The sequence below is a fragment of the Dendrobates tinctorius genome, unplaced genomic scaffold (assembly GCF_039654945.1).
Source record: "Dendrobates tinctorius isolate UK_male_01 unplaced genomic scaffold, ASM3965494v1 ptg000017l, whole genome shotgun sequence".
NCBI lineage: Eukaryota > Metazoa > Chordata > Amphibia > Anura > Dendrobatidae > Dendrobates > Dendrobates tinctorius.
Genome location: NW_027361685.1, coordinates 8,491,087 through 8,563,175, shown reverse-complemented (window position 1 = coordinate 8,563,175; position 72,089 = coordinate 8,491,087). Strand labels below are relative to the sequence as shown.

General features: G+C 48.2%; 1 protein-coding gene across 1 annotated transcript; it reads left to right on the top strand.

The window, feature by feature from the left end:
• Window positions 1-20,356: 20,356 nt before the first annotated feature.
• On the top strand, window positions 20,357-51,725 carry LOC141082429 (uncharacterized). The gene is made up of 3 exons (XM_073566372.1): window positions 20,357-20,494; window positions 30,906-30,996; window positions 50,657-51,725. The coding sequence occupies exons 1-3, from the start codon at window positions 20,357-20,359 to the stop codon at window positions 51,415-51,417; spliced, it is 990 nt and encodes a 329-aa protein (XP_073422473.1). The 3' UTR covers window positions 51,418-51,725.
• Window positions 51,726-72,089: the final 20,364 nt, after the last annotated feature.

The window sequence follows — 72,089 nt, the reverse complement described above, 5'->3', positions numbered from 1 at the left end:
GTACAGTGTCTGAAATGGGGTCACGTTAGGGGGTCGTATGTTGTCCACAAACATCAGGGGCTTTACAATTGGCCCCACAAGGGAGGACTGCCAAATTACTGCTCCAAAAGCAAAACAGTGACTCTCCCCATTGGAGCCCGGCCGTGTGCAGTCATTCCTGACCTCAGGTTTGGGAGACATTTCTGTGTAAATTGTGGCTCCATTTTACTCTGTGAAATAGAAAAATTTGATTCTAAAACATTTCACCTCGTACACACAGTGCTCCGCTCCGTACACCTCATACACACACGGCTCCGCTCCGTACACCTCTTACACACGCGGCTCCGCTCCTTACACCTCGTACACACAGGGCTCTGCTCCGTACACCTCGTACACACACGGCTCCGCTCCGTACACCTCGTACACACAGGGCTCCGCTCTGTACAGCTCATACACACGGCTCCGCCCCGTACACCTCGTACACACACGGCTCCGCTCCGCACACCTCGTACACACACGGCTCCGCTCCGTACACCTCGTACACACACGGCTCTGCTCCGTACACCTCGTACACACGCGGCTCCGCTCCGTACACCTCGTACACACGCGGCTCCGCTCCGTACACCTCGTACACACGCGGCTCCGCTCCGTACACCTCGTACACACGCGGCTCCGCTCCGTACACCTCGTACACACGCGGCTCCGCTCCGTACACCTCGTACACACGCGGCTCCGCTCCGTACACCTCGTACACACGCGGCTCCGCTCCGTACACCTCGTACACACACGCGGCTCCGCTCCGTACACCTCGTACACGCGGCTCCGCTCCTTACACCTCGTACACACGCGGCTCCGCTCCGTACACCTCGTACACACACGCGGCTCCGCTCCGTACACCTCGTACACGCGGCTCCGCTCCTTACACCTCGTACACACGCGGCTCCGCTCCGTACACCTCATACGCACGCGGCTCCGCTCCGTACACCTCGCACGCACGCGGCTCCGCTCCGTACACCTCGCACGCACGCGGCTCCGCTCCGTACACCTCGCAAGCACGCGGCTCCGCTCCGTACACCTCGCACGCACGCGGCTCCGCTCCGTACACCTCGCACGCACGCGGCTCCGCTCCGTACACCCCGCACGCACGCGGCTCCGCTCCGTACACCCCGCACGCACGCGGCTCCGCTCCGTACACCCCGCACGCACGCGGCTCCGCTCCGTACACGCCGTACGCACGCGGCTCCGCTCCGTACACCTCGTACGCACGCGGCTCCGCTCCGTACACACGCGGCTCTGCTCCGTACACCTCGTACACACGCGGCTCCGCTCCGCACACCTTGTACACTCGCGGCTCCGCTCCGTACACCCCGTACACACACGGCTCCGCTCCGTACACCTCGTACACACGGCTCCGCTCCATACACCTCGTACACACGCGGCTCCGCTCCGTGGAGAAGAGCAAATGTTGTTCCTATCTTCAAAAAGGGGAAGAAGGTGGACCCAGGCAACTATAGGCCGGTGAGTCTGACTTCTATACCAGGAAAGATCTTTGAACAAATTATTAAACAACATGTATGTCAATACCTGGATAAGAATGAAGTGATTAAACAGAGTCAGCATGGGTTTGTAACTAATAAGTCATGTCAGACTAACTTAATTTCCTTCTATGACGGTATCACTGATTGGGTGGATCAAGGAAATGCTGTAGATATAGTATATCTTGACTTCAGCAAAGCATTTGACAAAGTCTCTCATACAATCCTTATTGAAAAAATGACTAAGTATGGAATGGACAAGGCAACTGTTAGGTGGATTCATAACTGGCTTAGTGATCGGACCCAAAGAGTGGTCGTAAATGGCTGCACATCCAGTTGGAAGAATGTCTCAAGTGGGGTACCACAGGGCTCTGTCCTGGGCCCTGTATTGTTCAACATCTTTATCAACGATTTAGATGAAGGAATTGAGGGTAAACTGATTAAATTTGCTGATGACACAAAGCTAGGAGGGATAGCTAATACTAGAGAAGAGAGAGAGAGGATTCAAAAAGATTTAAATAAACTGGAGAAGTGGGCAGCAACTAACAGAATGGTTTTTAACAGGGAGAAATGCAAAGTACTACATCTGGGCAATAAAAATGAAAAAAGCATATATAGAATGGGAGGAATAGGGCTAAGTGACAGCACATGTGAAAAAGACTTGGGTATACTAATAGATCACAGACTGAATATGAGTCAACAGTGTGATGCAGCAGCAAAAAAGGCAAATGCAATTCTAGGATGTATTAACAGAAGCATACAGTCTAGATCACGTGAAGTCATTATTTCCCTCTACTCCTCTTTGGTCAGACCTCATCTGGAATATTGTGTCCAGTTTTGGGCACCACATTTTAAAAAAGACATCAACAAACTGGAGCAAGTTCAGAAAAGAGCGACCAGAATGGTGACCGGTCTGCAAACCCTGTCTTATGAGGAAAGGTTGCAGGATTTGGGAATGTTTAGTTTGCAAAAGAGAAGACTGAGAGGAGACTTAATAGCTGTCTACAAATATCTAAAGGGCTGTCACATTGTAGAAGGATCAACTTAATTCTCATTTGCACAAGGAAAGACTAGAAGCAATGGGATGAAACTGAATGGGAAGAGACACAGATTAGATATTAGAAAAAACTTTTTGACAGTTAGAGCGATCAATGAGTGGAACAGGCTGCCACGAGAAGTGGTGAGTTCTCCTTCAATGGAAGTCTTCAAACAGAGGCTGGACAGACATCTGACTGGGATGATTTAGCGAATCCTGCTTTGAGCAGGGGGTTGGACCAGATGGCCCAGGAGGTCCCTTCCAACTCTACGATTCTATGATTCTATGATTCTATGATACACCTCGTACACACGCGGCTCCGCTACATCCACCCTGTAAACCCCTCCTGACCCCACACAGAAACTTCCCCTCATCCAGCACCATGACAACCAGCACAGCAGAGTCCTGCACACACTGAGGCCCCTGATCATGTGACCCCTGACTCCTCCCCTCCTGTGACCTCATCACAGGTCCTGTGCGCACAGAGCAGCCATATATGTAGAGTGCGGCTCTGCAGGTTAGTGATGGGCAGTCCGGCTCTTCTGGCTCCTTTCCCCACTTTTCTCCCTCCTGTCCCTTCACTATAAAGCCTGGGCCTCATTATACAGCTGTACAGGGGTCTAGTGAAGGCTTTTTACCCTTTCCTCAGACTGTAGCTCCTGGGAACAGGCCCTCACTCCTGTCCCCTCACTATAAAGCCTGGGCCTCATTATACAGCTGTACAGGGGTCGAGTGAAGGCTTTTTACCCTTTCCTCAGACTGTAGCTCCTGGGAACAGACCCTCACTCCTGTCCCTTCACTATAAAGCCTGGGCCTCATTATACAGCTGTACAGGGGTCTAGTGAAGGCTTTTTAGCCCTTTCCTCAGACTGTAGATCCTTGGCACAGGCCCTCACTCCTTCCCTTCACTATAAAGCCTGAGCCTCATTATACAGCTGTACAGGGGTCTAGTGAAGGCTTTTTAGCCCTTTCCTCAGACTGTAGCTCCTGGGCACAGGCCCTCACTCCTGTCCCTTCACTATAAAGCCTGGGCCTCATTATACAGCTGTACAGGGGTCTAGTGAAGGCTTTTTAGCCCTTTACTCAGACTGTAGATCCTGGGCACAGGCCCTCACTCCTTCCCTTCACTATAAAGCCTTGGCCTCATTATACAGCTGTAGAGGGTGTCTAGTGAAGGCTTTTTAGCCATTTCCTCAGACTGTAGCTCCTGGGCACAGGCCCTCACTCCTGTCCCTTCACTATAAAGCCTGGGCCTCATTATACAGCTGTACAGGGGTCTAGTGAAGGCTTTTTAGCCCTTTCCTCAGACTGTAGCTCCTGGGCACAGGCCCTCACTCCTGTCCCTTCACTATAAAGCCTGGGCCTCATTATACAGCTGTACAGGGGTCTAGTGAAGGCTTTTTAGCCCTTTCCTCAGACTGTAGCTCCTGGGCACAGGCCCTCACTCCTGTCCCTTCACTATAAAGCCTGGGCCTCATTATACAGCTGTACAGGGGTCTAGTGAAGGCTTTTTAGCCCTTTCCTCAGACTGGAGCTCCTGGGCACAGGCCCTCACTCCTGTCCCTTCACTATAAAGCCTGGGCCTCAATATACAGCTGTACAGGGGTCGAGTGAAGGCTTTTTAGCCCTTTCCTCAGACTGTAGCTCCTGGGAACAGGCCCTCACTCCTGTCCCCTCACTGTAAAGCCTGAGCCTCATTATACAGCTGTACAGGGGTCTAGTGAAGGCTTTTTAGCCCTTCCCTCAGACTGTAGCTCCCGGGCACAGGCCCTCACTCCTGTCCCTTCACTATAAAGCCTGGGCCTCATTATACAGCTGTTCAGGGGTCTAGTGAAGGCTTTTTAGCCCTTTCCTCAGACTGTAGCTCCTGGGAACAGGCCCTCACTCCTTTCCCTTCACTATAAAGCCTGGGCCTCATTATACAGCTGTACAGGGGTCTAGTGAAGGCTTTTTAGCCCTTTCCTCAGACTGTAGCTCCTGGGAACAGGCCCTCACTCCTGTCCCTTCACTATAAAGCCTGGGCCTCATTATACAGCTGTACAGGGGTCTAGTGAAGGCTTTTTAGCCCTTTCCTCAGACTGTAGATCCTTGGCACAGGCCCTCACTCCTTCCCTTCACTATAAAGCCTGGGCCTCATTATACAGCTGTACAGGGGTCTAGTGAAGGCTTTTTAGCCCTTTCCTCAGACTGTAGCTCCTGGGCACAGGCCCTCACTCCTGTCCCTTCACTATAAAGCCTTGGCCTCATTATACAGCTGTACAGGGGTCTAGTGAAGGCTTTTTAGCCCTTTCCTCAAACTGTAGATCCTGGGCACAGGCCCTCACTCCTGTCCCTTCACTATAAAGCCTTGGCCTCATTTTACAGCTGTACAGGGGTCTAGTGAAGGCTTTTTAGCCCTTTCCTCAGACTGTAGATCCTGGGCACAGGCCCTCCTGTCCCTTCACTATAAAGCCTGGGCCTCATTATACAGCTGTACAGGGGTCTAGTGAAGGCTTTTTAGCCCTTTCCTCAGACTGTAGCTCCTGGGAACAGGCCCTCACTCCTTTCCCTTCACTATAAAGCCTGGGCCTCATTATACAGCTGTACAGGGGTTTAGTGGAGGCTTTTTAGCCCATTCCTCAGACTGTAGCTCCTGGCAACAGGCCCTCACTCCTGTCCCTTCACTATAAAGCCTGGGCCTCATTATACAGCTGTACAGGGGTCTTGTGAAGGCTTTTTAGCCCTTACCTCAGACTGTAGATCCTGGGCACACGCCCTCACTCCTTCCCTTCACTATAAAGCCTGGGCCTCATTATACAGCTGTACAGGGGTCTAGTGAAGGCTTTTTAGCCCTTTCCTCAGACTGTAGCTCCTGGGCACAGGCCCTCACTCCTGTCCCTTCACTATAAAGCCTGGGCCTCATTATACAGCTGTACAGGGGTCTAGTGAAGGCTCTTTAGCCCTTTCCTCACACTGTAGCTCCTGGGCACAGGCCCTCACTCCTGTCCCTTCACTATAAAGCCTGGGCCTCATTATACAGCTGTACAGGGGTCGAGTGAAGGCCTTTTAGCCCTTTACTCAGACTGTAGATCCTGGGCACAGGCCCTCACTCCTGTCCCTTCACTATAAAGCCTGGGCCTCATTATACAGCTGTACAGGGGTCTAGTGAAGGCTTTATAGCCCTTTCCTCAGACTGTAGCTCCTGGGCACAGGCCCTCACTCCTGTCCCTTCACTATAAAGCCTGAGCCTCATTATACAGCTGTACAGGGGTCTAGTGAAGGCTTTATAGCCCTTTCCTCAGACTGTAGCTCCTGGGCACAGGCCCTCCTGTCCCTTCACTATAAAGCCTGGGCCTCATTATACAGCTGTACAGGGGTCTAGTGAAGGCTTTTTAGCCCTTTCCTCAGACTGTAGATCCTAGGCACAGGCCCTCATTCCTTCCCTTCACTATAAAGCCTGGGCCTCATTATACAGCTGTACGGGGTCTAGTGAAGGCTTTTTAGCCCTTTCCTCAGACTGTAGCTCCTGGGAACAGGCCCTCACTCCTGTCCCTTCACTCTAAAGCCTGGGCCTCATTATACAGCTGTACAGGGGTCTAGTGAAGGCTTTTTAGCCCTTTCCTCAGACTGTAGCTCCTGGGAACAGGCCCTCACTCCTGTCCCTTCACTATAAAGCCTGGGCCTCATTATACAGCTGTACAGGGGTCTAGTGATGGCTTTTTAGCCCCCTCCTCAGACTGTAGATCCTTGGCACAGGCCCTCACTCCTTCCCTTCACTATAAAGCCTGTGCCTCATTATACAGCTGTACAGGGGTCTAGTGAAGGCTTTTTAGCCCTTTCCTCAGACTGTAGCTCCTGGGCACAGGCCCTCACTCCTGTCCCTTCACTATAAAGCCTGGGCCTCATTATACAGCTGTACAGGGGTCTAGTGAAGGCTTTTTAGCCCTTTACTCAGACTGTAGATCCTGGGCACAGGCCCTCACTCCTTCCCTTCACTATAAAGCCTTGGCCTCATTATACAGCTGTAGAGGGGTCTAGTGAAGGCTTTTTAGCCCTTTCCTCAGACTGTAGCTCCTGGGCACAGGCCCTCACTCCTGTCCCTTCACTATAAAGCCTGGGCCTCATTATACAGCTGTACAGGGGTCTAATGAAGGCTTTTTAGCCCTTTCCTCAGACTGTAGCTCCTGGGCACAGGCCCTCACTCCTGTCCCTTCACTATAAAGCCTGGGCCTCATTATACAGCTATGCAGGGGTCTAGTGAAGGCTTTTTAGCCCTTTCCTCAGACTGTAGCTCCTGGGAACAGGCCCTCACTCCTGTCCCTTCACTATAAAGCCTTGGCCTCATTATACAGCTGTACAGGGTTCTAGTGAAGTCTTTTTAGCCCTTTCCTCAGAATGTAGCTCCTGGGAACAGGCCCTCACTCCTGTCCCTTCACTATAAAGCTTGGGTCTCATTATACAGCTGTAGAGGGGTCTAGTGAAGGCTTTTTAGCCCTTTCCTCAGACTGTAGCTCCTGGGAACAGGCCCTCACTCCTTTCCCTTCACTATAAAGCCTTGGCCTCATTATACAGCTGTACAGGGGTCTAGTGAAGGCTTTTTAGCTCTTTCCTCAGAATGTAGCTCCTGGGCACAAGCCCTCACTCCTGTCCCTTCACTATAAAGCCTGGGCCTCATTATACAGCTGTACAGGGGTCTAGTGAAGGCTTTTTAGCCCTTTCCTCAGAATGTAGCTCCTGGGCACATGCCCTCACTCCTGTCCCTTCACTATAAAGCCTGGGCCTCATTATACAGCTGTACAGGGGTCTAGTGAAGGCTTTTTAGCCCTTTCCTCAGACTGTAGCTCCTGGGCACAGGCCCTCACTCCTGTCCCTTCACTATAAAGCCTGGGCCTCATTATACAGCTGTACAGGGGTCTAGTGAAGGCTTTTTAACCCTTTCCTCAGACTGTAGATCCTGGGCACAGGCCCTCACTCCTGTCCCTTCACTATAAAGCCTTGGCCTCATTATATAGCTGTACAGGGGTCTAGTGAAGGCTTTTTAGCCCTTTCCTCAGAATGTAGCTCCTGGGCACATGCCCTCACTCCTGTCCCTTCACTTTAAAGCCTGGGCCTCATTATACAGCTGTACAGGGATCTAGTGAAGGCTTTTTAGCCCTTTCCTCAGACTGTAGCTCCTGGGAACAGGCCCTCACTCCTGTCCCTTCACTATAAAGCCTGGGCCTCATTATACAGCTGTACAGGGATCTAGTGAAGGCTTTTTAACCCTTTCCTCAGACTGTAGCTCCTAGGCACAGGCCCTCACTCCTGTCCCTTCACTATAAAGCCTTGGCCTCATTATACAGCTGTACAGGGGTCTAGTGAAGGCTTTTTAGCCCTTTCCTCAAACTGTAGATCCTGGGCACAGGCCCTCACTCCTGTCCCTTCACTATAAAGCCTTGGCCTCATTATACAGCTGTACAGGGGTCTAATGAAGGCTTTTTAGCCCTTTCCTCAGATTGTAGATCCTGGGCACAGGCCCTCACTCCTGTCCCTTCACTATAAAGCCTGGGCCTCATTATACAGCTGTACAGGGGTCTAGTGAAGGCTTTTTAGCCCTTTCATCAGACTGTAGCTCCTGGGAACAGGCCCTCACTCCTTTCCCTTCACTATAAAGCCTGGGCCTCATTATACAGCTGTACAGGGGTTTAGTGAAGGCTTTTTAGCCCATTCCTCAGACTGTAGCTCCTGGCAACAGGCCCTCACTCCTGTCCCTTCACTATAAAGCCTGGGCCTCATTATACAGCTGTACAGGGGTCTTGTGAAGGCTTTTTAGCCCTTACCTCAGACTGTAGATCCTGGGCACACGCCCTCACTCCTTCCCTTCACTATAAAGCCTGGGCCTCATTATACAGCTGTACAGGGGTCTAGTGAAGGCTTTTTAGCCCTTTCCTCAGACTGTAGCTCCTGGGCACAGGCCCTCACTCCTGTCCCTTCACTATAAAGCCTGGGCCTCATTATACAGCTGTACAGGGGTCTAGTGAAGGCTCTTTAGCCCTTTCCTCACACTGTAGCTCCTGGGCACAGGCCCTCACTCCTGTCCCTTCACTATAAAGCCTGGGCCTCATTATACAGCTGTACAGGGGTCGAGTGAAGGCTTTTTAGCCCTTTACTCAGACTGTAGATCCTGGGCACAGGCCCTCACTCCTGTCCCTTCACTATAAAGCCTGGGCCTCATTATACAGCTGTACAGGGGTCTAGTGAAGGCTTTATAGCCCTTTCCTCAGACTGTAGCTCCTGGGCACAGGCCCTCACTCCTGTCCCTTCACTATAAAGCCTGAGCCTCATTATACAGCTGTACAGGGGTCTAGTGAAGGCTTTATAGCCCTTTCCTCAGACTGTAGCTCCTGGGCACAGGCCCTCCTGTCCCTTCACTATAAAGCCTGGGTCTCATTATACAGCTGTACAGGGGTCTAGTGAAGGCTTTTTAGCCCTTTCCTCAGACTGTAGATCCTAGGCACAGGCCCTCACTCCTTCCCTTCACTATAAAGCCTGGGCCTCATTATACAGCTGTACGGGGTCTAGGAAGGCTTTTTAGCCCTTTCCTCAGACTGTAGCTCCTGGGAACAGGCCCTCACTCCTGTCCCTTCACTCTAAAGCCTGGGCCTCATTATACAGCTGTACAGGGGTCTAGTGAAGGCTTTTTAGCCCTTTCCTCAGACTGTAGCTCCTGGGAACAGGCCCTCACTCCTGTCCCTTCACTATAAAGCCTGGGCCTCATTATACAGCTGTACTGGGGTCTAGTGATGGCTTTTTAGCCCCTTCCTCAGACTGTAGATCCTTGGCACAGGCCCTCACTCCTTCCCTTCACTATAAAGCCTGTGCCTCATTATACAGCTGTACAGGGGTCTAGTGAAGGCTTTTTAGCCCTTTCCTCAGACTGTAGCTCCTGGGCACAGGCCCTCACTCCTGTCCCTTCACTATAAAGCCTGGGCCTCATTATACAGCTGTACAGGGGTCTAGTGAAGGCTTTTTAGCCCTTTACTCAGACTGTAGATCCTGGGCACAGGCCCTCACTCCTTCCCTTCACTATAAAGCCTTGGCCTCATTATACAGCTGTAGAGGGGTCTAGTGAAGGCTTTTTAGCCATTTCCTCAGACTGTAGCTCCTGGGCACAGGCCCTCACTCCTGTCCCTTCACTATAAAGCCTGGGCCTCATTATACAGCTGTACAGGGGTCTAATGAAGGCTTTTTAGCCCTTTCCTCAGACTGTAGCTCCTGGGCACAGGCCCTCACTCCTGTCCCTTCACTATAAAGCCTGGGCCTCATTATACAGCTATGCAGGGGTCTAGTGAAGGCTTTTTAGCCCTTTCCTCAGACTGTAGCTCCTGGGAACAGGCCCTCACTCCTGTCCCTTCACTATAAAGCCTTGGCCTCATTATACAGCTGTACAGGGTTCTAGTGAAGTCTTTTTAGCCCTTTCCTCAGAATGTAGCTCCTGGGAACAGGCCCTCACTCCTGTCCCTTCACTATAAAGCTTGCGTCTCATTATACAGCTGTAGATGGGTCTAGTGAAGGCTTTTTAGCTCTTTCCTCAGACTGTAGCTCCTGGGAACAGGCCCTCACTCCTTTCCCTTCACTATAAAGCCTTGGCCTCATTATACAGCTGTACAGGGGTCTAGTGAAGGCTTTTTAGCTCTTTCCTCAGAATGTAGCTCCTGGGCACAATCCCTCACTCCTGTCCCTTCACTATAAAGCCTGGGCCTCATTATACAGCTGTACAGGGGTCTAGTGAAGGCTTTTTAGCCCTTTCCTCAGAATGTAGCTCCTGGGCACATGCCCTCACTCCTGTCCCTTCACTATAAAGCCTGGGCCTCATTATACAGCTGTACAGGGGTCTAGTGAAGGCTTTTTAGCCCTTTCCTCAGACTGTAGCTCCTGGGCACAGGCCCTCACTCCTGTCCCTTCACTATAAAGCCTGGGCCTCATTATACAGCTGTACAGGGGTCTAGTGAAGGCTTTTTAACCCTTTCCTCAGACTGTAGATCCTGGGCACAGGCCCTCACTCCTGTCCCTTCACTATAAAGCCTTGGCCTCATTATATAGCTGTACAGGGGTCTAGTGAAGGCTTTTTAGCCCTTTCCTCAGAATGTAGCTCCTGGGCACATGCCCTCACTCCTGTCCCTTCACTTTAAAGCCTGGGCCTCATTATACAGCTGTACAGGGATCTAGTGAAGGCTTTTTAGCCCTTTCCTCAGACTGTAGCTCCTGGGAACAGGCCCTCACTCCTGTCCCTTCACTATAAAGCCTGGGCCTCATTATACAGCTGTACAGGGATCTAGTGAAGGCTTTTTAGACCTTTCATCAGACTGTAGCTCCTGGGCACAGGCCCTCACTCCTGTCCCTTCACTATAAAGCCTGGGCCTCATTATACAGCTGTACAGGGATCTAGTGAAGGCTTTTTAGCCCTTTCCTCAGACTGTAGCTCCTGGGAACAGGCCCTCACTCCTGTCCCTTCACTATAAAGCCTTGGCCTCATTATACAGCTGTACAGGGATCTAGTGAAGGCTTTTTAGACCTTTCATAAGACTGTAGCTCCTGGGAACAGGCCCTCACTCCTGTCCCTTCACTATAATGCCTTGGCCTCATTATACAGCTGTATAGGGGTCTAGTGAAGGCTTTTTAGCCCTTTTCTCAGACTGTAGCTCCTGGGCACAGGCCCTCACTCCTGTCCCTTCACTATAAAGCCTGGGCCTCATTATACAGCTGTACAGGGGCTTAGTGAAGGCTTTTTAGCCCTTTCCTCAGACTGTAGCTCCTGGGAACAGGCCCTCGCTCCTGTCCCTTCACTATAAAGCCTGGACCTCATACAGCTGGACAGGGGTCTAGTGAAGGCTTTTTAGCCCTTTCCTCAGACTGTAGCTCCTGGGAACAGGCCCTCACTCCTGTCCCTTCACTATAAAGCCTGGGCCTCATTATACAGCTGTACAGGGGTCTAGTGAAGGCTTTTTAGCCCTTTCCTCAAAGTGGAGCTCCTGGGAACAGGCCCTCACTCCTGTCCCTTCACTATAAAGCCTAGGCCTCATTATACATCTGTACAGGGGTTTAGTGAAGACTTTTTAGCCCTTTCCTCAGATTGTAGCTCCTGTGAACAGGCCCTCACTCCTGTCCCTTCACTATAAAGCCTGGGCCTCATTATACAGCTATACAGGGGTCTAGTGAAGGCTTTTTAGCCCTTTTCTCAGACTGTAGCTCGTGTGAACAGGCCCTCACTCCTGTCCCTTCACTATAAAGCCTGGGCCTCATTATACAGCTGTACAGGGGTCTAGTGAAGGCTTTTTATCCTTTTCCTCAGACTGTAGCTCCTGGGAACAGGCCCTCACTCCTGTCCCTTCACTATAAAGCCTGGGCCTCATTATACAGCTGTACAGGGGTCTAGTGAAGGCTTTTTAGCCCTTTCCTCAGAGTGGGGCTCCTGGGAACAGGCCCTCACTCCTGTCCCTTCACTATAAAGCCTAGGCCTCATTATACATCTGTACAGGGGTTTAGTGAAGACTTTTTAGCCCTTTCCTCAGACTGTAGCTCCTGGGAACAGGCCCTCGCTCCTGTCCCTTCACTATAAAGCCTGGACCTCATTATACAGCTGTACAGGGGTCTAGTGAAGGCTTTTTAGCCATTTCCTCAGACTGTAGCTCCTGGGAACAGGCCCTCACTCCTGTCCCTTCACTATAAAGCCTGGGCCTCATTATACAGCTGTACAGGGGTCTAGTGAAGGCTTTTTAGCCCTTTCCTCAGAGTGGAGCTCCTGGGAACAGGCCCTCACTCCTGTCCCTTCACTATAAAGCCTAGGCCTCATTATACATCTGTACAGGGGTTTAGTGAAGACTTTTTAGCCCTTTCCTCAGATTGTAGCTCCTGTGATCAGGCCCTCACTCCTGTCCCTTCACTATAAAGCCTGGGCCTCATTATACAGCTATACAGGGGTCTAGTGAAGGCTTTTTAGCCCTTTTCTCAGACTGTAGCTCGTGTGAACAGGCCCTCACTCCTGTCCCTTCACTATAAAGCCTGGGCCTCATTATACAGCTGTACAGGGGTCTAGTGAAGGCTTTTTATCCCTTTCCTCAGACTGTAGCTCCTGGTAACAGGCCCTCACTCCTGTCCGTTCACTATGGGTCGCCCTCCACCCAGGGCTGTGGGGTACTCGGTACCGGGCCGGTGTCAGAGGGATGTGTCAAAGCGGCGGTGACCTGGTCCGTGGCCCTGGGTGCCCAAATAAATGGTAGTCTGTAATGTAGTTTAAATAGAATAGTTTGTGACGCCGCCTGTGGTGTTCGGCAAGTGAGATGTTAGGCCGACGCTGCATGCAGATCCTCTGGGGCTGGTGATGTGTTGCAGCTTAGATGGTATAGCTCCCCACAGGTGAAGCTGTAGCCCCAGGGCAGTGTAGATGTGATGACAGTTAGATGGTGTAGTGTCTGGCGCAGGGGATGTAGCAGTGCCAGGCAGGCGGACGCAGGAAGGAATGGAGGACACCAGGGAATGTAGTTCCAAAGCTTTTCTCACAGTCTGTAGTGCCTGCTTCCGTACCATGTCCTCCGGGTCAGAGACTCAATCAACCCCCCCCGGGCAAGTTAGGACTCTCCTCTCTAGCACTCCGCCAACATGTACCTTCCTGAACGACTCCTCTATAGCGCCTTAAAGTGTGAAGATCTCCTAGTACCGTGTTACACTGGAGTTCTTCCTGACTGATGTTCCCAAGAACTCTACTTGTACGGCAGACAGCTGTAGCCTGCTTCGCCGACTCCCTTCTCCTGTGTCCCGGCTCTCTATACAGTTGCTGTTGTGCCCCAAGTCTTAGATAGGAGTAGTGCATTTACAGCCAACTACTCCACCGGTGTCTGCTGCAGTACCATTAGTATCCATACAACCTCGGGGACCGTGCCCCGGCCTTGCGCTGAGAACCTGTAGGCAGGGTTCCTCTTCCAACCCACTTCTCCTCTCTGTTCTCTATACTCCTTTGTTCTGTACTAATCTCTCTCTTATGGAAGTTTAGGGTTTAGTTCACGTCTTTCTCCTCCTTTCCTTTCCCGTGCCAGCTGGCTCAGGTCACTGAGGCAGCTGCAGCACTCCTTCCTCCATCCCTTCTTCCAGGGTTCCTCACTCCTCTCAGAGTGACCTCCTACTCCGCCGAACTTCTGTCTGACTGACCTCGGACTGCTCTGTAATCCTACACTTTCCCACTCTTTTTATGTATCTTAACTCCACCCACCTCCCAGCACGTCCAGTGTTCCAAGCAGGGAACCACCAAAGGTGCTCTGCTACTCTCTAAGTACAAAGCCGCTTGTGATTGTGCAGAACTACCCTGTTGTGTGGGGTGCAGGTGTTGGAGTATGGAAAGGAGTTCCCACCTTACCTGGGTGGTGGGGCACCACACATCATGAATAGAGAGAGGAGGTGCAGTACCTCTGTGGCGACTGAGCCTCAGGGGCGCCACAACTATAAAGCCTGGGAATCATTATACAGCTGTACAGGGGACTAGTGAAGGCTTTTTAGCCCTTTCCTCAGACTGTAGCTCCTGGGCACAGGCCCTCACTCCTTCCCTTCACTGTAAAGCCTGGGCCTCATTATACAGCTGTACAGGGGACTAGTGAAGGCTTTTTAGCCCTTTCCTCAGACTGTAGCTCCTGGGCACAGGCCCTCACTCCTGTCCCTTCACTGTAAAGCCTGGGCCTCATTATAGAGCTGTACAGGGGTCTAGTGAAGGCTTTTTAGCCCTTTCTTCAGACTGTAGCTCCTGGGATCAGGCACTCACTCCTGTCCCTTCACTATAAAGCCTGGGCCTCATTATACAGCTGTACAGAGGACTAGTGAAGGCTTTGTAGCCCTTTCCTCAGACTGTAGCTCCTGGGCACAGGCCCTCACTCCTATACCTTCACTATAAAGCCTGGGCCTCATTATACAGCTGTATAGGGGTCTAGTGAAGGCTTTTTAGCCCTTTCCTCAGAGTGGAGCTCCTGGGAACAGGCCCTCACTCCAGTCCCTTCACTATAAAGCCTAGGCCTCATTATACAGCTGTACAGGGGTTTAGTGAAGACTTTTTAGCCCTTTCCTCAGATTGTAGCTCCTGGGAACAGGCCCTCACTCCTGTCCCTTCACTATAAAGCCTGGGCCTCATTATACAGCTGTACAGGGGTTTAGTGAAGGCTTTTTAGCCCTTTTCTCAGACTGTAGCTCGTGTGAACAGGCCCTCGCTCCTGTCCCTTCACTATATAGCCTTGGCCTCATTATACAGCTGTACAGGGGTGTAGTGAAAGCTTTTTAGCCCTTTCCTCAGACTGTAGCTCCTGGACACAGGCCCTCACTCCTGTCCCTTCACTGTAATGCCTGGGCCTCATTATAGAGCTGTACAGGGGTCTAGTGAAGGCTTTTTAGCCCTTTCTTCAGACTGTAGCTCCTGGGATCAGGCCCTCACTCCTGTCCCTTCACTATAAAGCCTGGGCCTCATTATACAGCTGTACAGGGGTCTAGTGAAGGCTTTTTAGCCCTTTCCTCAGTCTGTAGCTCCTGGGCACAGGCCCTCACTCCTGTCCCTTCACTATAAAGCCTGGGCCTCATTATACAGCTGTACAGGGGTCTAGTGAAGGCTTTGTAGCCCTTTCCTCAGTCTGTAGCTCCTGGGCACAGGCCCTCACTCCTGTCCCTTCACTGTAATGCCTGGGCCTCATTATAGAGCTGTACAGGGGTCTAGTGAAGGCTTTTTAGCGCTTTCCTCAGACTGTAGCTCCTGGGAACAGCCCCTCACTCCTTCCCTTCACTATAAAGCCTGGGCCTCAATATACAGCTGTACAGGAGTCTAGTGAAGGCTTTTTAGCCCTTTCCTCAGACTGTAGCTCCTGGGCACAGGCCCTCACTCCTGTCCCTTCACTATAAAGCCTGGGCCTCATTATACAGCTGTACAGGGGTCTAGTGAAGGCTTTTTATCCCTTTCCTCAGACTGTAGCTCCTGGGAACAGGCCCTCACTCCTGTCCGTTCACTATGGGTCGCCCTCCACCAAGGGCTGTGGGGTACTCGGTACCTTGCCGGTGTCAGAGGGATGTGTCACAGCGGCGGTGACCTGGTCCGTGGCCCTGGGTGCCCAAATCAATGGTAGTCTGTAATGTAGTTTAAATAGAATAGTTTGTGACGCCGCCTGTGGTGTTCGGCAAGTGAGATGTTAGGCCGACGCTGCATGCAGATCCTCTGCTAAATATACCAAGTATGACTAGGACACATGGTAACAATCATTATATATAATTAGTTTGAGTCCCCATGTGTCCACTCGGATTAGTTATGCCTATCACCAAATATAACATATCCAACGAAAGAAAACTATGATTAAAAGGCTTTTTTTACTAATATAAAGAGAAACTTTATTGTTTAGAACCATAGATAAAATATTACATATCACCAATTAGGGGATTAAGGGGAAGTAAACATACACATATGTATATTGTGATTACACATCTAAAAAGACGCACATAACCAGCACCTGAAGGTGTAACCTATACACCTCCAATTATATGACTATCAAAAATTGACAGTTTTGCTGAAAAATAGTACATCAATCTCAAAGTGGACACTACAATATTATGTCCTCATATCCTACAGCTAATTTAGAAAATTCATATTATAGATGACTATTATATCATGCCTCCACCGCCGAGAAGCTAACCGTTATATATAATGGACGTAATCACTTATAAAAATAGATCTTATATGGTGTGGTACCTAAATGTAGCCACTTATCCTGGCTAATCACCCATAATGTTATCTACAATACCGCCAGCAAGTGGCCACTAAACATACCATAGTGATTATCACCGGCAACAGCCGCTATGTACAAAAAATCACATCACACCATAATGGCCATTACCAGCAATGGCCGCTACATATGTAGATTAACGTCCTTACTAAACTAATTATTACCGGCAGTGGTGGTCTGGAGGTGCACAGGTGCCTGGGTAGCGCGTCCGCCCCGACGCGCGTTTCGGACCCGCCTTTTTCAAGGGGCCTAGCCGGTATGTACACCAGCGTCCTTAAATAGTGTACCCGGACGCCGTGAAATCGGCGTTACCGGAAGTCATGTCCGCGGCCCGGAAGTGACGCGCTCTGTCACCGAGGCAACCACAACACCGGTCAGCATCGGCGTCACACAGTGGGAGTGGCCGGGGCGGGCCAACCCCACCATGTAGAGACGCCACATGCGGACAGGGGCAGCGGTGACAAGGGGACAGGCGCGTACAGGGCCGCTGGCACCGACCCATAGCTACACGGAAAACATACAAAGAACACATTTATTGTAATATACACATACTACCAATTATACACAGGATCAGCAACCATCTATAAGGACACTACCATATATATTTTTTCTATAATATATAACAATTATTACACCATCAACAATAATCCTTGCATATCATTATTAGACTAAGGATATATATAATATAAACATCATGATCCTTGCTGACTTCTTCATTTCTTGGCAACAATTATTCACCCACAAGGGGCTAGAATATATAATATGATGTCCATAGATATATGGTTCACTTTGTCCATCCTTATAGATCCCAACACTAAAGTAATAAAATAAAACATTAAAAGAAAAATTAAAAAAGTGATATCACAAATCATAGGCGATGTTTACCCACAGAGCAGTATTCATAGGAATGGGGCATAACTGATGTTTTCATTGAGTCCAGATGAATGGACTGATCCAATTGTCCATATCCATCTGGACTCAAGTTGGGCCATCTTCTTGGAAATCCCACCCCCACGGATCCCTGTCTCAACCATGTCGATACCCCTCACCCTAAGGAGGCTGCCATCGCAGCCATGGTATCTCCGAAAATGGCGTGGAATGGTCTTTAATGATGTTATATCCTCCGCGGTCGCTGCAGCCTCTATGCCCAAAACATGTTCCCGCACTCTAACCTTTAGCTGTCTAGTAGTCATACCCACGTAGATCATATTACATGGGCAGACAGCATAATATACTACATTTTTACTAGTACATGTGATATATTTTTTTATTTTAAACTCCCGGGATCCATTTTGGGTAACAAAAACTTCTGTGCGATCAATGTTTGGGCAAGTGACGCAGCGACCACACGGAGTACTACCACAACGACCAGCCATTTGATCTAAGAAGGTGACCATTGGCTCACCCAGATAGTGGCTTTGCACCAACTTATCGCGCAAATTCCTTGATCTTCTGGCCGCGACAGCAGCCCTATCCGGCAGGAGACTCGACAAGACCGGATCAGCCTTCAATATATGCCAGGATTTAGCTAGAATCTTCCGCATACGCGGGAAGTGAGAATGATAATTGGTAACAAACCTCACTTTACCCGATTCTTTCCTGGATTTTGTACCATATAGGAGTGTGTCTCTTGACGAGTATCTGGCCCTATTAAATGCCTTTTTGATCATTCGGTTACTGAAACCTCGTTCAAGCAGCCTTTCCTTTAAATCTTCCGCCTGCCTGAAAAAGTCTTCATTGGTCGAGCACAACCTGCGTAATCGCAGGAATTGTCCGGTGGGAACCGACTGGACCATATGTCCCGGATGGGAAGATGATGCGTGGAGTAACATATTGGTAGCAGTTGGCTTACGGAAGATATCCGTTTGTATCTCACCCCTATGATCTTTCTTCAAGACTATATCTAGGAAATCTATTGATACCGGATCATATTTATAGGTAATGTAGATATTTAAATCATTATTATTTAAGGATAGCATAAAGGACTCGAGGTCAACCCTAGACCCCTGCCAGATCAACAGTATGTCATCGATGTACCGCGTCCAAGAGAGGACGCGGCACATCGGCATCTGCTGATCTGGCAGGGAGAGGTCTCTCTCCCACAGCCCCAGGAACAGGTTAGCATAAGCAGTGGCAAAAGATGCTCCCATAGCTGTTCCCTGGAGCTGTAGGAAGAAAGACCCCTTAAAAACGAAAAAGTTATGCGTCAAAGTAAAAAGCAATAACTCGATCACCAATTCTTTAATCTCCACAGGTAAATTGGACATACCAAGAAAAAATGTTGTAGCCCTAATGCCATCCTCATGCCTGATGCTGGTGTACAGGGATTCAACATCTCCTGTCACCAGCATCATGTCATCTTCCAAATGCAAGCCATCCACACGTCTCAACAGCTCACCCGTATCTTTAAGAAATGATGGCAACCCCTCCACTAGCGGTTGCAGTTTGGAGTCTACCACCTATTTACATGCTCCAGGTAATTACCTCTACCCGATATAATGGGCCGGCCTGGGGGCGTCTGCGCGTCCTTGTGGACTTTAGGGAGTAAATAAAAAGTCGGGATAGTTGGCTCCACAACCATCAGGGCATCAGCCAACTCCTTAGTGATGCTTCCTGCTTCCCTTGCTTTATTAATAATAGTATGTAGTTGTAGGGAATAGGCGGACAAGGGGTTAAATGTGAGTTTTTTTATAGCAGATTTTATTATCTAACTGGCGAAAGGCTTCTTTTTCATATAACACCTTTGGCCAAACTACTACATTGCTCCCCTTGTCCGCCGGTTTAAAAACTACATCCCTTAAGTCTTGAAGGACACGCAGACGTCCCCGTTCTTCTTTTGTAAGGTTATCACCACGAATATATTTTGGAATTTCTAAAAATTCTTTACTTACAATTTGTACAAATAAGTCCACATTGGGACATGATGATATAAGGGGAAACCTCTTAGATTTGGGCCGTATCGAGGGTGGAACCTTACCTCCCTCTGGAACACTGTGTTCGGTGGCTAGATCCTCCAATGTCTGCAACGCTATTTGTTCTTCCTCTGTTGGAAATAAATTCGAGAGGTTGCCATCAAAAATTTTTTTATTGTAAATCAATGAACGGGCAAACAGATGTAAATCCTTAATTGCCAAAAATGCATCAAAGGATGCAGATGGAGAAAATGAAAGGCCCTTCTCCAATAACTTCAAATCAATCACAGTAAATTTATGATCACTAAGGTTAATTACCTTGTTACCATATCTAGTAGATACGGGAGAGCGATCATGACGTCTGTATGGATGAAACGTGCGTTCTCTTTGATTAAGTCTCATCAATCCTGATCCAGTAGTCATAGATGACCCAGATCTTTCTGACATGTCACTTAGAGATGAGACTGACGTTTGAGATGGAGTATGACCTAATTGATGGCCATGTGATGGAAACTTCCTCCATAAATATACTGTATTATTTTCGTAATCTCGACGATCACGGTTAATTTTATTCAACTGTGTAGCCTGTATCTTCTTTACAACAGTTTCCAAAGTCTTATCCATATTACTATGAAAGGTTTTCAATTTTTCAACCGTACCAATAGATTTGAGTTCTTCTTCAAGATTTTGAATAGATCCATCTAATTGAGTAATAATTTTAGTATTATGCTCGCTTAAAAGTTGCATAAGGAGTCTTTCTTCCTACAGCTCCAGGGAACAGCTATGGGAGCATCTTTTGCCCCTGCTTATGCTAACCTGTTCCTGGGGCTGTGGGAGAGAGACCTCTCCCTGCCAGATCAGCAGATGCCGATGTGCCGCGTCCTCTCTTGGACACGGTACATCGATGACATACTGTTGATCTGGCAGGGGTCTAGGGTTGACCTCGAGTCCTTTATGCTATCCTTAAATAATAATGATTTAAATATCTACATTACCTATAAATATGATCCGGTATCAATAGATTTCCTAGATATAGTCTTGAAGAAAGATCATAGGGGTGAGATACAAACGGATATCTTCCGTAAGCCAACTGCTACCAATATGTTACTCCACGCATCATCTTCCCATCCGGGACATATGGTCCAGTCGGTTCCCACCGGACAATTCCTGCGATTACGCAGGTTGTGCTCGACCAATGAAGACTTTTTCAGGCAGGCGGAAGATTTAAAGGAAAGGCTGCTTGAACGAGGTTTCAGTAACCGAATGATCAAAAAGGCATTTAATAGGGCCAGATACTTGTCAAGAGACACACTCCTATATGGTACAAAATCCAGGAAAGAATCGGGTAAAGTGAGGTTTGTTACCAATTATCATTCACACTTCCCGCGTATGCGGAAGATTCTAGCTAAATCCTGGCATATATTGAAGGCTGATCCGGTCTTGTCGAGTCTCCTGCCGGATAGGGCTGCTGTCGCGGCCAGAAGATCAAGGAATTTGCGCGATAAGTTGGTGCAAAGCCACTATCTGGGTGAGCCAATGGTCACCTTCTTAGATCAAATGGCTGGTCGTTGTGGTAGTACTCCGTGTGGTCGCTGCGTCACTTGCCCAAACATTGATCGCACAGAAGTTTTTGTTACCCAAAATGGATCCCGGGAGTTTAAAATAAAAAAATATATCACATGTACTAGTAAAAATGTAGTATATTATGCTGTCTGCCCATGTAATATGATCTACGTGGGTATGACTACTAGACAGCTAAAGGTTAGAGTGCGGGAACATGTTTTGGGCATAGAGGCTGCAGCGACCGCGGAGGATATAACATCATTAAAGACCATTCCACGCCATTTTCGGAGATACCATGGCTGCGATGGCAGCCTCCTTAGGGTGAGGGGTATCGACATAGTTGAGACAGGGATCCGTGGGGGTGGGATTTCCAAGAAGATGGCCCAACTTGAGTCCAGATGGATATGGACAATTGGATCAGTCCATCCATCTGGACTCAATGAAAACATCAGTTATGCCCCATTCCTATGAATACTGCTCTGTGGGTAAACATCGCCTATGATTTGTGATATCACTCTTTTAATTTTTCCTTTAATGTTTTATTTTATTACTTTAGTGTTGGGATCTATAAGGATGGACAAAGTGAACCATATATCTATGGACATCATATATATTCTAGCCCCTTGTGGGTGAATAATTGTTGCCAAGAAATGAAGAAGTCAGCAAGGATCATGATGTTTATATTATATATATCCTTAGTCTAATAATGATATGCAAGGATTATTGTTGATGGTGTAATAATTGTTATATCTTATAGAAAAAATATATATGGTAGTGTCCTTATAGATGGTTGCTGATCCTGTGTATAATTGGTAGTATGTGTATATTACAATAAATGTGTTCTTTGTATGTTTTCCGTGTAGCTATGGGTCGGTGCCAGCGGCCCTGTACGCGCCTGTCCCCTTGTCACCGCTGCCCCTGTCCACATGTGGCGTCTCTACATGGTGGGGTTGGCCCGCCCCGGCCACTCCCACTGTGTGACGCCGATGCTGACCGGTGTTGTGGTTGCCTCGGTGACAGAGCGCGTCACTTCCGGGCCGCGGACATGACTTCCGGTAACGCCGATTTCACGGCGTCCGGGTACACTATTTAAGGACGCCGGTGTACATACCGGCTAGGCCCCTTGAAAAAGGCGGGTCCGAAACGCACGTCGGGGCGGACGCGCTACCCAGGCACCTGTGCACCTCCAGACCACCACTGCCGGTAATAATTAGTTTAGTAAGGACGTTAATCTACATATGTAGCGGCCATTGCTGGTAATGGCCATTATGGTGTGATGTGATTTTTTGTACATAGCGGCTGTTGCCGGTGATAATCACTATGGTATGTTTAGTGGCCACTTGCTGGCGGTATTGTAGATAACATTATGGGTGATTAGCCAGGATAAGTGGCTACATTTAGGTACCACACCATATAAGATCTATTATTATAAGTGATTACGTCCATTATATATAACGGTTAGCTTCTCGGCGGTGGAGGCATGATATAATAGTCATCTATAATATGAATTTTCTAAATTAGCTGTAGGATATGAGGACATAATATTGTAGTGTCCACTTTGAGATTGATGTACTATTTTTCAGCAAAACTGTCAATTTTTGATAGTCATATAATTGGAGGTGTTTAGGTTACACCTTCAGGTGCTGGTTATGTGCGTCTTTTTAGATGTGTAATCACAATATACATATGTGTATGTTTACTTCCCCTTAATCCCCTAATTGGTGATATGTAATATTTTATCTATGGTTCTAAACAATAAAGTTTCTCTTTATATTAGTAAAAAAAGCCTTTTAATCATCGTTTTCTTTCGTTGGATATGCAGATCCTCTGGGGCTGGTGGTGTGTTGCAGCTTAGATGGTATAGCTCCCCACAGGTGAAGCTGTAGCCCCAGGGCAGTGTAGATGTGATGACACTTAGATGGTGTAGTGTCTGGCGCAGGGGATGTAGCAGTGCCAGGCAGGCGGACGCAGGAAGGAATGGAGGACACCAGGGAATGTAGTTCCAAAGCTTTTCTCACAGTCTGTAGTGCCTGCTTCCGTACCATGTCCTCCGGGTCAGAGACTCAATCAACCCCCCCCCCCCCCCGGGCAAGTTAGCACTCTCCTCTCTAGCACTCCGCCAACATGTACCTTCCTGAACGACTCCTCTATAGCGCCTTAAAGTGTGAAGATCTCCTAGTACCGTGTTACACTGGAGTTCTTCCTGACTGATGTTCCCAAGAACTCTACTTGTACGGCAGACAGCTGTAGCCTGCTTCGCGGACTCCCTTCTCCTGAGTCCCGGCTCTCTATACAGTCGCTGTTGTGCCCCAAGTCTTAGATGGGAGTAGTGCATTTACAGCCAGCTACTCCACCGGTGTCTGCTGCAGTACCATAAGTGTCCATACAACCTCGGGGTCCGGGCCCCAGCCTTGCGCTGAGAACCTGTAGGCAGGGTTCCTCTTCCAACCCACTTCTCTCTGTTCTCTATACTCCTTCGTTCTGTACTAATCTCTCTCTTATGGAAGCTTAGGGTTTAGTTCACGTCTTTCTCCTCCTTTCCTTTCCCGTGCCAGCTGGCTCAGGTCACTGAGGCAGCTGCAGCACTCCTTCCTCCATCCCTTCTTCCAGGGATCCTCACTCCTCTCAGAGTGACCTCCTACTCCGCCGACCTTCTGTCTGACTGACCTCGGACTGCTCTGTAATCCTACACTTTCCCACTCTTTTTATGTATCTTAACTCCACCCACCTCCCAGCACGTCCAGTGTTCCAAGCAGGGAACCACCAAAGGTGCTCTGCTACTCTCTTAGTACAAAGCCGCTTGTGGTTGTGCAGAACTACCTTGTTGTGTGGGGTGCAGGTGTTGGAGTATGGAAAGGAGTTCCCACCTTACCTGGGTGGTGGGGCACCACACATCATGAAGAGAGAGAGGAGGTGCAGTACCTCTGTGGCGACTGAGCCTCAGGGGCGCCACAACTATAAAGCCTGGGAATCATTATACAGCTGTACAGGGGACTAGTGAAGGCTCTTTAGCCCTTTCCTCAGACTGTAGCTCCTGGGCACAGGCCCTCCTGTCCCTTCACTATAAAGCCTGGGCCTCATTATACAGCTGTACAGGGGTCTAGTGAAGGCTTTTTAGCCCTTTCCTCAGACTGTAGCTCCTGGGAACAGTCCCTCACTCCTGTCCCTTCACTATAAAGCCTGGGCCTCATTATACAGCTGTACAGGGGTCTAGTGAAGGCTCTTTAGCCCTTTCCTCAGACTGTAGCTCCTGGGATCAGGCCCTCACTCCTGTCCCTTCACTATAAAGCCTGGGCCTCATTATACAGCTGTACAGGGGTCTAGTGAAGGCTTTTTAGCCCTTTCCTCAGACTGTAGCTCCTGGGAGCAGGCCCTCACTCCTGTCCCTTCACTATAAAGCATGGGCCTCATTATACAGCTGTACAGGGGTCTAGTGAAGGCTCTTTAGCCCTTTCCTCAGACTGTAGCTCCTGGGATCAGGCCCTCACTCCTGTCCCGTCACTATAAAGCCTGGGCCTCATTATACAGCTGTACAGGGGTCTAGTGAAGGCTCTTTAGCCCTTTCCTCAGACTGTAGCTCCTGGGATCAGGCCCTCACTCCTGTCCCTTCACTATAAAGCATGGGCCTCATTATACAGCTGTACAGGGGTCTAGTGAAGGCTCTTTAGCCCTTTCCTCAGACTGTAGCTCCTGGGAGCAGGCCCTCACTCCTGTCCCTTCACTATAAAGCCTGGGCCTCATTATACAGCTGTACAGGGGTCTAGTGAAGGCTTTTTAGCCCTTTCCTCAGACTGTAGCTCCTGGGAACAGACCCTCACTCCTGTCCCTTCACTATAAAGCCTGGGCCTCATTATACAGCTGTACAGGGATCTAGTGAAGGCTTTTTAGACCTTTCATCAGACTGTAGCTCCTGGGAGCAGGCCCTCACTCCTGTCCCTTCACTATAAAGCCTGGGCCTCATTATACAGCTGTACAGGGATCTAGTGAAGGCTTTTTAGCCCTTTCCTCAGACTGTAGCTCCTGGGAACAGACCCTCACTCCTGTCCCTTCACTATAAAGCCTGGGCCTCATTATACAGCTGTACAGGGATCTAGTGAAGGCTTTTTAGCCCTTTCCTCAGACTGTAGCTCCTGGGATCAGGCCCTCACTCCTGTCCCTTCACTATAAAGCCTGGGCCTCATTATACAGCTGTACAGGGATCTAGTGAAGGCTTTTTAGACCTTTCATCAGACTTTAGCTCCTGGGAACAGGCCCTCACTCCTGTCCCTTCACTATAAAGCCTGGGCCTCATTATACAGCTGTACAGGGGTCTAGTGAAGGCTTTTTAGCCCTTTCCTCAGACTGTAGCTCCTGGTCACCATGTGATCTCACCATAACCCTAACAAGCTAATTAAGGTGTGAAATCTTGGTCAAAATTATCTCAGTACACAAATCTCCAAGGATGCCCAAAGTTTTGCATGCCCTTTCTCCTTTTTGCAATTATGAAATTGTAATAAATGTGTGTCTCTCTTATATATATATATATATATATATATTTTTTTTTTTTTTTATTATTATTTTAGTCTAACATACAAAGGCCATGTGTCATCTTAGAGGTTCGGCCTTTTAGAGATCATTTCATCTTCATCTTACTGCTGCTCACAATAACGGTCATTTTGACCCGGGGCGCCCACACTTTTACATGCCGCTGTCAATGCTTCATCCCGCTGGTGCTCAATATTTAATAGGGTCTTGCTATTAAACTTAATGAAAAGTTTGGTGAATTTCTTTGAGCTGTTATTACTAGAGATGAGCGAATATCGTCGGAGAAGTTGTTATTGGCTAATATCACTTACCGAATAGTTGCATCGGGACCCCGGATCCCTGGAGCGCTCCCGATAATCAGCTGCATGTGTCGCCCTCTATGCAGGTGCTGTGACTATCACACAGCGCGACACACGCAGCTGATTATCGGGAGCGCTCCAGCACACTGAGTCCTGCACACACTGAGGCCCCTGATCATGTGACCCCTGACTCCTCCCCTCCTGTGACCTCATCACAGGTCCTGTGCACAGAGCAGTCATATATGAGGCAGACACTCCTGGACCTTCTGCTTTCTGGGCCGGTTCCTCCTGTGAGTCCTATTAACCCTTTCGCTCCCTGTATTCTCCTTTCTGACAGGACAATATCTGAATTCGGATAGTGTGACAGGAATTTAAGCAATGTGGAAGGAAAAAATGACAATTTTACTTTTTTCCTCACAAAAATGTGACTTTAGCCCAAAATTGGCAGCGTAACAAATCCTTATTTCCCCCACTGTAGTTTGTAGACTCCATATACAGATCCCTTAAGTGTGAAAAGAGCTGAATTCCCCACTTAAGTTATTGCATTTTGGAAATTGCCCCCACTGGGAATTTATCTCCAGGTAAAGGCACAATTGTGTCTCCATGGGGGTTGTGCTCACAGCCCAACATCGTGCGGCCCTACAAAGAAATGCCACCCCGCACCATTACTGACCACTGCCAAACCGGTCATGCTGAAGGATGTTGCAGGCAGCAGATTGCTCTCCACGGCGTCTCCAGACTCTGTCACGTCTGTCACATGTGCTCAGTGTGAACCTGCTTCCATCTGTGAAGAGCACAGGGCGCCAGTGGTGAATTTGCCAATCCTGGTGTTCTGTGACAAATGCCAAGTGTCCTGTACGGTGTTGGGCTGTGAGCACAACCCCCATCTGTGGACGTCGGGCCCTCAGACCATCCTCATGGAGTCAGTTTGTAACTGTTTGTGCAGACACATGCACATTTGTGGCCTGCTGAAGATCATTTTGCAGGGCTCTGGCAGTGCTCCTCCTGTTCCTCCTTGCATAAAGGTGGAGGTAGTGGTCCTTGCTGCTGGGTTGTTGCCCTCATACGGCCCCCTCCACATCTCCTGGTGTACCGGCCTGTCGCCTGGTAGCACCTCCAGCCTCTGGACACTACACTGACTGACACAGAAAACTTGCTTGCCACAGCTCGCATTGATGTGCCATCCTGGATGAGCTGCACTACCTGAGCCACTTGTGTGGGTTGTAGAGTCCGTCTCATGTTACCACAAGTGTGAAAGCACAGCCAACATTCAAAAGTGACCAAAACATCAGCCAGACACATTGGTACTGAGATGTGGTCTGTGGTCCCCACCTGCTGAACCACTCCTTTATTGAGGGTGTCTTGATAATTGCCAATAATTTCCATCTGTTGTCTATTCCATTTGCACAACAGCATGTGAAATTGATTGTCAGTCAGTGTTGCTTCCTAAGTGGACAGTTTGATTTCACAGAAGTTTGATTTACTTGGAGTTATATTCTGTTGTTTAAGTGTTCCCTTTATTTTTTTGAACAGTGTATATAGATAGATAGTTTTTTTTTACGTTGGATGGTCCAATTCCAGCTATTGCTGTGTGATCTGTGATTTCTATCTACTCCACTGTGTACAGGATAATAGAGTATAATAAAGTAGTTATGGACGTGACGTAACTAACATTGTGCAGTGACTCTGCTTTCCATATAGTGACGGATATTTCTTGTTGCTGAAACTGTGATATTTTTTCCACTTTAAGCCTTTTTAAACCCCTCTGATCAGTGCGATCACACAACATACAAGCCTCTGATGGCTCCGGTGATGCCCTGTACTACTGTAGTGCCGTGTATCATCACTGCCTGTCAGTGTAATACTAACGGCCCCACACACATGAGACCAGAGGTTGCTGAGCGGACATTTGTCAGACGGCGATCTCTCCCGACTCCCCCATACACACAAATATTCCAGCTTTCCTGTGGTCTGTATGAGAGAGTCGCCTCCAGACTCCTCTAGAGGAGGATTATCTACAGGAAGAACAAACGGATTATCCTCTGAAATTCAGGATGCCAGATCCTTCTCTGCCCTGACATCATCTGTCGGGAGGCCCCCAAATACATTATATGGTCGGCCAAACCCCCCCGAAATCAGTGCTTTCATGGAACTTTAGTCTAATGTGTATGGAGGCGTTATAAGGTAACTTATTGGACGCTGCCTCTGGCCCGGCCTAATAGACCTTCATACATTGCAGCCCAGACACCATTATTAGGCATGTAAGTATCGGAGTCACTAGGCCGCCCCATACTATCGAGTACTTGGAGGTGGGGGGCCTTCAGCCAAACTCTGTCACACCTTCTTAGATGTCATGTTTGCTTTTCACAGCAGCAAGTGGTTAAACTGTCAGGGTTTTTGTTGAAGCCTCATCTGTGCCGTCCCTGCGGTGTACATCTATGTTCTGGGGCACAAAAGAGTTAATTTGTAAAAAAAAAATGTTTCACCTGTTAAAATATAATAAAATGTGTCTTCTGCTTTTTTATGTTTTTCTTTTTCTTTTTACAAGAATTGTTGGAGCCAATTTTCTTGAGAAACATTTTAATATCGGCTTTTTCTGGAGTTTTTCTTGTAATATAGGAAAGCCTAAGGCCAGAAATAATCCCCATAAATCACTGTACATGGAGACATTGGGATCAGATCATTTCTGTCCGTTGTGTTTGTGGAAACAAAAAATCTTTTATAAAAGCCTCAAACTTCTGTGTGTGACTCAGAGCTGAGATCTAACGTGAGAGAAGATTCCAGTGCGGGGAAGACGGGAAACCTTCATATAGACGGCCGGTGGGGATGGAGGCAGTGACCGACTCTGGCCAAATCTGTCTCTAGAGCCGTAGTAGAAGATGAAGATGTCGTCCTCATCATGAAGGAGTTATTTCTCATGTCGCATGTAATGAATATCTCCTGCAGTATTGCTAATGCCGATTCCAGTGTCGGTAATGAGACGAGAATTAGCGTTATGGAAGATGAGTCTATGAGGAACGTGTTCAGCTGCCGACTCCGAGGAGGAAACTGCTTGTTGTCTGTGGCCTAAATATATAGGTTTTATTAGTAGATGTCAGGGAAGAAAACTAAACCCTGTAAAATAATAAATCTCCTCATATGTTTCCCTTATTATCTCCAGTAATTGTATTATTACACAGGATTCTTATGATGTTACATCGGATCATCTTCTCATTCAGGTCTCTACAATATCGGATCCTCTCAGAGAAGATCTTCTACAAAAGAGAATTTTCCTGATTTACCCATCAAGGATGGATATGGACAGAGACAAGATGGCGGAGAGGATATTACACCTCACCCTAGAGATCCTCTTCCGTCTCACTGGAGAGGTGAGAGATTCTGATGACGTCACATTACATCATTCTTATCTATGGGAATAACAGATGGACAGAACTGGAGAGGTGAGGACTCTGGAAATGTCTGTAGTGAGATTTATTAATGTGTCTCTCCATAACCAGGATTACACAGTGGTGAAGAAGACCTCTAGTGATCGCTGTCAGGACCCTGTGTCTGAGGGATGGGGAAGACCCCTGAGCCCAATCACGGGGCCTCCACCTCACCCCCTGATCCATGAGGACATCAATGACCAGAAGATCCTGGAACTCATCTACAAGATGATTGAGCTGCTGACTGGAGAGGTGACACTGCTGGGAATGCTGGGACATTATACAGTAACACTATGAAGGGATCGGGGGGATGACGGTATCATTGTATGTGTCAGGTTCCTATAAGGTGTCAGGATGTCGCTGTCTATTTCTCCATGGAGGAGTGGGAGTATGTAGAAGGACACAGAGATCTGTACAAGAACGTCATAATGGAGGTTCCCCAGCCCCTCACATCACCAGGTAATAGACAGGACTAAATAAACACGGCCTATAATTATCTGTATGTAGAGAATGAATTCAGTCCCTGTATGTGTTTCCTCCAGATCTATCCAGTAAGAGGACAACACCAGAGAGATGTCCCCGTCCTCTTCTTCCACAGGACTGTAAACAAGAAGATCCCAGTGCTCCTCAGGATCATCAGGTAGATGGAGAGAAGGTGTCAGGAGATCTCCCCTATGATGTGCAGACGGCTGTGAAGGTCTTGTGCTCAGTGTTGTTTTATCCACCAGTATTATATGTTTTATACTTGTGGGTCACCCTGCCAGGGCAGTGGGGTACTCAGTACCGGGCTGGTCTCTCAAAGGGGAATGTCACAGCAGCGGTGACCCGGTCCGTGTCCCTGGGCGCCCATGTAGAAGGGGTTAAGTGATGGAATAAAGTTTATGAGTGAATGATTCGTGATGCCACCTGTGGTGTTCGGCAATGAAGATGTTAAGCCGACGCTGCAGACAGTTCCTCTGGGACAGATGGTGTGCTGCAGCAATGATGTTGTGGCCCTCCACAGGTAGGGCAGTAATCCCAGGGCAGTGAGGATAGGTATTGAGGAAGAGGATGCAGTGTCTGGCACAGGGATGAAGCAGTGCTGACGGAGTTGCAGGAAGAAGGGAAGGACACACCAGGGTGCAGTTTCTTTACCTTTACTTTGCTTCGCAAATGCAGTCCAGGGTCCAGATTACAGATGGCACAGGAGCTGGCTAGCCTGGGAGCAACTTAGGAATCTCTCTATGCAGATGGGTTGTGTAGTCTCCTTCCTAGCACTTATTTTTAGGTACTTGCAGCACTGTGTTACACCGAAGTTCCACTTGCTTATTCTCTTTAGAACTCCCTCGTATGGCAGACAGCTGTAGCCTTCCTCTTCTGGCTCACATGTCGCTGTTGTGCCTCCGAGTCTTATGTGGGAATAGAGCATTTACAGCTTCCTATTCCTCCGGTTTCTGTTGCAGGACCATCAGTGTCTGTACAGCCTTGGAGACCGGGCTTCAGACCATGCGCTATAGCTGGGAATGAGCCTGAACTCTCTGCTCAATCCCCCAGCTCTTCTCCTCCATGTCCACACACGTTGCCCTCCTCACAAGAACTCCCTAATTTTCCTTCCTGGCCCCCAGAGAGTAGCTCCTCCCCCAGTTTTGGTTCAGAGCTCCCTCTGCTGGCCTGGAATGGAAACTGTGTTGTGTGTTGTGGTTAACTGCTAGAGAGATCCTTTATTGCTTCCAAGCATGACATCACACTCCCTAGGAGGAAGGCAATGCCACTGTGGCGACCATACTCCTGGGGGCGCCACATTTGTGTAATGAGAACGGTGGAGATGGCAGGATTAGAGCTGATCATAGATGGGACTTCTCCATCTGTCTGTGACTTTTACAATATTTGTTTCAGGGTGAAGATCTGACCCATATTAATACTACAGAGACATATGTGAGGGGTGATGAGTGGTGTAAAGAGGAGATTTCCACATATGACTACCCAGGTGAGTAGTAACCACTGAATGCAGAGAAGTCACAGATTCCTCTCAGTCACCGGCTGTGGCTGCTTTATCGGTGATGTAGTCCGGCCATATTACCATGATCACCATTTTGCCTCTAGACCACAACATTCTTCTCCACCCAAAACTGTTCAAATGACTTTGGGCATTGAAAGCCCTTTTCTATAGAACTTACAACCAATTACATTGTTTCTGATCCTAAGGAATTCAGATTACTGCACAATCTCTCCTGAAATGGGGAGCAATATTATTTTCTCTAATCTTCTGGTCAGGATCCATAGTAGCTCCAATGGTCCACCATAAATGAATGCAACTCTGGTTTACTGTTGTTTAATCTGTATTTGTAGTTTTCAGTTAATGAGATTCTCGTGCTCTGGGGCGGGGCTGTGGGCGGGGCTTTATGTGGTGCTCTGATTACATATTCATCTGTATTGGCTTATGACAGGTCCCTGATCCCTCACTGACCTGCCCCCCATTATTACATAATGCATATAATAGCGTTGATGTTATTGTTGATAATGCCTATAATATTGTGGGGGAAATCTACTGTTTGGGCACATGGCAGGGCTCGGAAGGGAAGGCAAAATGTGCTGGAATAATTAGCGGTGGCCATGTCGCTTTTGGAGAGCCCCTCATGTGCCTAAACAGTGGAAACCCCCAACAAGTGACCCCATTTTGGAAACTAGACCCCCTTAGGGAACTTATCCAGATGTGTATTGAGCACTTTGAACCCACAGGTGCTTCACAGAAGTTTATAACGTAGAACCGTGGAAATAAAAAAAAGCAACACAGTGCGTTTTTGTGTGCTCGGCGCAGAGCCAAAAGGGCACAATCGCCGGCAAAATCATATCTGCACATGGACAGCGTACCCAACGCTAAATGTAGGGTACGCTAGTTGCATGCAGCATCATGCGCCCATAGGAGGAGCTGACCGGAGGAGGCGCGGCCAGGGGAGGAGCTTAGCGGCAGCCCTGCTCTGCGCCTCAGAACGCTAGTCTGAAAGTAGCCTAAGACGCACCCCAAATTTTCAAAAGGAAAATAGGGGAAAAAATGTGCCAAATGGGGGTCCGACTTACAGTCCGAATTCAGCTTACCTGGGGAATCAGTACAGGTGCAAGAGTGGTCACAGCGCTCTGTGCTGGGGCGGTGGCGCTCTTTGCTGCGTAGGGGGCACCTCTGCCATTTTGTCAAAGCTGGAGGCTCCTGAAGCTCCATTGCTGCTGTGCGGTGGCCTCCGGGAAAATAGCAGCTGTATGCGGTGGCCTCTGGAAAAATAGCAGCTGGGGGCGGTGCATGCTCAGTTTCAGATCTCGGCAACAAGATCTCGGGACAAGATCTGAATCTGAGCATGCGCCGCCTACAGTGGCCATTTTTCCCGAGACCATTGCATTACAGCAATGGAACTGCGGGGGTCTTCAGGCTTTGACAAGATGCCGGCGGAGCCCTCCATGCAGCATTTGTAAGTATATTCCTACTATAAGACGCACCCACATTTGCCCCAAAAAATTTTTGGGAAAAAGTGCGTCTTATTGTCTGAAAAATATGGTATATTTTTACCACTAAAATGTTGTTTTAACCCCAGATTTTACATTGGAAAATAGGTAGATAGGTAAATGGTCACTACACCCATAGATGAATTCACAGAAGGTGTAATTTCCAATTCCCAGAGGGGTGTCATTTCCAAAATGGGGTCACTTCAGGGGGATTCTGCTGTTGTGGGACTTTGGAGAGCCACTAAGTGCCAGAACAACAGAATCCCCCCCTGAAGTGACCCCTTTTTGGAAATGACACCCCTCTGGGAATTCATCTATGGATATAGTGACCATTTTCCCTACATGGATGATTTCCAGAAACTCATAGTAGAAGTTTCACAGCAAAAATGTCATTGTAGTGCCCAATATATTGTGCCCAGCTTGTGTCTCTGGAGACCTCCCCCCACCTACCCCCGGAAATTGTTAAGTCAGCTCTACTCAAATGTGTCTGTCACGAAATAATCCAAATGCTTGAATGTCAAAACAGTTCAAAAACGTGGTTCTGTGTGGAAGATTGTAAAGCCGTCATGGAGGCATAAGGCTGGCAATGATGGGCATTGTGGGTAATAATAGTGGGTGTTACAGAACCCCCCAGCACACCGAATAGGAGATGTATGCCCTTAAAGCAGCAACCAACTGGCTGTGACCCCCGGGGCAGAGGTAAACAAGACATCCCACTTCTGACCTCCCCCACCTTTGTAAATCCCACGGCTATTGTAATGTACGTCTGGCGTCTTAATTGGAGCCTGTTATCTACTGGCACGACACACATTGGTTGTCCTGCCCTCTGTATGTATACAGTGCCTACAAGTAGTATTCAACCCCCTGCAGATTTAGAAGGTTTACACATTCGGAATTAACTTGGCATTGTGACATTTGGACTGTAGATCAGCCTGGAAATGTGAAATGCACTGCAGCAAAAAAGAATGTTATTTCTTTGTTTCATTTTTTTTTAAATTGTGAAAAGTTTATTCAGAGGGTCATTTATTATTCAACCCCTCAAACCACCAGAATTCTGTTTGGTTCCCCTAAAGTATTAAGAAGTATTTCAGGCACAAAGAACAATGAGCTTCACATGTTTGGATTAATTATCTCTTTTTCCAGCCTTTTCTGACTATTTAAGACCCTCCCCAAACTTGTGAACAGCACTCATACATGGTCAACATGGGAAAGACAAAGGAGCATTCCAAGGCCATCAGAGACAAGATCGTGGAGGGTCACAAGGCTGGCAAGGGGTACAAAACCCTTTCCAAGGAGTTGGGCCTACCTGTCTCCACTGTTGGGAGCATCATCCGGAAGTGGAAGGCTTATGGAACTACTGTTAGCATTCCACGGCCTGGACAGCCTTTGAAAGTTTCCTCCCGTGCCGAGGCCAGGCTTGTCCGAAGAGTCAAGGTTAACCCAAGGACAACAAGGAAGGAGCTCCGGGAAGATCTCATGGCAGTGGGGACATTGGTTTCAGTCAATACCATAAGTAACGTACTCCACCGCAATGGTCTCTGTTCCAGACGAGCCCGTAAGGTACCTTTACTTTCAAAGCGTCATGTCAAGGCTCATCTACAGTTTGCTCATGATCACTTGGAGGACTCTGAGACAGACTGGTTCAAGGTTCTCTGATCTGATGAGACCAAGATCGAGATCTTTGGTGCCAACCACACACGTGACGTTTGGAGACTGGATGGCACTGCATACGACCCCAAGAATACCATCCCTACAGTCAAGCATGGTGGTGGCAGCATCATGCTGTGGGGCTGTTTCTCAGCCAAGGGGCCTGGCCATCTGGTCCGCATACATGGGAAGATGGATAGCACGGCCTACCTGGAGATTTTGGCCAAGAACCTCCGCTCCTCCATCAAGGATCTTAAGATGGGTCGTCATTTCATCTTCCAACAAGACAACGACCCAAAGCACACAGCCAAGAAAACCAAGGCCTGGTTCAAGAGGCAAAAAATCAAGGTGTTGGTTTGGCCTAGTCAGTCTCCTGACCTTAACCCAATTGAAAACTTGTGGAAGGAGCTCAAGATTAAAGTCCACATGAGACACCCAAAGAACCTAGATAACTTGGAGAAGATCTGCATGGAGGAGTGGGCCAAGATAACTCCAGAGACCTGTGCCGGCCTGATCAGGTCTTATAAAAGACGATTATTAGCTGTAATTGCAAACAAGGGTTATTCCACAAAATATTAAACCTAGGGGTTGAATAATAATTGACCCACACTTGTATGTTTAAAATTTATTAAAATTTAACTGAGCAGCATAACTTTTTGGTTTGTAAGATTTATGCATCTGTTAATAAATCCTGCTCTTGTGTGAAGTTTGAAGGCTCTAACTTATTTGCATCTTATCAAACCTGCTAAATCTGCAGGGGGTTGAATACTACTTGTAGGCACTGTATATATTCTGAGACCGATGAGTAAAATGTTGTCACACTGGAAATACATGGAGTAGCAGTGATCTTTTATATGTTCCCATGTTACAAAGCCTTTTGAACCAGCGTCCTTCATTCAGAAGTGAGGAAAACCAGAGTGAACCTCCTGAGAAACGGGGTGATAATGTAAGAGGTATTACAGCACAGAAGACCCCGTTACACAGGTTGCAGCAGTGGGATGTGACAACCCGTCTATAGGAGTAAAGGACTGAATGGAAAACAACTACCAGAAGTTAAAGAGGAATACATTAAAAGACCTGGTGGAAGCTTGAGGATTAATCGCCAGCAACAAAACAAAAGCGGATTTGATAGCAGCCATCATGAAACACGACAGTGCAGCACCCCCCAATGTGAATGTGGAAGAGACTGAATTCCAGAGGGAGGTAAAGAGCAGACTGGCGTTCTATGGCCCAAACCCTGCAGGTTTCGTACGAGAGGTGATGGCTGTTGTGCGTATTGGTCTGAAGGAAAAGATGGCCGAGCGGACCAGGATAGAGCTTGCCAAAATGGAGATGGCAGAGCGGACCAAAGTAGAGCCAGCCAAGATAGAGCTAGTCAAGATGGAGATGGCAGAGCGGAGAGAGGAGAGTCAGCGAGCAGGAGAGCTCTAACCTCTGCCCAGGTACCGTCAGCAGTAAGCCACAAAAAAATCCAGTATAATGCCTTCCGACAGTTGGGGGAGGCAGAGGAAGACATTGATGCCTTTCTGCAGGACTTTGAGCAGCAGTGTGCCCCCATAGCCAGACACATTTCTTGGGCCACCCCAGCTGAGTTTAAAAGGGAGGTACTTGAGGACTCCTCATTACAGGGGTATCGTGGGAAGGCACAGGAAGGGGAACAGTTTGTATGGCATCAGGGACTCCTCTACCGGGTTACAGAGCAGCGCCACACAAGGACGAGCCCCACTATAAAACGACAGCTAGTAGTTCCCAAGAAGTATAGGCAGGAGCTACTGCGAATCTCTCATGACATACCCTTGGCCGGGCGCCTCGGCGTCAGTCGCACCAGGCATCGTCTGACACAAAACTTCTTTTGGCCGGGGGTAACCTATGATGTTCGTCAGTACTGCCAGACCTGTGACAGTTGCCAGCGCATTGGCAAGAGGGGAGATCACTGCAAGGCCAAACTACACTCCCTCCCCATTGTGGAGGAGCCATTTAGCTGAGTAGCGGTCGATCTGATAGGGCCGTTAGCCAAACCCAGTCCATCAGGGAAAAAGTATATATTGACAGTGGTAGGTTATGCCACATGGTATCCAGAGGCGGTTGCATTACCTAACATACTGGCAGAGACAGTGGCAGCTGCCATGCTCCAGGTTTTCTCACAGGTTGGATTTCCCCGGGAAGTTATCTACGACCAGGGTACCCAGTTACAGCAGAGGTGACCAACCAACTGTGGAAGCTGTGCGGCGTAAAGTCCATTAGAAGCGCCCCGTACCACCCGCAAACCAATGGGTTGTGTGAACGTTTTAACGGAACATTAAAACAACTCATTGGGACTTTTACCAGGACCTACAGAAACTGGGAGAAATTCTTGCCACACCTCCTGTTTGCCTATCGGGAGGTGCCCCAAGAATCCACAGGGTTCTCCCCGTTCGAACTGTTATACAGGAGGTGGGTAAGGGGACCCCTAGACTTAGTGCGAGAACACTGGGAAGGGGAGGGAACCATAGAAGGGATACCTATTGTGCCCTATGTGTTGGAATTCTGGGACCGCCTACAGGAGCTGACTCAGGCTGTACGTGGGAACATGCAGGCGGCCCAACGGCGCCAGCGCGTATGGTACGATTGGAGGGCCAGAGAATGCATCTTTGAGATAGGACAGAAGGTCCTGGTATTAGAACCATCTAGGCAGAACAAGTTCAAAGCTGCATGGCAGGGGCCCTACCAGGTAGTGGGGAAAATAGCCGACACCACCTACAATGTCGCCGATTGAGACGACCCCAGGGTTATCCGCATGTTCCACGTGAATATGTTGAAGCCCTACCGGGAGCGCCCTGAAGAGGTAGTGGCCATCTGTGCACCCGAGGCAGAGGATTTAGCAGGACTCCCCCTTGCCTGATGTCTTAGGGGAGAGGACTCGGTCTAAAACATGGGACCAAGTATACATGGGAGAAAACCTAGGGTCCCGGGAGAGACAGCAGGTGGAGACGTTGTTGAGGCAGCGACAGAAGATGTTTTCAGAGAGACTGGGGTACACCCGCCTGGCACAACACAAGGTTGAGACCCAGGATCAGACCCCCCTGAGACAACCCCCCTTACGCGTCCCTGAGTCTGTACGAGAAGGGATGCAACGAGATACAAGAGATGTTGCGTTTAGGGGTCATTGAAGAGTCAGTCCCTGGGCATCCGCCATAGTGTTAGTGCCCAAGAAGGATGGGACTACCCGGTTTTGTGTAGACTATCGCAAGCTAAATGAGAAAACGGTGACTGATGCGTATCCCATGCCGTGTGTGGATGAGTTGTTAGACCGGCTGGCGGGGCAAAGTGTTTGACCACCATCGATCTATGCAAAGGCTATTGGCAGATCCCCCTAAGTCCTGACGCTATTCCCAAGTCTGCATTTGTCACCCCGTTCGGCTTATTCTAGTTTCGAGTTATGCCATTCGGGATGAAGAATGCCACGCAACCTTCCAGAGGCTGGCTGACCGGCTTCTGGATGGTCTCCAGGACTATGCTTGTGCCTACCTGGATGACATCGCCATCTACAGAGTGACATGGGATGAGCATCTAAATCTCCTAGAGACAGTATTGGACAGGATCCACAAGGCCGGTATCACGTGGGTAAAGCAGAGGTTCAGTATTTAGGACATTGGGTGGGAAGTGGGAAACAGCGACCAGAACCAGCCAAGATTGAGGCCATAGCCAAATGGCCCACCCCACGCACTAAAACCTATGTCATGATGTTTCTAGGGACCGCCGGGTATTATAGGAAATTTGTCCCCAATTGCAGCAGCGTAGCCAAGCCCCTCACTGATCTGACCCATAAGAACCTCCCCCGCCAGGTAACCTGGACCCCCGAGTGTGAGGAAGCCTTCCGCCAGCTAAAGGACGCCCTCACAAATACCCCGGTATTGGCCACACCCGATCCAACTAAACGTTTCCTTGTTCACACAGACGCTTCTATGTTTGGATTGGGGGCAGTGCTGAGCCAAGTCAGGCCGGACGGTCAAGACCACCCGGTAGCTTACCTGAGTCGGAGACTGTTGCCCCGCGAAGTAAGCTATGCGGCCATCGAGAAGGAGTGCCTAACAGTAGTATGGGCACTCAAGAAGTTACAACCATATTTGTATGGACGACAGTTTTCCCTCCTAACGGACCCCTAGTGTGGCTTAATCGGGTCTCTGGAGACAACGCCAGATTGTTGCTGTGGAGTTTAGCCCTACAATCTCTAGACTTCACCATCCACTACAGACCCGGCAAACAAAATGGTAATGCCGATGGACTAAGTCGACAAACGGAACTTGTACCAACCCCATAGACTTTGGTCATCCCCAAGCCGATCCGTTAAGGATCAGACAGTGTATGCCGATCGCGTCGCTGAAAAGGGGGAGCCGCGTTACAGAACTCCCCAGCACACCGAATAGGAGATGCCATTTTTATGGACAGTTTAAGTAGAAATGTTCAAAAGCATAAAACTCAAGGATATTTTATTAAAAAAAAATTGTTTTTTTTATCTTAGCAGATGACTGTACAAGGAGATCAGAGGGACAGCTGACATCTTCAATTTTTAAATCTGATGATCTTGAGATCCTACAAGATACAACTGAAGTGATTGCTGTTACTCCAGATATATCATCATCCATTCACAGCAAAGATCTGTCATCTGATCCTATGAAACAGGTCCCATCTTCTGAATCATTACTGACTACTAAGGAAAATCGAAGTCACAAAAGAGGCATTGAAAAACAAACTGCTCCTAAAACAAAGAAGCGTTTTTCCTGTTCAGAATGTGGGAAATGTTTTGCACACACATCACTGCTTGTTACTCACCATAGAACTCACACAGGGGAGAAGCCTTTTTCTTGTTCAGAATGTGGGAAATACTTTAAATGGAAATCACAATTGGTTAATCACCATAGAACTCACACAGGGGAGAAGCCTTTTTCCTGTTCAGAATGTGGGAAATGTTTTATCAATAAATCAGAATTGGTTAGGCACCAAAGAACTCACACAGGGGAGAAGCCTTTTTCCTGTTCAGAATGTGGGAAATGTTTTAGCCAGAAAGCGATTCTTGTTAGACATCAGAGCAGTCACACGGGGGAGAAGCCTTTTTCCTGTTCAGAATGTGGGAAATGTTTTATCAATAAATCAGAATTGGTTAGGCACCAAAGAACTCACACAGGGGAGAAGCCTTTTTCCTGTTCAGAATGTGGGAAATGTTTTATCAATAAATCAGAATTGGTTAGGCACCAAAAAACTCACACAGGGGAGAAGCCTTTTTCCTGTTCAGAATGTGGGAAATGTTTTAACAAGAAAGAGAATCTTATTAGTCACAAGAGAACTCACACAGGGGAAAAGCCTTTTTCCTGTTCAGAATGTGGGAAATGTTTTAACCGAAAATCACAATTGGTTAATCACCATGGAACTCACACAGGGGAGAAGCCTTTTTCCTGTTCAGAATGTGGGAAATGTTTTAACCAAAAATCACAATTGGTTAATCATCATAGAACTCACACGGGGGAGAAGCCTTTTTCCTGTTCAGAATGTGGAAAATGTTTTAACAAGAAAGAGCATCTTATTAGTCACCAGAGAACTCACACAGGGGAGAAGCCTTTTTCCTGTTCAGAATGTGGGAAATGTTTTAACAATAAATCAGATTGTGTTAAGCACCAGAGAATCCACACAGGGGAGAAGCCTTTTTCCTGTTCAGAATGTGGGAAATGTTTTAACCAGAAATCACAATTGGTTAATCACCATGGAACTCACACAGGGGAAAAGCCTTTTTCCTGTTCAGAATGTGGGAAATGTTTTAACCGAAAATCACAATTGGTTAATCACCATGGAACTCACACAGGGGAGAAGCCTTTTTCATGTTCAGAATGTGGGAAATGTTTTAACCAAAAATCACAATTGGTTAATCATCATAGAACTCACACGGGGGAGAAGCCTTTTTCCTGTACAGAATGTGGGAAATGTTTTAACAAGAAAGAGCATCTTATTTGTCACCAGAGAACTCACACAGGGGAGAAGCCTTTTTCCTGTTCAGAATGTGGAAAATGTTTTAACAATAAATCAGATTGTGTTAAGCACCAGAGAATCCACACAGGGGAGAAGCCTTTTTCCTGTTCAGAATGTGGGAAATGGTTTAACAATAAATCAGATTGTGTTAAGCACCAGAGAATCCACACAGGAGAGAAGCCTTTTTCCTGTTCAGAATGTGGGAAATGTTTTAACCAGAAATCACAATTGGTTAATCACCATGGAGCTCACACAGGGGAAAAGCCTTTTTCCTGTTCAGAATGTGGGAAATGTTTTAACCAAAAATCACAATTGGTTAATCATCATAGAACTCACACGGGGGAGAAGCCTTTTTCCTGTACAGAATGTGGGAAATGTTTTAACAAGAAAGAGCATCTTATTTGTCACCAGAGAACTCACACAGGGGAGAAGCCTTTTTCCTGTTCAGAATGTGGGAAATGTTTTAACAATAAATCAGATTGTGTTAAGCACCAGAGAATCCACACAGGAGAGAAGCCTTTTTCCTGTTCAGAATGTGGGAAATGTTTTAACCAGAAATCACAATTGGTTAACCATCATAGAACTCACACGGGGGAGAAGCCTTTTTCCTGTTCAGAATGTGGGAAATGTTTTAACAAGAAAGAGCATCTTATTAGTCACCATAGAACTCACACAGGAGTGAAGCCTTTTTCCTGTTCAGAATGTGGGAAATGTTTTAACCGGAAATCACAATTGGTTAATCACCAGAGAATTCACACAGGGGAGAAGCCTTTTTCCTGTTGAGAATGTGGGAAATATTTTGTCAACAAATCAGAATTAGTTAGGCACCAAAGAACTCGCATGGGGGAGAAACCTTTTCCATATTCAGAATGTGGGAAATATTTTAACCGGAAAGCGCTTCTTGTTAGACATCAGAGCAGTCATACAGAGGAGAAGCCTTTTCCTTTTCTTAATGTGGGAAATATTTTACTTGGAAATCAACTGTTAATAAACATCAGAGGTGTCACTTAGGGGAGAAGCCTTTTTTATGTTCTTAGTGTTGGAATAGTTTTAGCGAAAATTGATTCTTCTTAAATGGGTTGTCTCTTGTTTGGTTGTCTAGTTTGGTATTGTAACTGCTGTTACTGTATATATTTGCGTATAAGCCGAGATTTTCAGCCCATTTTTTGGGGCTGAAAGTCCCCCTCTCGGCTTATACATGAGTCATATACGCCAGGGGGTCAGCGGAGAAGGGGGAGCGGGTGGTGTCAGATCATACTGACCCCCCTGGCGTGTCTCTGCAGCCCCCCTGCTTGTCCCACGCTCTCAGGCGCCTTCCATCAGCGGTCACGTGGTACCGCTCATTAAAGTCATGAATATGCACATATTCATGACTTTAATGAGCGGTACCACGTGACCGCTGAAGGCAGTCATGGGAGAACGGGGCTGCAGAGACCACGCCACAAGGGAGTAAGTATATGCTACATTCACCTGTCCCCGTTCCAACGCTGCTTGACGCTGTCAGCCGAGTCCTCTGTCAGTGACGTTCAGGCAGCAGAGGGCGTGATGTCATAGCTATTGCGCTCCCTCTGCTGCCTCAACGCCACTGACAGAGTACTCGGCAGACAGCAGCGAGCAGCATTGGAACGGGGACAGGTGAACATCTCAGGTGCCGGGTCCTGAGCCAGCGGTGACACCGGCACATGTTCCCCATAGTTTGCCAGTGTCCCTGCGTGCTCAGCACACCAGCACCTGGCCCCCAGCGACGAGAGGTGAGTATGTCTTTTTTTTATTTGCAGCAGCGGCAGCATATGGGGCCTATTCTATGGAGCATCTTATGGGGCAGCATATGGGGACATAATCTATGGAGCATCTTATGGGGCAGCATATGGGGCATATTCTATGGAGCATCTTATGGGGCGTATTCTATGGAGCATCTTATTGGGCAGCATATGGGGCATAATCTATAAAGCATCTTATGGGGCATAATCTATGGAGCAGCATATTGGGCCACAACCTTTATGTAGCATCTTATGGGGCCATAACCTTTATAGAGCAGCATATGGGGCATAATCTATGGGGCATTTTATGGGGCCATAACTTTTATGGAGCAGCATATGGGGCATATTATTCTATGGAGCATCTTATGGGGCCTTTATTAACCTTTTTGCAGCATTATATGGGGCGTATTTTGTATGGAGCATCATGAACTGGATGGAGCATTATATGGGGCTCCTGATTCAATATGGATATTCAAAAACATTTAGCCTACTAATGTCTCAATTAATTTTACTTTTATTGGTTTCTATTTTTATTTTTGAAATTTACCAGTAGCTACTGCATTTTCCACCCTAGGCTTATACGTGAGTCAATAAGTTTTCCCACTTTTTTGTGGCAAAACTAGGGGGTCAGCTTACACTTGGGTCGGCTTATACACAAGTATATACGGTAAATAGAATTGCAGACAAATTGTCCTAGACTAAACTCAGTTTTCAGACGGTCCAATATGTACCACTCAGGGAAAACTTGTCCATCTATCATCATCTTAGTGGTGCGCATGCGTGGTTCGGATCCTAGCTGGAGAGGTAGAAGGCGTTCCTTAGTGCTCTTAGGTGAGGTCCGCGTCATCTTAATTGATGACGCGGCATCACGGATCACGTGATCGCCGGATACCTCCCCTGTTTGAGAGCAGGGACGGTAAACTGACGCATGCGCCGTAATGATCTGAAATGATGATTGGGCGTTTAGCCCTGGGTGATATCGAAGAATTTGGACATGCGCTGTAGCCCACATCATTCCTCCAATCATGATAGAGATCTTGACTATTTAAACTAGCACACCCCCATCATGACCGCGCCTCCCGAAGAAGCGGTAGCGAAACACGCGTCGGGGCAGAGGAATGCCCGGGGGATTCCACACACCATTAGGTATGCTTATTTTAGGACACTGTGCTTAAGGCTGGTGCTCGATTGGGGAGGATAGTATGCTGTTACATTAGTACTAATTGTGGCATGTCGGTTTGGCAGCCTTATACATGTGTTTATAAGATCAGCGTCTAATCCTCTTTTTAGTGCACTAAGTGGCGGTCAAGAGGGCTTAAAAGGTAGCTTTCTGAGTATTGCACTGAAGTCCATAGTAATTATAGCCGCTTTAGCCTTAGGCTGTTACAAATCTATATGATTGCTTGCATTGCACCATATTGGTCTAGGAGCATATGTTAATATCATTAATATTGAATTATGGTGGTTTTTGTGGATAAACCTATTGCTTCTGTTAGTTCCTCATTTTAGATGTACCTTCCCTTTTTCATTAATGTATTAATATATATTTTTAATATGTTGTTTAATAAATAATAAAACAATTCTTATACCATATTTTGGAGTCAAAAATAATTTTTTGGAGTATCCAATTGTGTGAATAATTTCAAAATTAAGTGTTGAGTTGATTTCTGGTTGGTCAAGAAAGCAGACTTTTCTTTGTGTAAGCCGGTAATATTGACTTTTATTGTGCGCTTATCCTTGATCACTAGTGATCTTTGCTGATATGCTAATTATGCATTGTGTTATGGAGCTAGTTTGTTGACTTCTAAAGCAGAGGGAAAAACTATGCAAATAGTTTAAATAATCAAGTAATGCTATAATAATCTCATCTCCATTCTTACCCTTTATGTAAATACTGAATGAGGGACACTTGTTAAGACTAAAAATAGGTTACATGCCTCTGTATAAAGAGACTGAGAGAGAAACAGCCAGAGAGATTCTGCCAAGACATCTATACATCTCAAAAGGACCAGAGACAGGACAGCAGCCATTTTACATCATGGCTCCATTACGAGGGACACGGATTTATCATTCTATAGGAAACAACCTAGGGATTTTCAGCCTTGGTTGGAAGAATACAGATCTGCTCCATTGATCATCGCTAAACCATAGATAAGTTTGGAGAAGCCAGGTTGTCATCCTCGGATCAACTGGCCTTTTACCTTGTATGGACTGTCATCTTCCTACGCTTGTCATTACCTCCTCTCTGTGCGTGCCACAGGTGGGGTAGCGATCCTGGGAGCGAATCAGCGGAAGGATAAGACTCTGTAATGTGCACTCTGTTGGGTATTTTGCTGGGACTGTTCTATGTGTTATCTGCCTGTTTTGTGGTTCAATAAAGCATTGCCACACTGTTTTACCCTCACCGTGTGTTGTCTGAGTAGCGTTCAGTGGGATGATCCCTGATCCATGTGGTTTCGGCCAGAGGACTGGGGCGCCCGCTGACCACCCCATGTCTCCACAGGCATGCTTCTATAGTCTCAATTGGAGGCTAGAAGCTGCTATAACCCGATCAGCGCTGCTACATACATGCAATGATCAGATCACCTGTATGTAGCAGAGTTGCTCACTTGCTATGAGCGCTGACCACTTATGGCCCATCATGAGCGAGAAAAGCGGCAGGGCCCACATCAAAGGAAGTAGACCGACATCAGCGTACATTTACACCCGATGTCAGAAAGGGGTTAAAGGGGATTGTTTTTACAGAGACAGAAGAGGTAATTAATCATGTATACATACAGATAATTACAGAAATACACAACTTATAATGTTAAATAGTATAGAGTTAAGACAAGAAAATATAATTTGTGTAAATCGTGTAGATATAAAAATTCAGGCAAATGTCAAATGTTCAAAACCACAGCAAAAAGGCAGAGATGCTGACCTGCCCAGACCTCCAAACAAACGCACTATCAGGGTGAGTGAGCCCATATAGTTAGGATGGGGGCAACACAGGTGCAAGAATACCGATGAGACAACCGCTCACAAACTACCAATGTATGGAGGGACGGATGCTTGGTATATTAATGCACAATGAAGACTTGTATGTGGCGCTGTTCACACAATGGTAATGCACAGCAACCTTACATTTATCATTGTTAAACCGCATCTGCCACCTTTTGGCCCAGATTTCCAACCTATCCAGATCCATCTGTAGCAGAATACTATCTTCTCTTGTATTGACTGCTTTACATAGTTTTGTATCATCTGCAAATATCGATATTTTACTGTGTAAACCTTCTACCAGATCGTTAATAAATATGTTGATTAGCATAGGTCCCAACACCGACCCCTGCGGTACCCCACTGGTCACAGCGACCCAGTTAGAGAATATACCATTTATAACCACCCTCTGCTTTCTATCACTAAGCCAGTTACACATTTACACACATTCTCCCCCAGACCCAGCATTCTCATTTTGTGTACCAACCTCTTGTGTGGCACGGTATCAAACGCTTTGGAAAATCAAGATATACCACGTCCAGCCTATAGCTTACTTCATAAAAACTGATTAGATTGGTTTGACAGGAGCGATTCCTCATAAACCCATGCTGATGTGGAGTTAAACAGTTATTCTCATTGAGATAATCCAGAATAACATCCCTCACAAACCCCTCAAATATTTTACCAACAGTGGAGGTTAGACTTACTGGCCTATAATTTCCTGGTTCACGTTTAGAGCCCTTATGTTGATTGCGCATGTGAAAGTTCATACATGTAGTAGCCAAATTATTGCACTTTTTACCTCGGCTCAATGTTTTTTGCAAAGTTGGCAGATTACGTGAGTTGGCTCATAATTTGCAGTGCCCTTGCCACCTCTGTGAACTGCAGACCCGCAGACGCTGCTGGTCAGAGGCACAGTTGTGGCTGAGGATGCATCGCTCGTCGTGGCTGCCTCACTACGTGTCTGCAACATACAGCGCAACCTAACCTCCTCTTCTTCCTCCTCAGATGACCTACTCACCCGTGTCACTATGTGTCTGTGACATACAGCGCAACCTAACCTCCTCTTTTTCCTCCTCAGATGACCTACTCACCTGTGTATCTCTTTGTTCACACCAACTGGGATCTAACACCTTATCATCATCATCATCATCATCCTCTGTGTTATCACATTCCTCGCCAGTGGAGTCACCCTCCTCCTCTTCTTGCCCTGACAGCACAGTACAGTCCACATGAACCTCAGATATGAGTCTCATCAGGACCATGCCCCCCTGGGGTTAACATCTGCTGATGAGGGTCAGGATGCTGTTCGGACCCTATTTTGCCCTGCCCCGGATCCAGCTAAAAAAATTTTGGGCATCGGTGCAGATTTCCTTCCTCTTGACTCTGCGAAGCTTTTGAGTACACTTCTGATGAAAACTGCATAGAATGTGTGAACAGCTCTTCATACTCACCCATCTGTGGTTCCGTACAGGCAGTTGGATAGTTGGGATGCGGGGGGAAGCAAGGGGAAATTTGGTGCCACATCTGTGCACTGTACTGGGTGTGATTTAGGAGGAAGAGGAGGAGAGGCCAATTGAATCTACACTTGCCATCCACTCGAGTACATGCTCTTTCTGGGTATCATCGTTAAGGCATACTGCTGGACGACTGCCAAAGAAAGGTAGTGGTGTAGCCTGTCCAGTAACATGTTATCAGTTGTCTTTGAATAGGATGTGATGTTGCTTCACTAGTGCTTTCACAAACATTACCAGCTACCCGACGTACACCGTGAACACCAAGTCTAATTCCCCTTCCATCACGGTTTCCCTTTTTCGCAGTCATGTTGCTCAGATAGTGTAGGAGCACAGTATTAGCAACAAAAAATTAGATTTTAAACTCTGCACCACCTCTGCAAATAGCTAAACACCGTAATCCAGGCCAGGTAGCCCCTGCCACCTCTGTGAACTGCTGACCCGCGGCTGCTGGTCAGGGGTACAGTTGTGGCTGAGGATGCATCGCTCGTCGTGGCTGCCTCACTTCGTGTCTGTGACGTACAGCGCAACCTGACCTCCTCTTCTTTATGGCATGCATTGCACTTCTGTCACAGTCCTCACAGGTAACATGAGACTGTGATCATCCTGGAGCCGATCATTGGCGGAGCCTTTGCCATTCTGGCTATTCTTCCTTCCATTTGAATGGTCGTCTTCCGTTTTCTTCCATGTCTCTCTGGTTTGGCTTTCCATGGTAAAGGATTGGAGATCATTTTAGCTGAACAGCCGATCATTGTCTGCACTTCTTTATAAGTTTTACCATCTCCAATCAACTTTTTAATCAAAGTACTCTGTTCTTTTGAACAATGTCTCGAACGACCCATATTTCTCAGGCTTTCAAGGAGAAATGCATGTACAACATGTCCTGGCCTCACCCTTAGATAAGGGCCACCGGATTCCCACCTGTCTCTTCACAGAATGATTGCCCTCACTGATTGATCTCCACACAGCTATTATTGTGATCATCATTCTAATACACAGACTCAAAAACCCGCAGATCATGAATTCGGAGTCTGGTGGTTTTCTTAGAATAACAATTTTAAGTGTGCCGTGAAAATGCATTTATTCAGACTGGCCTACCGCCTCAACACATTAACCTAATCTATCCCTGTGTGGCACAGCCAAAAGTTTTACCATAACCAGATTCCCTGCATCATGTTCCCACATGCTTTATGCATCCATTATCCCTCTGCATCCGTACTGTTACCCACTTAACATTATGGCTGGTCCATACAATCAGGGCAACTGTTACCACCCACCTTTCGTGTCTCCCTTTTTCCTCATAGACTGTAAGCTTGCGAGCAGGGCCCTCACTCCTCTTGGTATTTGTTATAATCTATGTGATTATTGCTATGCTTTAATGTCTATTGTCTGTACAAATCCCCTCTGAAATGTAAAGTGCTGCGGAATGTCGGCGCTATAGAAATAAAATTTATTATTATTATTACTGCACCAACTGGTAAATTGTGTGACACGTAATTTAATTTATACCAAAAACAGGGATTAATCGGGTTAGTCATACTGGACTGCTGTTATACTGAACCCTACTGTAGCTAGTGTAACACAAGAGATGGTCGCCAGCGTCTGAGCAAACTGAACAGTGGCAAATCCTCTGGCCCAGATGGCATTCACCCATGGATATTGAGGGAATTGAGCTCAGTATTTGACAGTCCTACTGTATCTCATCTTCTTAGACTCACTTGTACTTGCATTTTCACTTTTTACATTATCCTTATTTTTTTCATTCATTTTTTTCACATTTTATTTTTTTCTCATTATTTCTCCCTTTGTCCTGACACCCTTTCACACAGTGTCGGTATTCGTTCATCTACATATTAATTGCAAATATTTCCACAAGTCCTTACCATAATGTATGTGCACATTAATAACTTTTATTCACCGACTCTGGCACTCAGCACTTTGTACAATTTTATTTACATATAATCCTATTGATTGGCGCCTGGTAACAGCTTTCATTCTGTTCCCTCCCCATTCCTTCAAGTCTGTTTTTTTCTTATGATGCGATTCCATGCCTTTTATGCCAGAACAATGTCCTTATACATGGCTGTTTCCAGCTGAATTCTTAAAAATTATGTGATGAACAGCCCACCGCTGCCACCAATATGTGATGAACAGCAAGCAGGAGGCACGCCGTTGCCACCAAATTGTGACGAACGGCGCGGCCGGTGCCACCAAAACGTCACGATCCCACCACTGGCACCAGCAGGTCAGCGGACGGAGGGACGTGACACACTGCCGACACACGGCTATCACAGGCACAGTGGGGGCTTATCTTAGTTATCCCACCACCGGCACCATGTGACAAAAATGCAGCAAGCTAATCTTGCTCTAACAATTTACCGCAGGGGGGTATTTTGGATGCCCCACCACTGCTAACAACCTTCCAAGAACTGTGGGGATTTATGTATATCCCACTTTCTCAGTTACACTTCAGAACTCGCAGCTCTCCAGCGTCCTCCTTACCCTCAGGTCAGTCAGGGAACTGCACATAGGATAATTAGTCACTGGACGGGCTGCTTGTGCACGGGCCACTGGACTACTGCAGTAAGGGAATTATCAATGCTGTGGCTGCAGCCCCTCATTCAGCATGTAAGACCCGTCTGTACTGCCAGCTAGCCTAGCCAGCCGTGCACACCACACTGCCACCAGCCACGCTTTACTTAATCAAAGAGTTAATTAAGAGGGTCCGCGGCAAACCCCAAATTAGTAGCGAATATCTAAAAAAGGCGCATAGTTCGTTTCTTAGAGCATGGAGGAAAACTAATAGAATTTTATCATTTATTCCCGAAAGGGCAGTAATTATACAGATAAAAGTTGCTATAAAGTTGAGACATTAAATATGTACAATACAAATATAAAACAAAGGGATTAAATGGCAGAAAGTAACACTCACATGTGTTCAGTCGATATCAGGCAGACCATGTGGGGGGAGAAGGAGGAGCCACACGTCTCCACTCATCTGGGGGTTCTTGTCAGCACGGACTCTGTAGCTCCAACTGACTGGAATTTGCTAGGGAATACCTATAGACTAGGGTCTGTGACCTCATGAAATGGGCGGTCTGGAGAGGTCCAACCTCCCTCTCTCCAAGTTATGATTTGGCTGCAAAACTTAGAATAACTATAAACGAGAAAAACCCGTACCAACACACATAGGGCATCACTGTTTGTGATTTACCAAATAGAATCCGAAGACACCAAGCATGCCATACTTAAGACACTCCGTTTGGGAGCAATCCATATCTCAGGTTCTGGAGAGGTTATAACTGTCAAAATTAGGAATTAGTAAGCTGGCCTTGTGCCCTTCGCAGAAATGTGGGTTTTATATCTCTGCTGCGTATGGTTTCCGCAATATGAATTGTTTTAATACTTCCCATAGCTGCATTCAAGCCCCTGGTTTTAAACAAAGGAACATCTTTTCCACTTAGCTGCTGCAGGGAGGGGGGATGGAGGGACTTTGAGAGGAAATGGACAGTATCATGTTTAAGATGCAAGCGGAGAGCACACACACAGCCAGCTGCTAAGAAGTGAGAAACCAAAAAGGAGGGGGGCTGCAGCTGTGTGACAAAGGGATTTTCTAGAATGTTCCAGAAACATAGACATTTTACATTACAAATTATATGATTATATTTATCACTATTAGTCATTTAGGACAACAATGGATCATTCAGAGATCCACAATGAACTTCTCGAGTGAGTTTTTCTGCAGAATGTGCACAACGTTTTTTGTTTTACATTGACTATAATGGTACTGTACAACGCAGGAGAATCGGCTGCGGATCCGCAGGGCCAAATCTGCTGCGGATCCGCAGTAGAATCCACAACGTGTTCACAGACCCTTACAATAAGATGCTTCAGATTGAAGATAGAGGAGGGAGGGGTTTGGATGTGTTTTGGAGTGGGTGTGCTAGGTGCTGGCTTAGAGGCCAGTGCAATGCATCATGGAACTTGTAGTATTAGAGCACAGTAAGTCGGGAGAAAGAAAGTTGTCGATTTACCCCATGAGAGCTGGAGCCAGCACTGAAAATGTGCTGCGAGAGGATGATAATAGATAATATTGCTAAAATAAACACAGTGGGTTTTTAGTGGCACATAATAGCAAGATATATGAAAAACAAAGTTACAGTAGTGGGCAACTTCTTTAAGTAGAAATGTTCAAAAATATAAAACTCAATGATATTTTATTAAAGAAAATTGTTTTTTATCTTAGCAGATAACTGTACCAGGAGATTGGAGGGACAGCTGACATCTTCAATTTGTAAATCTGATGATCTTGAGATCTCACAGGATACAACTGAAGTGAATGCCATTAGTCCAGATATCTCATCATCCATTCACAGCAAAGATCTGTCATCTGATCCTATGAAACAGGTCCCATCTTCTGATTCATTACTGACTACTAAGGAAAATCAAAGTCACAAAAGAGGCATTAAAAAACAAACTGCTCCTAAAGGAAAGAAGCATTTTTCCTGTTCAGAATGTGGGAACTGTTTTGCACACAAATCACTGCTTGTTACTCACCATAGAACTCACACAGGGGAGAAGCCTTTTTCTTGTTCAGAATGTGGGAAATGTTTTAGCAATAAATCAAATTGCATTAAGCACCAGAGAACTCACACAGGGGAGAAGCCTTTTTCCTGTTCAGAATGTGGGAAATGTTTTGCACGTAAATCACATTTTGTTACTCATCATAGAACTCACACAGGGGAGAAGCCTTTTTCCTGTTCAGAATGTGGGAAATGTTTTGCACGTAAATCACAATTTGTTAATCACCATAGAACTCACACAGGGGAGAAGCCTTTTTCCTGTTCAGAATGTGGGAAATGTTTTAACCAGAAAGGGGATCTTGTTAAGCACCAAAGAACTCACACAGGGGAGAAGCCTTTTTCATGTTCAGAATGTGGGAAATATTTTAGCCTGAAAGTCAATCTTGTTAAGCACCAAAGAACTCACACAGGAGAGAAGCCTTTTTGATGTTCAGAATGTGTGAAACGTTTTACTCAGAATTCAAGTCTTGTTACACATGAGAGAATTCACACAGCAGTGAAGCCATATTCATGTTCAGAATGTAGGAAATGTTTTAAATGGCTCTTGAACGCCATCAAAGAACGCACACAGGGCAGAAGCCTTTTTTCCTGTTCAGAATGTGGGAAATGTTTTAACCGGAAAGTGATTCTTGTTAGACATCAGAGACCTCACACAGAGGAGAAGCCATTTTCATTTTTTTAATGTGGGAAATATTTTACTTGGAAATCAACTGTTAATAAACATCAGAGACGTCACATAGGGGAGAAGCCTTTTTTATGTTCATAATAACATAGTAACATAGTTTTGAAGGCTGAAGGAAGACCTTATGTCCATCTAGTTCAGCCTATTTTTAGTGCAGCTGTTCTGCATTGTTGATCCTGGGGAAGGCAAAAAACCCACAGAGTAGAAGCCAATTTTCTCCATAGGGAAAAAAATTCCTTCCCCTAAGCTGGGTCAACTATCTACCTATAATATTCTGTTATTCGTAACCTTCTATACTGTTATTCACAAGAAAAGCGTCCATTCCTTTCTTAAATTCATTCAGTGAGTTGGCCATCACTACTTCCTCAGGAAGAGAATTCCAGAGCCTCACTGCTCTTACCGTGAAGAACCCTCTTCTATGCTGGTGCAGAAATTGTCTTTCCTCCAAACGAAGAGAATGCCCCCTTGTTCTTGTCACAGTCCTTGGTACAAACAGTTCATTGGAGAGATCTCTGTATTGCCCTCTGATATACTTGTACATATATATTGAGTCTCCCCTAAGTCTTCTCTTTTCTAGAGTAAATAGACCTAATTTTGATAACCTTTCTGGGTATTGTAGTGAACCAACTCCTTTTTTCATTTTAGTAGCCCGCCTTTGAACCCTTTCAAGTTCAGTATTGTCTTTCTTGAGCATCGGCGTCCAAAATTGCACACAATACTCCAAGTGTGGTCTGACGAGTGATTTGTACAGAGGGAGAATTATGTTTTTATCTTGTGTCCCCAGACCTCTTCTAATGCATCCCATGACCCTATTTGCTTTGGTGGCAGCTGCCTGACACTGGGCACTCCAATTTAGCTTCTTATTGACTAAGATGCCTAAGTCTTTTTCCATGTCTGATATCCCCAGCAGTTTCCCATTTAGTAAGTAATTGTAGCATCTGTTTCTCCTTCCCATGTGCATAACCTTACACTTATCTGTGTTAAACCTCATTTGCCATTTTTCAGCCCAATTCTCCAATTTACTCAAATCTGTCTGTAGTTGCAACTACCTTACATAGTTTTGTATCATCTGCAAATACTGATATATTACTGTGTAAGCCATCCACTAGATCATTAATAAATATATTTAATAGTAGGGGGCCCAATACAGAACCCTGTGGTCCCCCACTAGTAACCCTTGCCCAGTCTGAGTATGCCCCATTAATAACCACTCTTTGTTTTCTATCACTAAGCCAGCTACCTACCCATCTACACACATTTTCCCCTAGCCCAAGCTTTCTCATCTTACTTACCAATCTTTTATGTGGGACAGTGTCAAATGCTTTAGAGAAGTCGAGATAAATGACATCCAATGATTCTCCTGGGTCCATTTCAGAGCTTACATCCTCATAGAAGCTGATCAGGTTAGTTTGACAGGAGCGATCCTTCATAAATCCATGTTGATATGGAGTTAAACGTTTATTAACATTGAGATATTCCATAATGGTATCCCTTAGAAAACCTTCAAAAATTTTACCCACAACAGATGCTAAGCTTACCGGCCTATAGTTTCCAGGTTCCCTTTTACACCCCTTTTTGAATATTGGTACCACATTTGCTTGCCGCCAATCAAAAGGAACAGACCCTGTTTCTATAGAGTCTTGAATGTTGGATCAGTTTTAACCAAACTTGAATCTTCTTAAATGGATTGTCTTTTGTCATTCCTCATGTTTGCTGCCAAAAGGATAAAACTAAACTGTATTAACCCTCAACTGGTGAGGTGGGGTTTGACACACCCCAGGGAATTTTTGTTCGGCTGACATTCATTGAAAAATGCGGGTATGAGGATGTGTCTCACTAGCTACCATCCATTTCCTTGTCAACAGGATGTCGTCAAGGCCTCTCTCTTTTGGCCACACAACAGAGCTAGCTGTCGTTAAGTGTAGTCTTGGCCTTGCTGAACCCCACATCACCACTCATGCAATTCTTTTTACACATTTTCAAAGTTTGAAAACTTTATTTTTACACAAATTTATAACTGAGTTTCTGATTGTTCGTGATACTTGGTGTCGAAAATTTGTTATACTCATGTGTAGTGTTGAGCGATACCACCCGATACTGAAAAATATCGTATCGGAATGGATCGGCCGATCTAAAAAAAGTATCGGGTATCGCCGATTCCGATCCCGGAAGTCCCATTCAAGTCAATGGAACAGAAATATCGGAATAAAAAAAACCCTTTCTTTCCCTGTTGGTTAATTCTACATGAAGAAACACAACTAATAATAATGTAGAATGTATTGTGGGAGGTGTAGGAGACATTAAAGCCATAGAGGTTTAGCCCAATCAAATGGAATAGCAGGAATTTTTTTTTTTTTAAAGACGTTCGTAGTTAAAAAGATATTGACTATGTTAAAGTCTTTAATTTTTTGTCAGATATGTATGTTTCACTACTTCCATGCTCTTCACCTTCTTTTTTACTTCTCCCACACTTTCTCCTTCATCATCTTCAGCAGCAGCAGTATCTTCTTCTTCTATTCTTCATATTCTACTTCATCTTCTTTTATTCTTCTTCATATTCTACTTCTTCATCTTCTTCCTATTCTTCTTCATCATATTCTTATTTGTGTCAGGCATTCCTGTAGTTATCTATAAAAGTTTGAAGATTACACCTTCCGTTCAGCCTGTCACAAAAGATTTACAACAGGATTTGTCCGCGTTCAGTTTGGCCTGCAGCAGCAGGCCTTTTCCAGGGGCACCACGAGGAGGAACGGACTCACCACCATACACTGCTTAGTCTTCTTCTGCTTATAAATTTGATAATCTCATTTTCTCAGATTTTTAGTCTTATGCTTAATGTTCTTCTGCTTTTGGTTTTTATGCTTCTTGGTCTTCTGTCTCTTGTTGTTCTGCATCTTGGTGGTTGTCTTCCTGTTCTTTGTCCTCTTGGTCATCTTCAGGGTCATCTTTTAGGTATTCTTCTGTGTGGTCTTCAGGGTCGTCGTCTTCAGGGTCATTGTCATGGAGATCCAGAGTGAGAATCAAAAACCATTTCCACAAGCTTGAACTTTGAAAAGTAGCAGAAGTTACAAGAAGGCTGAGGAACTGGCGAGAACCAGCTGATGGTACTGGAACCCAGAGTGGCAGCAGAATGAACAAGAGCCAATGGCACAACCGTGGACCAGCTGACGGTGCTGGAACACGGTTACTAAGCAGGAGGTACCTGTGCTCCAAAGCACTACCAAGGACCAGCAGACGTTGGTGGAACTCGGATACCGACAAGGAGGCACCTAGGCCAAAGGCACTGCCGAGAACCAGCTGACGGTGCTGGAACCCGGATGGGTAGCAGAAGCTGCAAGAGCAAATGAAACTAGCGAGGACCAGCTGACGGTGCTGGAACCCGGAGGGGCAGCAGAAGGAACAAGAGCCAATGGGACAACCGTGGAACAGCTGACGGTGCTGGAACACTGTTACTAAACAGGAGGTACCTGTGCTCCAAAGCACTACCAAGGACCAGCAGACGTTGGTGGAACTCGGATACCGACAAGGAGGCACCTAGGCCAAAGGCTCTGCCGGGAACCAACTGACGTTGCTGGAACCCGGATGGGTAGCAGAAGGTACCCATGATTAACAAAGTGTCGCGTCCGCGAGCAGGCCGCAGTTACCGAAACCCACAGTCCTGCAGGGGGTGCTTTTCCTATTGGCACTATGGAACCAGCCTTTGTTACCAGAACCCGCAGTCCACATAGGAAGCACTGAAACTGCAGGCACCATAGACTCGGCTAACCCGACCGCAACACGACAGGACAACGTATCAGTGGCAAAGTGACGTTGACACTACCCGGAAACAGCAGGCGTGCTGTAACCAGGCTGGGCAGGAGGCAGTACCCTTGCCAAAGACACTGCCGAGAACCAGCTGACGGTGCTGGAACCCGGAGGGGCAGCAGAATGAACAAGAGCCAATGGCACAACCGTGGACCAGCTGACGGTGCTGGAACACGGTTACTAAGCAGGAGGTACCTGTGCTCCAAAGCACTACCAAGGACCAGCAGACGTTGGTGGAACTCGGATACCGACAAGGAGGCACCTAGGCCAAAGGCACTGCCGAGAACCAGGTGACGGTGCTGGAACCCGGATGGGTAGCAGAAGCTACAATACTCAATGGAGCGACCGAGAACCAGCTGACGGTGCTGGAACCCGGAGGGGCAGCAAAAGGAACAAGAGCCAATGGCACAACCGTGGACCAGCTGACGGTGCTGGAACACGGTTTCTAAGCAGGAGTTACCTGTGCTAAAAAGCACTACCAAGGACCAGCAGACGTTGCTGGAACTCGGATACCAAGAAGGAGGCACCTAGGGAAAGGCTCTGCCGAGAAACAGCTGACCGTGCTGGAACCCGGCTGGGCAGGAGGGAGTACCCGTGGCAAACACACTTCTGAGCAGCGACATGCGATGTTGAAGCCCAGCGGTCAATCATGCAGCAGGCTGAGGCCAACTTGGAGTTTTATGTTGGTTGTACACAACTACTGATTGTAACCGTGCTCCACTTTGGCCTCTGGTTCTACTGTCTCTAGTATTTCCCCTGGCCTCCAACCACGCCAGTTGCTGCTCTGCAGTGTTGTCTGCATAATCCACACTTGTTCCTGAGTTACTGGGGCTCAGTCACGTCAGTTGATCCCCTGATGTGTGTCCGGCAAGGTGTCCTGCTCTGTCCACATTCCCACAACTATTAATGGGAATGGGGACAGAGCAGGAGACATTGCCGGACACACATCAGGGGATCAACTGACGTGACTGAGTCCCAGTAACACAGGAACAAGTGTGGATTGTGCAGATGGCACATCAGAGCAGCGACTGGCGGGGTTGGAGGCCAGGGGAAATACTAGAGAGAGTACAGCCAGAGGCCTAAGTGGACCACGGTTAAAAGTCAGTAGTAGTGTGATGTTGGAGGCAGCAGTAGACTTTGCCATCCGCACAGCAGGGGAACAGCTGGCGTTACTGAACCCCACAGACACAGGAGCGAGTGTTTCTATCTGTGCGGACGGCACTTCCAAGCGACAACTGTGTTGAAGCCCAGGATCAATGCTCCGAGCAGGCTGAGACCTACTTGGAACAAGTGGAAAATAACATGTAGTGTGATGTTGGAGGCAGCAGGAGACTTTGCCATCCGCACAGCAGGGGAACAGCTGGCATTACTGAACTCCACTAACACAGGAGCTAGTGTGTGTTTCTCTGTGAAGACGGCACTTCTGAACACCAACTGGCATTGTTGGAGACCAGGATGAGGCATGGAGCAGGCTGAGGCCTGCTAGGGTTGGCATGTGGAGGCAGCAGGAGACTTTGCCATCTACACAGTAGGGGAACACCTGGCATTACTGAACCCCACTAACACAGGAGCTAGTGTGTGTTTCTCTGTTAAGACGGCACTTCTGAACACCAACTGGCATTGTTGGAGCCCAGGATGAGGCATGGAGCAGGCTGAGGCCTGACAGGGTTGGCATGTGGAGGCAGCAGGAGACTTTGCCATCTACACAGCAGGGTAACAGCTGGCATTACTGAACCCCACTAACACAGGAGCTAATGTGTGTTTCTCTGTGAAGACGGCACTTATGAACACCAACTGGCGTTGTTGGAGCCCAGGATGAGGCATGGAGTTGGCTGAGGCCAACTTGCAGCACGTTTTGTAGAGGTTGTAGACTACTACTGATTGTAACCATGCTCCACTTAGGCCTCTGGCTCCACTGTCTCTAGTATTTCCCCTGGCCTCCAACCCCGCCAGTGACAGCTCTGAAGTGGCGTCAGCTTGTTCCTGTGTTACTTGGCCTCAGTCCCGTCAGTTGATCCCCTGATGTGTGTTCGGCAAGGTCTCCTGCTCTATCCTCATTCACACTACTAGTAATGGGAATGTGGACAGAGCAGGAGACCTTGCCGGACACACATCAGGGGATCAACTGACGTGACTGAGGCCAAGTAACACAGGAACAAGTGTGGATTGTGCAGACGCCAGGATCAATGCTCCGAGCAGGCTGAGGCCTACTTGGAGCGATGGAAAAAAGCATTGTAGTGTGAGTTTGGAGGCAGCAGGAGACTTTGCCATCCACACAGCAGGGGAACAGCTGGCGTTACTGAACCCCACTAACACAGGAGCGAGTGTTTCAATCTGTGCGGAAGGTACTTCCAGGCTACCACTGGCTGTGTTGTAGCCCAGGATCAATGCTCCGAGGAGGCTGAGACCTACTTGGAGCGAGGAGAAAAAGCGTTGTAGTGTGAGTTTGGAGGCAGCAGGAGACTTTGCCATCCACACAGCAGGGGAACAGCTGGCGTTACTGAACCCCACTAACACAGGAGCGAGTGTTTCAATCTGTGCGGACGGCACTTCCAGGCTACAACTGGCTGTGTTGTAGCCCAGGATCAATGCTCAGAGCAGGCTGAGGCCTACTTGGAGCGAGGAGAAAAAGCGTTGTAGTGTGAGTTTGGAGGCAGCAGGAGACTTTGCCATCAACACAGCAGGGGAACAGCTGGCGTTACTGAACCCCACTAACACAGGAGCGAGTGTTTCAATCTGTGCGGACGGCACTTCCAGGCTACAACTGGCTGTGTTGTAGCCCAGGATCAATGCTCCGAGCAGGCTGAGGCCTACTTGGAGCGAGGAGAAAAAGCGTTGTGTGAGTTTGGAGGCAGCAGGAGACTTTGCCATCCACACAGCAGGGGAACAGCTGGCGTTACTGAACCCCACTAACACAGGAGCGAGTGTTTATATCTGTGCGGACGGCACTTCCAGGCTACAACTGGCTGTATTGTAGCCCAGGATGAAGCATGCAGCAGGCGGAGGACAACTTGCAGCTGGTTTTATAGAGGTTGTAGACTATTACTGATTGTCACCGTGCTCCACTATGGCCTCCGGCTCCACTGTCTCTAGTATTTCCCCTGGCCAACAACCCCGCCAGTTACAGCTCTGAAGTGGCGTCTGCACAATCCACACTTGTTCCTGTGTAACTGTGGCTCAGTCCCGTCTGTTGATCCCCTGATGTGTGTCTGGCAAGCTCTCCTGCTCAGTCCTCATTCACACTACTAGTAATGGGAATGTGGACAGAGCAGGAGACCTTGCCGGACACACATCAGGGGATCAACTGACGGGACTGAGCCACAGTAACTCAGGAACAAGTGTGGATTGTGCAGATGCCACTTCAGAGCTGTAACTGGCGGGGTTGTTGGCCAGGGGAAATACTAGTGACAGTGGAGCCAGAGGCCTAAGTTGAGCACAGTTACAGATCTGTAGTAGTTTGCATGTGGATGGAGCAGGAGACATTGCCGTCTACACAGCAGGGGAACAGCTGGCATTACTGAACCCCACTAACACAGGAGCTAGTGTGTGTTTCTCTGCGAAGACGGCACTTCTGAACACCAACTGGCGTTGTTGGAGCCCAGGATGAGGCATGGAGCAGGCTGAGGCCTGATGGTGTTGGCATGTGGAGGCAGCAGGAGACTTTGCCGTCTACACAGCAGGGGAACAGCTGGCATTACTGAACCCCACAGACACAGTAGCGAGTGTTTTTCTCTGCGAAGACGGCACTTCTCAACACCAACTGATGTTGTTGGAGCCCAGGCTAAGGCCAATTGCAGCACGTTTTATAGAGGTAGTAGACTACTACTGATTGTAACCGTGCTCCACTATGGCCTCCGGCTTCACTGTCTCTAGTATTTCCCCTGGCCTCTAACCCCGCCAGTGACAGCTCTGAAGTGGCGTCAGCACAATCCACACTTGTTCCTGTGTTACTTGGGCTCATTCCCGTCAGTTGATCCACTGATGTGTGTCCGGCAAGGTCTCCTGCTCTGTCCTCATTCACACTACTAGTAATGGGAATGTGGACAGAGCAGGAGACCTTGCCGGTCACACATCAGGGAATCAACTGACGTGACTGAGGCCAAGTAACACTGGAACAAGTGTGGATTATGCAGACGCCACTTAAGAGCTGTCACTGGCGGGGCTGGAGGCCAGGGGAAATACTAGAGACAGTGGAGCCAGAGGCCTAAGTGGAGCAGGGTTAAAAATCAGTAGTAGTTTGAATGTGGATGGAGCAGGAGACTTTGCCGTCCACACAGCAGGGGAGCAGCTGGCGTTACTGAACCCCACTAACACAGGAGCTAGTGTTTTTCTCTGTGCAGACGACACATCTGAGCGACAACTGGCTGTGTTGAAGCCCAGGGATTATAGTTCAGGTGGTAGAAACATGAACACAACAGGAGACCTGGATACAGTTGCCAACCAATTATTTAGTCGGGAAGAGGACTGGCAAATTCTGGGGAGATCCAGGCCTTGTTCATTTTTAGAAAAGTAAGCCGGTCGACGTTATCGGAAGAAAGTCGCGTGCGACGGTCTGTTAGTACACCACCTACGGCACTAAAGACGCGTTCCGATAATACACTGGCAGCAGGGCAAGCCAGCACCTCCAATGCATACTGGCTAAGCTCTGGCCATGTATCCAGCTTAGAGACCCAAAACTTGAAGGGGGAAGAGCCATCTGGGAGTACAGTCACAGGGCGAGACATGTAGTCTGTCACCATCTGACAGAAACGTTGCCTCCTGCTGACTGGAGCCGTCAGTGATGGTGTAGACAATTGTGGCGGACACACAAAACTTTGGCACATTTGGGCCATACTGGTCTTGCCTTGTGCTGAGGCGCTGCCTCTGCTCCCTCTTTGTGCCGAGTTTCCTCCACTGGCTCGACGCACAGAGGTGCTTTGTAAAGCACTAGCACCACTGCTGTCGGGTGGAATGGAAAACATGATGGACTGCACCAGTGTGTCTTGGTACTCCCGCAGTTTACGCTCCCGGTTCAATGTTGGTATGAGGGTTTGCAAGTTGTCCCGGTAGCGAGGATCTAGGAAGGTGTACACCCAATAATCAGCCGTGTAGAGAATGTGGGCGATGCGGCCGTCGTTTCTCAGGCACTGCAGCATGAAGTCAACCATGTGCTGCAGACTCCCAACTGCCAAAGAACCGCTGTCCCCTGCTTGAGGCGTGATCTCTGACTGCTCTGCATCACCCCACCCTCGCTGTACATACTGACTAGAGCTTTGTGTACCTCCCTCCTGTGGAGAGATGTCTTCCTCCTCCATCGACTCCTCCTCATCCTCCTCACAAAGTGTCCCCTGCCTAGGCCTTTGTGAGGAAGCACGTAGCGCAGACTGTCCAGAAGCAGATGGCATTTGGGACTCCTCATCCTCCACCTCTTCCAAAACCTCATCCCTTAGTGCTTGCAGTGTTTTTTGAAGCAGGCAGATAAGGGGGACAGTCATGCTGACTAGTGCATCATCTGCACTCGCCATCCAAGTGGAATCAACGAAGGCACGCAAAACGAGGCAGATGTCCTTCATAGAGGCCCACTCAGTGGTGCTGAAGTGTGACCGGCGCACATTGCGACTTGTTTGTGCCTGATGCAGCTGGTACTCCATGACTGCTGCCTGCTGCTCACACAACCGCTCCAACATATGTAACGTTGAATTCCACCTGGTGGGTAGGTCACATATGATGCGATGTTCCGGAAGGCGTAATCGGCGCTGCAGAGCAGCAAGGCGCGATCTTGCCGTGCTGGAACGACGCAAGTGAGCGCACTCTATGTGGACCTTGTGCAGCAGTGCATCAAGATCCGGATAGTCCCTCAGAAAGCTCTGCACGACCAAGTTGAGCACATGTGCCAGACATGGGATGTGAGTGAGGTTGCCTAGGCCAAGAGCTGCCACCAGATTTCAGCCATTGTCACACACTACCAAGCCCGGCTGGAGATTCGCTGGCACAAACCACACGTCGCTCTCCTGCTTGATGGCATTCCAGAGCTCCTGCACTGTGTGGCTTCGATTCCCCAAAGAAATTAATTTGAGTACGGCCTGTTGACGTTTGGCCATGGCTGTGCTCATATCGGTCGTAACAGGCTCCTGCTGCGCTGTTTCAGAGGAACTTGAGTAGGAGGAGGAGTCAATATGTACAGACTGGATTCCTGCAATCCGTGGAGTTGGCAGAACATGTAGAGTGCCACTCTCCAGATCTGTACCCGGCTCCACAACATTGACCCAATGGGCAGTGAGGGAAAGGTATCGTCCCTGTCCATGGTTACTGGTCCACGCATCAGTGGTCAGGTGGACCTTGCTACTGACGGCGTTTAGTAGCGCATGTTTTATGTTTGCCTCCACATGTTTCTGCAGGGCAGGGACGGCTCGCCTGCTGAAATAAAAGCGGATGGGCACGGTGTATTGTGGGACTGCCAATGCCATGAAGTCCCAGAAGGTGTCAGTCTCCACCAGCCTGAATGACAGCATTTCAAGGGCCAGTAGTTTGGCAATGCCAGCATTCAGAGCCTGTGCTCGGGGATGGTTTGCCGAGTATGGTCGCCTTTTCTCCCATGCCTGTGCTACCGATGGCTGCCGAGTGTCCTGGGAGTGTGAGGATGACTTGGAACGTGGTGCTGTGGGTGGAATGTCACAGGGTCTCCGGACAACAGTGCCAGAGGTTCTTCCTTGGCGATCCTGTGAGGAAGCCGAACCAGCTGTGTGTGAGCTGGAGGAAGAGGCCCCAACACGAGCTGAAGAGGTGGTAGGTGGTGCTGTACGTTGGCCTACGTCTTCAGTGTGTCTGTGTAACTCCACCTCGTGCTTGGTCCGCACTTGTTTCTACATATTAGTGGTATTGAGGTTGCTGACATTTTTTCCTCTTTTGACTCTCTGATGACACAGCTTGCGTTTGACAAAGCAAATGTCATCTGCAACTGTGTCAAAAAAGGACCACGCACTGCAAGTCTTGGGAGCGCCCGTTTTGCCTTTTGAAAGTGGAATGCTCCTAACGGGTGCCGAAGTGGAGGCTACAGGCAACCAAGTCTTCCCCCTCCCTCTCCCTCCGGTTTTGGCCGTTCGGGGAATCTCTTCCTCAGAGCTGCTCCCACCACCTTCCTGTTCCTCACGCCATTATGGGTCAAGGACCTCATCATCTACACTCCCCTCTTCAAACATCTGCTTCTCCTGGGTTGTCTCGCCAGCACCGTATGCACCAGAAAGTGGTAACTGAGTCTCGTCATCATCTGATGCGTACTGAGGTGTGCTGAACATAGGCACTGGCCCACCCACCTCTTCAGATTCAGAGGGACAAAGAAGTTGCGCATCACTGCATACTCCCTCTTCTTCACATTCTGGAATGCTGCTTGGCTGGCCCCCTCTTTCCAAACCAACAGATTCCGAGAACAGAAGTAGCGACTGTGATGGCTCCTGTCCAGGGCTCTCTGACTGCCTGGGCACTTTGGCAGGTGGTGAAGAGACAGATGGTTGCTCTTCGGTGCTCTGGCCCTGTGAGGATGTGGAAGTAATTGAAGTCGATGCGTTAGCTGCCATCCAACAACGGCTTCAATTTGTTCCTCCCGCAGCAGTGGGGTACGGTGAGGTCCTACAAAGTTGCGCATAAAGGACTGTTGCCTGCTAAAACTGGGGGATGCTGACTCACTGGTGCCAACAGCAGGCACAGAATCCCCACGTCCTCTCCCTGCAGAATCCCCACGTCCTATCCCTGTAGAATCCCCAAGTCCTCTCCCTGATGAAACTCCACGGCCACGTGCCTTACTCTCTGCCTTCTTCATCTTGCTAGACTGAGAAAGATAGGCAGAAAAGTACAAAGGGGGGCCTTAGTGTGTTTATTCCAGAACAGCTGGTTACAGGTATAAGAAACACTAATTTTATGAAGTGTGTGTTGTGATGTACAATATCTGCAAGATATGTTTTCTGTTGCAATGTGCTAACAAATCCTCCATCCTAGGACATTGTAAACTGTCAGTAGTAGGAATTCCTTCCCCCCAGGTTTTACCAACCCTGCCACTTCCTCTGGAAGAGCAGGAATGTTAATTAGCTAGACCATCTTCCTCACACCATTTGGCTTCTCTCAGCTGAAAGAGAAAAAAAAGTGCGGGAAATAAACTCTTTGTTTGAAATCAGGAATCAGAAGTAAACCTTTAAGAGCCTGACCTGCGAAAACCATATACCCTAGAGATATAAAAATCATATTTCTGCGATCCGAGCAGACCCAGCTTCGCTGTGGTGCCTGTTGCAAAACTCTCGGATGTCCAGAACCTGAGATATGATTTGCGCCCAAATGGACGGTCATATCGCATAGATGTTTGATGTTTTCTTGATAGGCTCATTACGCTGGGTAACATGATACCACTGATGAGTCCATACCAGCTTCTCCCATAAAGTTATAGCTAATCTAAGTTTTGTAGCCAAAACATAACTCGGATGAGAGAGGAGGGATCAACCCAGAATGCATCTCTCCGTGATGTCACAAAGCAAAGCCTATAAGGCCTTCCCTGGGCAAACCAGCACAGAACAGCTGCAGAGTCCGTGCTGACAAGAACTCAGATGAGCGGAGAAGTGCAGCTCCGCCTCCACCCACCTTAAAGCCACATGGTCTGCCTAAGGAACAATATGGAACTGTGAGTGTAATCTCTTTGTTTTCTCCACTTTTATTTTATACCTGTACTGTACATATTTTATGTCTCAATTTCATAGCAACTTTTATCTGTAATCACTGTCCTCTTTCGGAAAATAAATGAAATTATTTAGATCTGTCTCCATGCTCTAAGAATCGAACTATACGCCTTTGATAGATAATCGCTACTAATTCAAGGGGTTTGCCACAGACCCTCTTAATTTAACACTGTGAATTAAGTAACTGTGACTGGTGGCAGCGCGTTGTATACGGCTATAGAGGCTTGCTGGCAATCTAGAAGGGTCTTATATTGCTGAGTAAGGGGCTTCAGCCACAGCATTGATAATTCCCTTACTGCAGAAGCCTAATTGCCGGTTCACAACAGGCAGCCCGTCCGGTGACTAATTATCCTAGGTGCAGTTCCCTGACTGACCTGAGGGTAAGGGGGGCGCTGGAGAGCTGCGAGTTCCAAAGTGGAACTGAGAAAGTGGGATATACATAAATCCCCGCAGTACTTGGAAGATTGATAGCAGTGGTGGGGCATCCAAATTAAACTCCCCCTGCGGCAAATTGTAGAGCGAGATTAGCTTGCTGGATATTTTTGTCACATGGTGCCGGTGGTGGGATAACTAAGATAAGCCCCAACGGTGCCTGTGATAGCCGTGTGCCGGCATTGTGTCACGTCCCTCCGTCCGCTGATACACCCGGGTCAGTGGTGGGATTGTGACATAGTGGTGACACAGGGTCCGCTGTCCGTCGCGTTTTGGTGGCAGCGGGACCCCCGTTAGTGTCGCCCGTAAGTAGACGAACGGCGGTGGGCTGTTCGTCACATATTGGTGGCAGAGCGGTGGGATAATCCTAGAGCATTAGTGATTTGGTTTGAGCAATCATTCCTCTCACTAAAAACCTGCACGGTTCCTGCGGGAATCCTGCATCATAGGTTTTGGAGAACAGACTCAGTGGTTACTAGTCCTGAGACATTAGTGTGTACTTGCAAGTATCCCCCTCCCGTTTCTTCGTTTTTCTTTTTCTATCTTTTATTTGGCAACCATGGCGGCAAAAGGAGAACCTTGGTACAACCGGCAGACAAAGGAAGTTCTTGCTGGGTTATGCACGTACCAAGGCCTTGACGCCACGAACAAAAACAGAGCTCAAATGATCGCGGCTCTAGTGCAGCTGGACAACGACCAGAATCCAGCGAGCGCAGAAGTTGGCCCAAGTGGCAATGGGGCTGCAGCAGAGGCTCCACTCCTGAGCGCTGGCCCCACATTCAACCAGGACGGGGTGGACCCCTATCTGCAAATGGCCTTGGACGCACTCCCCGCCGAAGACAGTGATGGGCGGGTGAGGCTGATCCAGCAATATCGGCAGGAGGCCCAAGCCGAGCGTCAAGCCCAGGCTGAGAGAGCTGAGCGCCGAGCGGAGGCTGAGAGAGCAGAGCAGCGAGCCGAGAGGGAGGCGCAGAGGGCCCATGAACTGGAGGTACTCCAGCGGGGTGGGAATGCCCCCACAGCCTGAAGCAGTGAGCCCAGCAGCGTCCAGACTCCTAAACCCCGGCCAGAGCATTTTCCCGTGATGGAAAAGGATGGGGACTTGGACACATTTCTGCGAGCCTTTGAGAAAGCCTGCAGACAGTACCAGCTGCCTAGAGACCAATGGGCAAGGTACTTGACCCCAGGGCTAAAAGGCAAAGCCCTGGAGGCATTTGCTTCTCTTCCGCCAGAAGCCGATGACGACTATGACGCCATAAAGCAGGCGCTGATCGCCAAATACCGGCTGACACCTGAGGTATACCGAAAGAAGTTCCGGCACCTCCAACGTGGCCCACATGATAGCTACAGTGATGTGGTGCAAGGACTCAGGACCCACTTTGACCAGTGGATCCATGGACTGTCCGTTGAAACCTTTGAGCAGCTACGGGACCTGATGATCAAAGACCAGTTCCTGCATCTCTGCCCAGCTGAGGTCCGACAGTTCATCCTGGACCACGAACCAACGAACGCGGACAAAGCGGCGCAGATCGCCGACAACCACGAGGCCAACCGGAAGCCCGAGACGCGGAGGCCAGTCGCCACCAGCTGGAAAGGGGGTAAGCCAGCAACCAACCCCAATGCCCCAGCTAGCCGTCCCTCCGGAGGCCCTGTCCCTGTTGCCAACAACAGGCCGGCTACTGACAGTCGCCTGTGTCACCACTGCAAGCGGCCTGGTCACTTCTCTTACACCTGTCCGGATAGGCCGAAGAACCCCCCAGCCAAGGCCCCCGGGCCCAACGCCTCTGTTCTTTTGGTGGGAGGTGTGGTTGGGAGGGCTGACGACAACGTTCAACCTGTTCAGGTGGGGGCCCGTCTTGCTACAGGCCTCAAGGACACCGGGGCTGAACGAACCCTCATCCGTCCTGGACTGGCGGCCCCTGAAGAGTTTGTTGAGGGGAAAACCCTGACTGTCACCGGGATTGGAGGCACCCGTTGTCCCTTGCCAGTGGCACGAGTTTTTCTTGACTGGGGTGCCGGGAGCGGGTTGAGGGAGGTGGGAGTGTCTGAAAACCTGCCCACTGATGTTTTATTGGGGACTGACTTGGGGCGGATGGTTGCATACTACGTCCCTGACACCCTTCCCCAAACTGATAATAAGGGTAACGTTAACCCTGATGATGATGATGATGATGACGGGAAACTGAATGTGTTACCTGCTAATGCCTTGATGAGTAATGATGCAACTAACAACCATTCTTTCCCCAGGTACGATGCTGATGCTGATGTGAATGTACCAAAGCAAACTGATAACCATTCTTCTCCTAGGAAGGATGATGATGATGTTGATGTATCTGTGCCGACTGAACCCGTTAACCCTTTCTTTGAAGCGGTAGATGTGTCCACAGGTACCGAAGTGCTCAGCCCCGTCACTCTGCGGAGTGAGACGGCTGAGGAACCCCTGGCAGGAGTAAGCAACGGTGCTCAAGGAAATGGGGAGGTGCATGGGGACCATGAGGAAGGTAATGCCATGCAGCTGACCAGTGCCACCGAGGAAGGTAACTGGCCCATAAGTAGCACTGCTCCTGAAGTGTTGGGGGTGGATGGGGAGGTAGAGCCCAGGGCAGCACCAGCTGGTGGGTCTGAAGAAATCCCCAGGGAGACAGCATACATAGCAGCTGTCACACGCAGTCAGAGTGCCCAGATCGCAGGTAACGCACTGTCTTCTGGACCCTCTGCTGCTACAGGAGAGACTGAACCAGAGGTGAACCCAGAGCCGGTTCCAGAGGGTCCCAGTAAAGAGGGGACCCTGACGTCACTTCTGGCAGCCTCCAGCATGGAGTTCCAGGCTGCTCTGCACTCAGATGCCAGCCTGGAGAAATTGAGAGGTCTCGCCGAGACGCCCACCTCCAAGTCTGATAAGGAGAGGGTGTTCTGGGAACGAGGAAGGTTGTACCGGGAGACAGTACCCAGAGATCCTAAAAAGGAGTGGTTGAGGGAAAGACAGCTGGTCGTCCCCTATCAGTTCAGAACTGAGTTGTTGCGGATTGCCCATGAGATTCCACTCGCTGGACACTTGGGGATCAGCAAAACAAAGGCACGGCTGTCTCAACACTTCTATTGGCCCAAGATGGGGACAGATGTAACACACTACTGCCGCTCCTGTGCCACCTGTCAAAAAGTGGGTAAGGCGGGGCCTGCTCTTAAGGCTCCCCTTATTCCTTTGCCGGTGATAGAGGAGCCTTTCCAGAGAATCGCGGTGGACATTGTAGGACCGCTGTCCGTCCCCAGCAGCTCCGGAAAGCGATACATTCTCACCGTGGTAGACTACGCTACCCGGTACCCAGAGGCAGTAGCTCTGTCTTCAACCAGGGCAGATAAGGTGGCTGACGCACTGGTGACCATCTTTTCAAGAGTAGGATTTCCCAGGGAGATGCTTACCGATCAAGGGCCCCAATTCATGTCTCGCCTAATGGAGGCTCTCTGTGAGAAAATGCAGGTGACGCAGCTGGTATCGAGTCCGTATCACCCACAGACTAACGGTTTGTGTGAACGTTTCAACGGTACCCTCAAACAGATGCTCCGCATACTGGTTGAGACCCGAGGGCGCGACTGGGAGCGGTACCTCCCACACCTGCTGTTCGCTTACAGAGAAGTTCCGCAGGCCTCGACCGGGTTCTCCCCCTTCGAGCTCCTGTATGGCAGGCGAGTCCGGGGACCCCTTGGGTTGATAAGAGAATCCTGGGAAGATGAGCCAAACCCCACAGAAGTGTCCATCGTGGATAATGTCATGCGCTTCCGTGACAAGATGCAGACCTTGACGCAGTTGGTGCATGACAACCTGACGCAGGCTCAGGCTGACCAGAAGCGCTGGTACGACCAGAACGCCCGGGAGCGGACCTACCAGGTGGGCCAAAAGGTGTGGGCGCTGGTCCCTGTACCAACGGATAAGCTTCAGGCAGCCTGGGAAGGCCCGTACGTCGTCCACCAACAGCTCAACCCGGTCACCTACGTGGTCACGCTTGACCATGCTCGGGGTAGGCGCAAGGCCTTTCACGTCAACATGCTGAAGGCGCACTACGAACGTGAAGCTTGCGTCCTACCGGTCTGCAATCTGCCAGAGGATGGGGAGGAAGATTCCCTCCTGGACATGCTGGCCCAGGCCAAGGCCAATGGGTCCATTGAGGACATGGAGATAAGTGGTTCGCTCACCGTGTCCCAGCGGTTGCAGTTGATGGCCACCCTGGAACTCTTCCGGCCCGTGTTCACCAACCGTCCTGGGAGGACGGAGTTAGCGGTTCATGAGGTGGACACCGGGAATCACGCCCCATTACGGCGAACACCTTATCGGATCTCTGAAACGGTGCAACAAGTCATGCGCCAAGAGGTCGATGAGATGTTAAGGCTGGGAGTGATTCGACGGTCAAAAGGTGCGTGGGCTTCACCTGTAGTCCTCGTGCCTAAAAAGGATCGAACCACCTGGTTCTGCGTGGACTACAGGGGGCTCAACGCCATCACAACCTCTGATGCCCACCCGATGCCGCGCATCGAGGATCTGCTCGAGCGGTTGACAAACGCCAACTACATATCCATCATGGATTTGAGTCGGGGATACTGGCAGATTCCCCTGAGCCCTGAGGCGCAGGAGAAATCCGCCTTTATCACCCCCTTTGGACTGTACGAGTCCACGGTCATGCCCTTCGGCATGAAGAATGCCCCTGCCACTTTCCAGCGGATGGTCAACCACCTGCTTCGGGGACTGGAGGAGTACGCCGTGGCGTACTTAGACGATATTGCCGTCTTCAGTTCCACCTGGGAGGAACACCTTCAGCACCTCCAGGAGGTGCTCAAGCATCTTCACCAGGCAGGCCTGACCATCAAGCCGGGGAAGTGCCAGATAGGCATGCGCAAGGTCCACTACCTGGGGCACCGGGTAGGCAGGGGTTCCATGAGTCCGGAGCCAGGAAAAGTGGACGCAATCGTGTCCTGGCCCACCCCCAGGACCAAGAAACAGGTGAAGTCCTTCTTGGGCACTGCAGGGTACTATAGGCGGTTCGTACAGGACTATAGCGCCCTTGCCAAACCCTTGACTGACCTCACCAAGCAGAGGCTACCCCAAACAGTCAACTGGACAGATGACTGTGAGGCGGCTTTCCAAGCTTTGAAAGCAGCCCTGTGCAACTCTCCAGTGTTGAGAGCAGTCGACAGCAGTCGCCCGTTTCTGGTACAGACCGACGCCAGCGAGTTTGGCCTCGGTGCTGTGCTTAGCCAGGTCGACTCGGGGGACCAAGAGCACCCCGTGTTGTACCTGAGCCGGAAACTTTTGCCGAGGGAAGTGGCATACTCGACCATCGAGAAGGAGTGTCTGGCCATGGTGTGGGCACTGCAGCGTTTGCAGCCCTACCTGTACGGGCGCGCCTTCACGGTGGTAACTGACCACAACCCTCTGAGCTGGTTGCACACAGTGTCCGGAACCAATGGAAGATTGCTCCGCTGGAGCCTTGCCCTTCAACAGTACGATTTTACTGTAAAACACAGGAAGGGCAGTGAAAACGGCACTGCCGATGGGTTGTCCCGCCGGGGCGAACCCGCTGAGGTGCGCATGGCCGATTACTGAGAGGTAATGCCTCCTTAGCGCCCTCTTAAGGGGGAGGTGTGATGTACAATATCTGCAAGATATGTTTTCTGTTGCAATGTGCTAACAAATCCTCCATCCTAGGACATTGTAAACTGTCAGTAGTAGGAATTCCTTCCCCCCAGGTTTTACCAACCCTGCCACTTCCTCTGGAAGAGCAGGAATGTTAATTAGCTAGACCATCTTCCTCACACCATTTGGCTTCTCTCAGCTGAAAGAGAAAAAAAAGTGCGGGAAATAAACTCTTTGTTTGAAATCAGGAATCAGAAGTAAACCTTTAAGAGCCTGACCTGCGAAAACCATATACCCTAGAGATATAAAAATCATATTTCTGCGATCCGAGCAGACCCAGCTTCGCTGTGGTGCCTGTTGCAAAACTCTCGGATGTCCAGAACCTGAGATATGATTTGCGCCCAAATGGACGGTCATATCGCATAGATGTTTGATGTTTTCTTGATAGGCTCATTACGCTGGGTAACATGATACCACTGATGAGTCCATACCAGCTTCTCCCATAAAGTTATAGCTAATCTAAGTTTTGTAGCCAAAACATAACTCGGATGAGAGAGGAGGGATCAACCCAGAATGCATCTCTCCGTGATGTCACAAAGCAAAGCCTATAAGGCCTTCCCTGGGCAAACCAGCACAGAACAGCTGCAGAGTCCGTGCTGACAAGAACTCAGATGAGCGGAGAAGTGCAGCTCCGCCTCCACCCACCTTAAAGCCACATGGTCTGCCTAAGGAACAATATGGAACTGTGAGTGTAATCTCTTTGTTTTCTCCACTTTTATTTTATACCTGTACTGTACATATTTTATGTCTCAATTTCATAGCAACTTTTATCTGTAATCACTGTCCTCTTTCGGAAAATAAATGAAATTATTTAGATCTGTCTCCATGCTCTAAGAATCGAACTATACGCCTTTGATAGATAATCGCTACTAATTCAAGGGGTTTGCCACAGACCCTCTTAATTTAACACTGTGAATTAAGTAACCGTGACTGGTGGCAGCGCGTTGTATACGGCTATAGAGGCTTGCTGGCAGTCTAGAAGGGTCTTATATTGCTGAGTAAGGGGCTTCAGCCACAGCATTGATAATTCCCTTACTGCAGAAGCCTAATTGCCGGTTCACAACAGGCAGCCCGTCCGGCGACTAATTATCCTATGTGCAGTTCCCTGACTGACCTGAGGGTAAGGGGGGCGCCGGAGAGCTGCGAGTTCCAAAGTGGAACTGAGAAAGTGGGATATACATAAATCCCCGCAGTACTTGGAAGATTGATAGCAGTGGTGGGGCATCCAAATTAAACTCCCCCTGCGGCAAATTGTAGAGCGAGATTAGCTTGCTGGATATTTTTGTCACATGGTGCCGGTGGTGGGATAACTAAGATAAGCCCCAACGGTGCCTGTGATAGCCGTGTGCCGGCATTGTGTCACGTCCCTCCGTCCGCTGATACACCCGGGTCAGTGGTGGGATTGTGACATAGTGGTGACACAGGGTCCGCTGTCCGTCGCGTTTTGGTGGCAGCGGGACTCCCGTTAGTGTCGCCCGTAAGTAGACGAACGGCGGTGGGCTGTTCGTCACGTGTGTTGACTACACTTTAATGGGAGCTAATGTGGCCTACACAACTTTCAAATGTAGTGTTTGGTGAACTTTGTTGTTTTTTTTTGGGGGGGGGAAAAACTAAAAGGATGTGACCAATGATTTGAAAGTCAGAGTATCACCAACTTTCTGGAGCTATTACAATGCAGGCAGGTAACCTACAATGCAAAAGATGAGGCTCCAGAAAAATTGGGTAATACTGATCTGGCTGCAGCTGAAGGGCACAAGCCAGAAAAAAGGATCCTCTATCTACTCCTATATAGTGTT

What these genes read in the sequence shown, in the direction of transcription:
- LOC141082429 (XM_073566372.1), top strand. Translation starts at nt 20,357, where the DNA reads ATGGTCCAGTCGGTTCCCACCGGACAATTCCTGCGATTACGCAGGTTG. An exon ending in GTAACCGAATGATCAAAAAG is followed by an intron (nt 20,495 to 30,905) that starts GCATTTAATAGG and finishes TATTTGTTTCAG; the next exon opens with GGTGAAGATCTGACCCATAT. An exon ending in TTCCACATATGACTACCCAG is followed by an intron (nt 30,997 to 50,656) that starts GTGAGTAGTAAC and finishes TTATCTTAGCAG; the next exon opens with ATAACTGTACCAGGAGATTG.